The following is a 72,089-nucleotide window of genomic DNA, read 5'->3' as shown; positions in this document are numbered from 1 at the left end:
TAGGCTGGAGAAGTCAAATAGTTAGTCGGACAACGCAGAAAACAGCTGAAAAATGGTCAAAATTTGGCTAAAAAATTCTCAAAATTAGCCCGGAAAGTGGGCGATTTTGGTGTTTCCTAGAATTCGCAGAAACAATTCTTTTATAAAACGAGTGAAAACGGCTGGAAAATGGCTTAAAACACCTTAATACAACACCTTCTAGCACATAGGGTGCTATTTTATTTGTTTTACATGCACTACAGTAAAGTAACAAAAGATAAATCTGAAAAGGTGTTACGTTACAAAAATTTTCGAACTCGAGATTTCACTGAAAATATTTATGAAAAGTTGATTTTCTCTTGGCAATCAACTTGCAACGACTTACCCAAGTCTTGGCGCAGACTTGCCGATCTTGTAAGACACGTATTTTGAAATGCCCAATACTGAAAAGACATAAATTATTTGAATTCGATTTGATCAATACTGATATAAATTGCAGTTTAGTACGGTGGGCAATCAGTTTTTGTAACTAAGTTTCTTTTCTCTACATTTAGTTTTCTAATTTTTGCGTCATTTTTTAATGGAAAAGTTAACAATTTTTCCATGTCGTTGAAAAGATATTGATTGTAAGAAATAGAGCTACTAAATATTTTGGTAAAAAATATTTTGTTAAATTACAACCCCTGAGAAAAAACACTGACTAAGTTAAAAAATGGACCAGAGAAAATAGAGAGATAATAGCAGGTCTCAAGATAGTTTAATATTGTTTTGTTCGCATAATTTTTTCTCTAAATTTTCTAAAAATGAATAATTTGATAACAATTTTTAAAGTGTTCTTTGTTATGTATTGTCGATTTTGAAGCTTTGACATGTCGAGGGAAAAAGAAAACTTCTCAGAACAGAAAATATTGGCAAGAAAAGCGGACTTTTTTTTCATTTTGAGCTCACAATTGACGGAACAGTTCTAAGGCTTTCGTTTTTGCGCCTCTTCGTTATTTAAAAACAAAATTTTACTTCGGAGCGTTTCATTGGCTCTTCTGCTATTGCAGCATTTAAGTATAAATTCCACTGGTTTTTTTTAATTTACAATAAAAATTTTGTAAATATTTTGTGCACAATTAATTCTATTTTTATTCTAATCAATTTTATGGAAATGAGTATTTTTTCCTGAAGAATGTTACTAAGCCCTCCAGTTTAAACGATTAACTATTAAAAAAAATTGAAAAATTTTCCATTATATTTAAAAGTTACATAATGTACCCCTTCTTTAAACCCTGATTCACTTAAGCCCGCATATATTAGCCCCATATCATTTAACACCTCTATCATTTAACCCCGTTATCATTTTACCCCAGTATTGGTTCATTCCAAATTCCAGTCGACATTAAAGGCATGTTTTCTCATAATTAACTGAATGACTTACTCCTATATTTCGTTGTTATAGTTTCATATCAATTCCTACGCGCCGTTGAGGCATGGCCATGTCCCGCAAGGCATGGCCAAATACCTATTTTATTTATTTAATAGTCCTTATTATTTAAAAGATTAAAATCGGGGTAAAATCATAGAGGGGTTAAGTAATAGAGGGGTTCATTGTGGCTGTTCGTAGCGTCCTTCGTTTTCAAAAAAAAGCTTTCTGCTACTATGGGTTGACATTAACAAATCGCATTCTGAAAAGCATGCCGAAAAGCATGAAATTTCTATTGTTCAATGCTCGCAGCATACAAAATATGTATCACAATATCAAATTTGCTTCAATAGCTGGACTCAGTTACTACTGCTGTTGTATCTGAAACTTGGTTTAGCGATAAAAAAGGCTCAAACAGTAGCCGTGACACTGAGCCAATTTTATACACATAAAATGTTCTCATCACACAAGAGCAGCTAAGGATGTGTGTGTAGGATTCAAGATTCCTAAGGAAAAACTCTGTACACGTTGAAAAATGTTCGTTAGCTGATAAGAGTTCTATCGAAACGTTGTGGTTGGAACTCAGCAATGCCTTAGCGGTGACTTTTATCGAACTAAGTAAGCGCTCAGGTTTCCAAAGCGTTCTCATCCAAAAACAGTATTTGGAGATAATAATATTGAACCTTTGAGTATAAATTTGCGAAAAGTTTTTCTTAATTTTGCGTCGGTAGTGATGCTCTTAAACGCATATTTAGCATAAAGGGAACTTTGACAGAATGCTGCTTTCTACTAATAAACAAACCACTAGTTGAAGACTTGCTTACCTCTTTTCGACGTCGATTATCTTTTAATTTTTTGCAGAGCAAACTTTGTTCATTAGTAGAAAATAAACAAAACGAATTTATTAAGCCGGACACAAAAAAAACAGTTGACAACAATTTTAATAGAGATCTGGTTCATATATAATGGAGAAGTATTTATCAAGAAAATTGCAATGACATGTTCGCAGAGTTCACTCGAATGTTTATGAAAAAACTCGAGAGACACTCACCAACGGAAATGACTTTAGTTTCCAATAACAAAAAGACTCCTTCTGATACATCATGGGTCACAACAAAAAATCAACAAGTTGGCTGCTGATAAACTCAGATATTTCTCTGAATACGATTTGACGCAAAGTGCTGATTCCTTTGCGTCATTTAAAAAGTATCGCAAATTTGTAAACAAAAAGTATCGCAAATTTAAAAAATATCGAATTCTAGTAAGAAAAACATTGGAGAGAGAAATAGCTGTCCCAGTATTAAAGAAATTGTTGTCAATAGTTGAAGAAAGAAACTTAAATAATCAATCTGTAACGCTTTTAACAAAGTATTCATCGAAATGGGCCTCTATAGAGGGCGTTGAATTAACAGAGCAAAATTTTGAGGAGTTCAACTTCATACCTATTAGTTTGAGTGAAATCTATAATGCTTTGACAATCTGGAAAACAGAAAATAACAGTCTCGGGACACTGCTTGGGCAATAAAATCTGGAGAACACGCTATTGGAAAATACGCACGTCTTCAGATTAAATTTAATGATTTTAATCAAAAGAAATTTCTCTAACAATTCTAAAGGTTGCACACATCACATCAATGCACAAAATTGTCCTCTTTTTGTTTTGACTAAACACTGTCCTTCTTCCTTAAAACCAACATCTGCAAAGGGTACTGAAAGGTTTTACTCAATCAGTTGCTGGATTACTTTGAAAAATTTAGCGCTGGAGCAGAACACAAGTTGGCCTCCCATCCAAGAGGTTATCAGCTGATGCTGTGCATTATTTCACTGAAAAGTAATAGGAGATATAGAAGCTAACTACAGAACAGGTGCTGTTTTCTTGGATCTTGCAAAAGCTTTTAATTCAGAATTACATGAAGTTTTTCTCAAGAAAGCCAAAAATTTCAATCACTCTCAATCCACAATTATCCTTCAAAAATTTTTTCTCACAGATCAAACACAAAGCGTAAGACCGTGCACTGACTTATCAGAGAAAATTACTGTAAACAAGTTGTTCCTCAAGGAACACAACTAGGATCTCTTATTTTTCTGTAATACGTCAACGATTTTTCTCACAAACTTGAGAGTGAAAATGACATCATTCGGCGTGTGAATGACACTGTTTTTTTCGCATTTCTAACAGTCAAAAAATATTCAATTAAAAATGAAAAAATTTAGAAGAAACAGATAAATAACTGATTGAGAATCAACTCAAAATAAAAGGAGATAAAAGCGAGTTATTATTCTTTAAAAGTAATACTAACGCAGAATCGGAGTTTTCTTTTAATAGTGAATTTATTATACCAGAAAATGCTTGTTGTTATTTATGAGTACAAACTGATTGAAACCTAGCATTAAAGACAGGCGAAACTCAGTCTGAAGGAAAATGGCTAATATTATTCGTTTGTTTTATCTTTTAATTAACCAAATTCCTCTAAGAGCATTAATTGGTCTTTTCTAATCAATTGAACTCCCTATTTTTTTCTGAATATTATTCCTTCAAACTCATACAGTAAAAAACATCAACCGAATAATTAAGCAAATCAACTGGGGAACAGAAATTTTTCATTTTCAACAGAAACTTTAACGCTCCACTGATTTTCTCATTAAAGATCTTAACTTTCGAGCCAAATTGTTTATCTCGAAAATTAACTTAATGAAACCTGAAGCACATATGAGACACTGGGGAACATCTGAAAAATTCAAAATTATTATTAGTCGACTAAAAACTAGAAATAACAAGAGGACAAATCGAATAATAATGAAAAAGCCAACAGAAAGTGGAGTAACGAGTCTTATATTCCTGATAAACCAGTGAATTGAAGATTTATTCAATTTAAGGCATTTAATCGACATAGAGCAACGCTTTCATAACGATAAGGCATTCGTATTAGTACTGTAACGTACAAAGCAACGACGTGTCAGCATTAATAAGATCAAGACAACAACTGAAAACTTAGACGGCAAGGTTTTTGGGTTGGTTTCCTCAACTATCCAAACCAAGTCACCGGTCTTATGTTGTTCCTCAGCAGGCGTCTGCCAATTAGAGCGTCGGTTCAGCGTCGGTACCTACTCTCTGACCCAACGGGACCAGATCGCATTTGCGTACGACCGCGCACGGGCGTAATGTTTACGATGGTCAAATTATTTATCGCCGACAAGAGGTGGAATACCTGTAGAGTATTCTCCTAAGAGAAAGTGGTTAGGCGTTATAGTGTTCAAATTGCACGGATCAGCGCTTACGGGCGTTAAAGGACGCGAATTGAGAGCATGCTTCACGAGACAAAAGATAGTATGCAGCACCTCATCCGTGAGGCGACGCGTGCCAATAATAGTATACAACACGCGCTTGAAGCTGCGTAACAACCTGTACCCGATACCACCTTGATGTGGTGCACTGGGTGGATTGAACTTCCACTTAATACCTTTGTGAGCAAGCTCAGCTGCAATGTTGACAACGTTCCACTTTTCAATACTTTCTCGGAGTTCTTTCTCCGCTCCAATAATGTTAGTGCCATTGTCCGACCAAATCATTGCAGGTGTACCCCTACGTGACACAAACCACTCAACTCCCATAACACAAGAACTGGTGTCCATGGATGTGACTATCTCGGCATGGACAGCGCGAGTAGTGAGACAGCTGAAGAGGAAGCCCCAACTTTTCTCAGTAGTACGGCGTACAGTAACATAGAACGGGCCAAAATTAGTCAACGCCGGTGTTCGTGAAGGGAGCAGACTGGTAAATAAGTTTCTCCTTAGGTAAGTCAGACATAATTGGTTGCATAGTTACAGCTCTGACTTTTCGGCATCTCAGGCACTGTGCTTTGATAGAACGCAAAGATGATCTTCGTTTCAGTACTGTATAGTATTCCTGCACACTTGATCTTAGGTACTCAACGCCCCGATGATAATGCTTTACGTGTGTGTGTTCAAGAAGCAGTTTTACAAACGAACGACTTGCATCTAAGATGATTGAGTACTTAAGGTTAAACCCAACTTCCATTAACAGCTTGATGAGGCCTGAGGAACGGATTAGCCCATTTGGACTAAGGAACGGTGAATGTGGAGCAATTCTGCTGTTCCGCTTAACAGATTTTTTGTCAAGATGATCTTTCCTTTCGGTTTCAAAAGACTCTCCTTGCACCAAGTACTTGAGATGACGCTCGGCTTCGTCAAGCTCAGTAGGGTCAGTAATGCTAGCCGGCATGTTTCGGCAAAGGTCGGAGCACGTATGCGGCGATGCGCAAGTACATTTGGTAAGATCTTAATTTATCAAATGGGAATAACAACGGAGCAGGAGTTGTCTGTTTTTAACAAATGTAGCGAGAGACACAGTGTCTTCTATAGTGACTGCTTGGTTGATGCCGAGGTTGATGTTATTAATGACCTCTTTGTTCGGTACGAAAGGGAAACTTCAATTAGATAAGAAATTTGGACCTTTGACCCAGTTGCTTAGTTGCAAAATTTCAGCGGACATTCCACGCTTGCCAGCGTCAGCTGCATTAACCATAGTTGCGACGTGGTTCCATTGGTCAACGCTGGTAAACTCCAAAATTTCGAAAACGCAGTTTGCAACAAAGATTGGTTGCTTTTCATTAGAGTTAATCCATAGCAGAACGTTCGTGCTGTCTGTCCACATGAATACTTGGTTAACAGTTACAGTATGTGCCTGAATAATTTTGTTCTTCAGCCGGGCGGCAAGTAGAGCTGCTTGCAACTCCGGTTTCGGGAAGTCATTACTTTCATCTCCCCAAAACAAACGCAAGTTCTGTTTTTACCTTGCCCGTTGGAGTTGTTACTCGGGCTCGCAAAAAAGCTACGGCACTGACAATATCCTGGGAACTGTCATCCAACATATGCAACTCTATAATATCAAAGGCTCCCGCAAAATAACCTTGAGGAATTTTGATGTTTTCGAGCTTCGGTAAGTCCACTCTCCACATCAAAAATCTTCGAATCATGTCCTGTGGTAGCACATCATGCCATTGTTGTCCTGTGACACGCCAGATATCTTCAAAGAGCAGTCGAGCACCAACAGTAAACGGTGCGACCAGACCAACGGGGTCAAAAACATTCGAGACAAGAGTTAGGACCAAGCGCAGCGTGAGTGACTAGGTGATAGCGCAGCTTTGACCCCTACTCGCAACTAAAGTGTCATTAGTTTGGTCCCACTTTAGCCCAAGTACGTGCGATGAATCCTCTTGGCATGAAACAATAACCTTGTGCTTAGTAGATTGAGGAGAACCATCAATTCGATCAGCCAGAATTGGTACATTATTTACAAACTTTGTAAGCTTGAACCCTCCGAGATGGAGGAGATGTACCAATTCCTTCGATCTATTGTTAGTTTTCTCTAGAGACTCCACTGAGTCAGGGTAATCGTCCATGTAAAAGTCTTCAAGAACGGATTTTGCAGCTTCAGAGTAAATCTTTGCGTTGTCTCTCTCAGTGCGTTGTAATGCATAGTTGGCGCATGTGGGCGAGTCTTCAGCCGCGAATATATGGCGCGTAGATTGATACAATACCACGTTAGTTGTGGGGTCCTCCCGCCAAAGAAAAAAAAGTGATTGTCGATCTGATTGTAATACACCAACCTAAAAAAACATTCCCTCGATGTCGTCGGAGACGGCATATGGATGTTGTCGTAAGTGAAGAAGTACATAAATTAGGAACAGATCAGGGCCAGTGAGCAAGGACTTATTCAGCGAGGTACCATTAAATATTGCTGCTCCATTGAGCACCCTACGCACCCAACTCGGTTTATTTGGGTTTAAAACCGGATGGTGGGGTAGGTACCACTTGGAGTTGTCTGCTGCCCACAGCATTCTGACATCGTACCTCGGGCCATTGTGTATGGTGGTACTCTCAAAGATTTCGTGAGCCCTTGCGTCTGCTGCAGATCTTGAATCGAACTGCTTGTTTGCCCCGAACGATTAAATGGCGTATAATTACTTTACTTGACTTGCTAACTCATTGTCATGTTCGATATTCACTTTAAAGCACGATGAGGTTAAACAAGAACTTGATGGTAACGGACCGCTTAAGACTCAACCTATGGTTAAGCGTACGGCAACGGGTGAACGCCTCTCATCGGCAGAGAAGTATACTAACGGGCGGATGGCATGATAGACATCTTGTCCGAGTATCATCTCAATGCCTTTATAAGAATATGTCACGGGATCAAGTGTGGGTAAGTCCCTTGCAGGGAAGATACATTAATTATCTCTGAGCCGACGTTCAGACTTTAACGAAAGGTTTGTAGTAAATGGTTCGAAATCCTGATGTCCTCTTGGTTTCACAGTAGTTTCAACAACCCTAGTATCAACAACTTCTTCGGTATTATTACCCTTGACAGTCAGTTTTAGTGCTTTGCCGTGCAAACCGAGTCTGTCTGCGAGACTACCGGCCACCCAAGAGTTACTGCAGGCGGTATCACACAAAACTAAAGCCTTGATATCTAGACCGGACGAACTGACCAACTGCAATTCAGTCAACTGAAGAAGCCCTTTATCGTCATTAAATGATGTCATCGCTGTGATCTTATTAGCCGGTTGTTGACTAGTAGTTGCTTTACTTTGACCTGTGTTGCAGAAGACTGGATAGTATTGGGATTTGTTGACTGTTTTGCTTGAAAATCCCTATCTGCTCAATGCAATAGTGTGTTATGCGAACTATTGCACCCTTCTGCTTGGCACTTTCTCGGTTGAGGGCACTGGCGGAATGTGTGCTTTTCGAGTAAGCACGAAAAGCAAAGTTTATTATCCGCCACGGACTTAGCTCTTTGGGTTGGAGTCTTTTCCTTGAAAACTCGACACTCCCATAGCCGGTGGTTGCCTTTGCATACAATGCAGCTTGAAAAGGCGTTTGTCAAAGAAGATGTCATTTGCTTCTTTATTTCCCTTTGTTGTGAATTTGATTGCAACCCTTTTGAGACTGTTTTGGTCTTGGTCAATGAAGTGCTGTTATCTTCAGGTCCTGCCCTGCTTCCACTTTGTTTCATAAGATCGTGGGCCTCAGCCTTTTCTTTTAGCCAATCGTTCAAATCATGGAGGGTAGGTTTAACTCCAAGCTTTTTAACTGTAAAGGGCGGCCTTGACTCTTTCATGATTGCTGGTAACTTCTGTACCACTTGCTTAAAAAAAGAAGCGCTCTTCAAGTCAGCATCATAGGATAGTGACTTGAAAGCCCCAACGAAGCTGGATTTGGCTGCAGAATAGTTAATGATGTTATCACTATTGTGCATTTTAAGAGGCGGAAAATTGCTTAATTTATTCAAGTGTGCACTTACAACTACCTGTGGATGGCCAAATTTACGATCTAAAGTCCTTAGTGCATCTCTGTACAATTAACCACAGTAAGGAAACTCGGCTATTGCAATCTTTGCTTTACCGGTGACGAGTGTTTTAAAGTAGGTCAAATTAACGTCATCGGTGAGCGACTGCGAGTCAGTCGCGCTTTTGAATTCACCGTACCACTCATGCCACTCTAATGGGTCGCCTTTATTATGTGCAAGTTTCCAATCGGGCAGAGGGTCGTTTTTCTTACTTGTTATCGCATCAGCCAATTCCCTAATCAATGACGCATTGTCGCCTATTGAAGGGGAGGGTGTAGACACCTGCGGACCAATCCAACTCAACGGTGTGCGCCCAACATAAGGATATGTTGGCTGAGAAACCGGAGTGTTTAGACCAGGTAAGACATTACTAGTAGTTGCCTATCGGGTTTTCCTGTTGTGTGTCGGATGGTGATTGCAATTCAATCAAAAGAGGAGAATTTTGATATTTTTGTAGTGGAACATTAGTTTTGGAGGGTGCGATATGTGCCTGTACATTTGGAGGCACACTAGTCACGGTTGTAATGTCTTGGTGGACAATTAACGGTCTGTGCTGTGGAAAACGCCAATGACTCATATTTGGCACACAGTGTTGACCAAGAGTGATGTTGGGCATATTTAGGACAGGGGCAGCAACTCAACGTACGTCTTTGTGTACTCGGTTATTATTATTCTGAAAAGTGTTGTGGACGGAAGGTTGATTGATCAAAAGGGTTGTGAAATGTGAGCAGTGAGGTTAGGTGCGTACACTGGGTTCGTGATGGGAAGGGCATTAGGAGTATTAGGTTCATATTAGGAAATTATGCTGTTGGGTGTTTGGACTTGGTGGGGCGCTTGGGTGCGAGGGAACATTTTTTGCGGGGGCTGGATTATTCGTTTGCGAAAAGGAGGAAGAGTGGCATTTGGGGCTCGGGGAACAAAATTAATTTGTTGTCGGGAGAATATACGCTGGGCATAATTGTTCTTAGTTAGACTTGATGTTTCGCGTCCCCTAGTTTGTGAAATTGGAAGTTGTGCGTGTGAAAAAAACTCAGATTCATTAATTTCATTTACTTGCAGTGCGAATGGCTGTGGTAAAACGGGCTGTTGGATGGCTGGTGAAGAAGCCCCTGGGGCGTGTACAGAAGGCGGGTGATTATCTGCGATTCCTTGGTTAATCATGCTCGGACGCGTCATGCCTTGTTGGCCTATTTGAATCATTTGCGCCCGTAGATTCGCCTGGTACAACGCGTGTGTAATAGCAGCAGCCAAAAATGTCTCAGGTGGGGTACAATAAGGTTCGAGTTGCTGCAAGGTCTCATTGCTTGAAATGTAATTGCCTCGACCATTTTTTGGAATAGCGCGCCCGAAGTTTCAGTGTTGTGATCTTCCACTGTCTCGTCGTTAATTTGTCTATTGCATTCTGGAGGGTCTTTTGTAACCTCTGCTTCATCAGTTTATTCGTCATTGTTAAAGATTAAAGCAAGTGAGCTGTTGATCCAGCCCTGGACAGCCTTTTCAATTCTGATTGAACTCCTAGCACTTACGATTTTTTTACACTGGCTACCTTTAGAAACGGCGTCCAGCAACTCCAATTCTTGCAGAGCTGCCTCTAAACCGTTTCCTGTTGTTTTCCTCCAGTTACTCTATTTTCATTTGCTTTTTCTGTTTAGCGAGGCGAATGGCTGCCTCAATTTGTTTTTCAATTTCTTCGCGCTTCATTTTAGCGAATAATTAATTATCTTTACGCTGACTAGATGTTTTTGAGGAGGCCATCAGTGAAGAAACTCTAGAACGAATCGAAGTCCTCGGTTTCTGCAACTGAAAACTTTACCATCAGCAGAGTTGATGTAGTTTCGTGCTGAAGTGAGGATCTTGTCGTTCTTAGTTGTCACTGACTCTAAGTAAGACACTAATGAAAGAACAAGTGCACTTGGATCCTCCGTTTTCCCAGCAAACGCAATCAGGTCCTCATTTTTGTCTACGACAGTTATAAAGGCTTCTTTGCACTGTGTTACTAGGCGTTCATCTTTCATTCGCCTAATTTGACTGTTTTTACAATGAATGATATTTTTACGTATAGCATGCATTTCAGCCTCACGCTTTGACATGGCAGCGTACAACTTTTTGATTTTTTGATCAAGACTATTGGACATCACGATGTAATTATTTCCAAAAACCAGCAAAACTACCGCTGCACACGGTTATCTATTATATGCACACGCCAAACAAACCAAATCCACGCAAAACAAACCCAACACAAAAGGCACCAAAACACAGCACACTGTAGACAGTCTGTGAAACAAACCGCCCAAAGAGCAGAAAGGATCGTCGAGCACACAGTGCCTGACAAAACGCTATGCGCTCAACGCGGCGGGAGACGAAGGGCAAACGGGAAATCGAGCGAGCAACGCGCGAAGACGTATACGTGACAGACGGAAAGTCGAGCGGGCAACGCGCGACGCAAGGGAAACGGGACAGGCGAGAAATCGAGAGAGCAGTGCGCGACGGAACGGAAACGGGACGGACGGGAAGTCGAACGAGAAACGCGCCAGGCAACTAAACGAGACGGTGGGAAAGAACGGGCCGGAAATGAGGTCGGAAAGAGCTAGCTATGTTAGCAGACCACAGCAAAATATTCAACCAAACAACCTAGCTGTAACTCCAGAACAAACTTAAGTCACACCCTAGGAAGAAGGAGAGAAGCTACTGCAAGACAATCTAGCGTATTTCGTTATGGGCTTAGTATATCAACAAATTAATTTACGGCAACGCAGTATTACACTAAAAGGATGAAAACGTCGAGAAATTTGCTAGCAGTAACTCCAGAATAAACTTAACACCCCAGCAAAAGACAAACCAAAACAAGCAATCAGCATATTAACAATATTACGCAAGCTACAGATAAATTAAATAAATGTAAAAAAGTGTATTTGTGAAATATGACAGTTGGAGAGGTCAGGAAACAATCCCGCCGTAACTCGAGATTAAACATAAGTCACAACCTAGGAGGCAGAAAGACCAAACCAAGTAGCAATCAAACATTTACACACAAACATACAACAGAAAAGTCAATATACAACAACACGAGGGCTAGTAAATTAGTAAAGTTGAAAAGTCAAAAAACAATCCAGCCGTAACTCGCGAATCAACTAAGTCACACCCTAGAAAGCTATAAGACCAAAACAACAAACCAGCAAACTAGCATACTTTTTATACTACAGCAAAAACAACTACATACTTCATCACATATGACATACTACATGGAAACATATGACATACTGCATGGAAATGCGCAAAAGTAGTCGGAAAACGAAAAGCGAAGTTATGGGAGAGCGATGTTAAAGGTCGAAAAACACGTGGTTGGTAGGAAAATAAATCCAGCGATGTGAAAAATATATAGCTATGGAATTTTTTTTGTAGGCCGGAGGTTGTGAATTTATCACAACTTTTTGTGTATTGCGCTTCACTCTCATAACGAAACTTCTTGTTGCAGAAATTGATTTTTGCGTTGATTTTATGCCTTTGTCCAAATTTTTACTATTTTTGGTAAATATTTTTTCCAAATTCTTGAATACGGAACGGTAATCCAGTAAACTGGACGGTTTAATGCTTGAAAGCACGGCTAATCAATATTCAATACTGATTTTCTAATTTTTTTGAATTGAATCCAAATTGACCAAAAATTTTTAAAATTGAATAATTTAGTATAATCTTTTCTCAAATTTTTCTATATCAGAGTTTATTTTTTGATTTAAAAACTGTTTACTAAAACAAGTTTTTCAATTTTTTGTCAAATCGACCAAAAATTTTCCAAAATCTCATTTTGTTTGGTCTCAAAGTTTCTGCGGATGAAAGGTGTATTGGGGGTTGAGTTTGCCATTCAAAATGTCACTAGTATCAATTTACAGCAACCACATTTTCGTCTCACGTTAAGACTTTGTCTTACAGTTTCGTTTTTTGGCGGTCTTGAAGGTGCCCTCATCGACATTTCACTATATGTTCTGCATCGTCTTGTATCAAGAAGAGTACAATAAGTGTCCAATGTGAGCCCATTTATTTCACTTGAGCATTCCAAGTGTACTTGATGTTAATGGTATGATTTCCCACAATTTTTCTGGTGTACACATACTTAGCCATTCTGTGATCCAAGTTGGTAGATCCAACATGGACCCAGGCAGCCAACATCATCTTGACATCTTCATCTTTCAATACTAGCAAATTGTTTGAGCCAGACATTACGAGTGATCCAAAGAGTAACGGGATCAAAGGCATCTATTTAATACGTTTATCACATCAATTGGACTAAATAAATATGCGTTGAATGCTTCTTGTAGGTGGCTCAAGTAAGGAGCGGCACCAATTTTAACTCAGTACAGAACTGTAGTTCGGAAAGCTAATTGAATTCGTATTCCGAGTAAAGCAACATATTCGTAACAACGTATTAGCAACAAATTACAAGCATTATCAAGTTCAGAGTGACAAGCGAGAGCTTAGACGGCAAGGTTTTTGATGCTCTTTTACCGGTTTTTTGTCTGATGTTATTGACGTCAAAGTCAGTTCATATTCAGTCAACAATTGTCTCGAAAACCTAAAAATATTAAGCCGAAAACCAGCTTAATCGATACATATCATGGTTATATTTACTTAAAATTAGGTTAAATGAACTTTATCGGAACTTTTTACGTATATGAGAACGTATTTAATTTTTTTTAAAGATTAGAAATATTCGATTCTGATTGGCTAAAATTTGTTCACTTACTACGTAACATCTTAGATTCTGAAAAGCGTTCAAAAAGGGAACAAATTGTTCTTTTCAGTAAAATTTTCAACAATAAAACTTGGTTCAGAAGTGTTTTAACCAAGTTGCTGCTCGATCAGCGCAATAAAATACCAGTTAACAGACAAATATGAGCGTTAAAATCTTGTTTTAACCGATGAAAACGAACAGCCACATGCTCAATGTTACAAAATAATAACATTACTGATTCTGTGACTATTTTATTTGAAACTTTGAGGCATGTTGATTTTTAACCCGAGGGTTATAGTCAGAAAAATTTACATGCGTACTTCAAAAAAAAAACAAAATAGAGTACAAATGAAGATATTATTTGAATAATTTTTCCTGTTGTAAAAATTTGATAAATTTTCGTAAAAACCTTAATAACTATTCAAGAGAATAGTTAACTCGGAGTGGTTTTCAAATATTTTTAATTCATAAATTTAGCTATAGCAAGACAAATAGTAAATTTTATTAAAGGTTTACAAAAATTATTTAAATTACAAAAGTTAATTAAATAATTGCAAAAATTACCTCAAAAGTTTCTCGGTATTTTAAGCAAACTTAATTCGGAGTGGTAGTGGCAGTATAACGCAATGATGATTTAAGATTCAAAAGAGTTTTCTTCATTATGAAGGTTTTTTTAAAAAAAAACCTGGAGGGTTTTTCTGAAAGGGTTTTGAGAGCTTTTCTCAACATAAAACATAAAGCTTTTTATGGGTGGGGATTTAAATGTTGGCGCACGCAGACTAGAATTAAAATTCAACAGTTTTTGTTTTGAGGCAATTTTGTTCTCTTTCGGTAAATTTTTCTGATTTATGAGCTGGGCTGCCGTTGATTATGAGCTCTTCTCAGAAATCAGCTTTTTCAGTGAAAAAACTAATTAAGAAACGTCATTATTGTTTCGCAAGCAAGTACCACCATTACTGTACAGGCTTCAAATTTTGCAATTGATTTTTCATATAGGAAAGTTTCAAATATGAACGTCTCACTTAACTTGTTTGTTGCATTAGAACTCGCTCGGCCATTCTTGTTATATCTCAGTTTGAAATGTGACAATCTTTCTGTGTTTAGTTATTTTCAGCATGTTCTTGCCTTGATAAACTATGAGACTGGCGCAGCAATTAAAGACAAAGGCTGGGGGACAAAATACTCGTTTGGCTGTCAAAAAGTATTTTCTCAAGTTGGACATTGGGAGACTGAGGCTGTATTACTGGACATCTACACGGAATACACATTGAAACAGTCTCGCAATTGCACCAGTGGATCTCTCGGATCGCCAAGAGGATGTTCTGGACCCAAAGAACGAAACTTCACTTATTTTTGGATAAAGCAAAATATGTCCTTTGCCGATGCGCGGGAAAACTGTCATAGTATTTCGGGAAAAATGTTCGACGATTTCGATGGAAAAAAAGCAACACTCAATTTCCTGTTACTGCATATGTCACCATTACAGACATTTTGGGTTGGCATAGAGCATGCGCCCAATAGGCCTAATAGATGGATAACTGAGGATAAACAAACTATGCATGAGTACATCAGGATATCGAGCAATTCATCAACAGCAGACGAAGATAAATATCTTGCAATCAGCTTTGAATACAACGTTGGTATAGAAACTCCCGAAGACATTTTCTACCGGAAGAGTGGATATGAAGTACTACCCTCAGTCTGCTATCGAATTGACAACGGTGCAACATTTTGAAGTGTTTTCACTTGTTCTGAGAAAAATTGTAATTAGAAAAACGGAGTGAATTAATTGCAAAAAAGCAATTGTCATTGTTAACATAATGAGGAAACTCTGAGATCATCATTGGTTGGAAAATTTTTTGGTAGTTGGTTGTTGTTTATGATTGCAACTAGAGCGCAACACTAACTTTCTACCAAATTTATGCGTCATCGGTTTGAACTAGCCCTGTTGATGAGCGAATTCAATTCTTGCAAGAATCTTGCCAGATATCAATCCAAGCAAAAAAAAAATCAATCATGGTAAATTTATTTCAAGAATTCATGGTAAAAATATCAAGAATCTTGCAAGCAAAATGGAAGAACTATGCATTCCCTTGCAAGATTTCTTGCGATTCTTGCAAGATTTTAAATTTATCAATCATCAGGGAGCGAGGTTCCAAAATTATTCGGGGAATAATGATGTCTTCACTCTTACTCTTTCACTCTCTTCCTCCATATACTCGTATCCGAGTATAACGAAATTGTTAGTTGTAGCAAATGCTATAGAGTCAATATTTTTCAAAACGTTTTTCAGTCAAGCTAGATGATGGAATCTGTTGTTTTAAATAGACCAACGCACTGGCTATACATTTGCACGAATTAAGTGAGGTCTGAGAAATAAATGGCCGAGCGTATTGAAACAAATAGTCTTCGGATGACAACGACTCAACCGATAATGAATTATTGTGAAATTGGATTGAATCAACAAACGATGAATTGAACTTACTTTTTTTTGGCTCACTGAATCACTGGATCACTGCTACTTGATCCAATAGTACTTCCAAAACATTAATGTTTTATTTTGTTTGCAACTTTTTAGCACCCCAAAGCATTATTGTACTTCAAGTCACAGAAAGAGAACAATTGAAGTTAAATTCGACACCAGATTGTATTACGACTGATTGCTACCATTTTAGCGATTGAAATATCGATTTTGAAAAAAATTCCAATTTTCGTCCATACTTTAAACATCAGTCAAATAAAGTTTTATTTGTTAAATTAAGCTTTTTCAATTAAAAAAATTAGAAGAATGCAACGCGAAAACTCTGTTTGCACATTTGGAACCAACTGATTTTGCTTTTATCACAATATTGAGATTTCCAGGCACAGTTATTTGGCAACAAATTTGTTGGTGTTTTTTATTATAACTGCTGCATGAATCTGTACTTCACTATTAATATCAGTGGGATTTCGGCGATCATTTCCTTTTTCGAAAGCTGTCTCTTAGTTTCCTAGTTTTTGTCTTTATGGGCCGCAAAACGAAGTAGAGCAAAGACTTTATTGCCAGGGCCGAGGTTTCACCTCTAACCCGGACCCTAGTTCCATAGCATTTCAGTACGGAAACGTTGTATTCCAATTGTATATCGTCGGCCCAGTACTGTATCAGTGTATCCTTGGCGCTCATGATGCGCAGTATAAGTCTCATAGATACTTTTTAAAAATAAAAATAGACTGGAGTAGTATACTAAAATGCACGTATTGTCACGGGGGGGACGTCCCCACCCGTGACAAATCATGCATAACGTTTTGTCACGGGTGGGGACGTCCACACCCGTGACGAATCGTGCGGTACATTTTTTGAGGTCGAAAAATTTTGTCTCTCAATATTGCCGGAGGGACAAAAACTTGTAAAAATTTTCTCGATTTGTGCCGCGGACAAAAACTTGTAAAATTTTCTCAAATTTGTGGGGACAAATTTTTGTCAATTTTGTGTGGTAAGAAAAACTTGTGAAATTTTTGCCAAATTTGTTGTATGAGCAAAAACTTACGATATTTCCAGCTATTTTGTCCGGGGGAAAAAAACTTGTTAAAATTTCACAGTTTTCTGGAATTATTGAAAAACTTGTGCAATTATTTGCAATTTTTTTGCAATTTTTTGCAAATTTTTTGGGGTCCATTAAGTTGATTTTAAAGTTTAAAAGTTCTTAAACCCTTTTTTAGTCAAAAAGACTATTCATGGGTTTTGAAAGACATAAAATTGACTTACCTTTTCTTTATTTCAATCTCTTGATAAGTTTTATGTAATTTATATATGTAAAATGTAACAAAATATAAGTAAAATGGAGTCAAATTTTGGTGGTTTTGATCCAACATCTGGTTTTAATTTGATAGTTTTATTGCCCATATGTTATCCCAGATTAGGGAGTGTGGGCAGATTAGAAAACCAATAAAACTTAAGTTCCACGGCTCCAAATTGAGAATTATTGTGTCTGATAAGAAATTTGCAGCGTCAGAGGTGAAAAGAATGCAACTTTGCAGAGAATAAGGAAGAAATATACGTATGAAATGGACAAATTAAACGCTCGAAACTATATGAAATGTTCCAAAAAAGTACCGAAAAAGTGTTTAAAAGTGTGCGGTAAAGCAATTCGTCTACTACGTTTAAATGACGGGAGAGTTAGAAATCGAGAAAAAAATTGTGTATTTTTAGAGAAAAAAAATTTTTGTTTTTTGGACAATTTTATGCAAAATACTTCCACAAAAAGCAATTCTATTATGTACTAATTGTTTTGCATTGTGAATGACAACAAGTGAAGATCGGTAAATTGTGCAACACAAGGTGTTTGCGGGATAATGCAAATGTGATCACGCAATATGTTGTAAAACTTGGGGAAAATTCTAAAAAATGACAAAAGTTTAACGGGAAAAATTGATGTCCGACTGAACCTTACAGCGTAACTTAGGCAAAATGATAGATTGAGCAGTCTTTTTCCCTTATATATAGTTAAGAAAGCTAACTTCTCTTTTTTTTGCGAAGGAAACTCTCTTTTTTTTTATTTTACTTTAATAAACAGTTTTCCTGTTCTGTTTTTGTTCTCCTGATGGTTTCATAGCACTAACAATAACTATAGCTGTATGTCTATAATGTTCATCTATTTTCATCCAATCTGGACTTGTTTGGCGGAACTCTGATTTGTTGAAGGCTGACTGAAGATTAATTTTAAACTTGTGCATATGACAAAATATGCTTTTGTTTTTTTTTGTTTAGCAAGTTTTAGTCTCGGCGTTTGTGATTGGTTGGCCGAGTTTTAGGTATTATTATGTCTACTACATGCGCCAACATGTGTTTTTCATTTCCATAAGCACTTCACTGTGGTCGTCTCGGCTTCTCTGATTGGTCAGTCGAGTTTAAGCTTTAATACCGTCTTGCACATGTTTGAACACGTGTTGTTTTATTATCAAACAAAAGGTGTGGTGTGTTCTATTACAATAAGCAATTCAGTGTGGTCGTCTCCGACTTTCTGATTGGTCAGTCGAATTTTTAATTTTATTACCGTCTTTCACATCTTTGAACACGTGTTGTTTTATTATCAAAGACAAGGTATGGTCAAAGTTTGACTTTGTGTTTAAAAAGAGAGTAGTATGTCGTCGTCTCAAGATTACTTTGATTTTTATCACGATATAGCGCGTTCTGAAAAACGATATGTTGTTGCTTTTGTGAAAACATATGATAACACTGGAACTTATATATCGTTGAAACTTTTCAAAAAAGAAAACGGAGACAACGAATTTCGGTTAAACCAAAAACTCACCCTCTCTATGCAGGAATTGGAGCAATTAGGAAAAAATATTCATGCTATCAGAAGAATAACTCTCTCCAAGTTTGCGAACGAGCAAAGCAGTTCTGGCGAAAGGAAGTTACAGCCTGGTTTCATTTTAGAAACGAATGGTGAAAGTCGTAGCTGCAGATTGAAAAAATCAAAAAAGCCTCAGAGAGCGATAAAGAGAATTAAATAGCAAAAGAAAATGGTTGAAGCAATGTTTGAACGTATGCCTGAACATTTTGGACAATTCAAAAAACTTTTTCGATATTTTATTTGCAGTACTGAGCCTCAATTTAATTCTAATCTTACAAAAAACTTCGCATACAGCCAGCACAAAAATGAAGATCATTGCAAAATACAACAATTTCATTACCATGTCATTGCTGCTTTTGATCAATTACCGCAGTCCTTCAAGGATACTTCTTCTAAACCATATACAATACCATGTCTCTTCAATTGTTTTCAACTGCTCATTCAGGGGTCTTCTCACATAGTGCATTATGGCGAAGTGATGGAAAAACTTCAAGAGGCAGTCAGTTATAACGACCAGCACAATCTAACTGTTTCAATTTCTAAGAAAAAATTACCAAATGTCAACATGATAATGACACAGGACAGGTTGTTCAAACACAAACTGACTTTTTGCCTACTTGTACGATTGAAAAATTTTAGAGTATTTATAATGGTGGTTTGTACGGGGAGCTTTTAAAAATACTTGATATATTAAATAGTGGTTATGGTTGTTTGCATGTTGATAATAGTTTGTTTTTGATAAATTTTAATATGGAATCGAAATCTTTTAATTAACAATTGTCTTGTTCTGTTGTCTTTGAAGAAAGAATTGAACAACAAAAGGTTAATCAAAAAAATATTAGAGCATATGATTAGCAAAGCGTAACAAATCAGTATCGTTCATATTCAACATCAAAGGATATTCGTAACCAAACATCACATGCGCAATAAAAATGCAAAAAAGTTCACAGAATTTTGAGTTTTGATTTTGAACTGGTTTAAGTTTTAGTACTTGAGTTACTTCATTGTAAAACAGTACCAGACGGGAATACAGTATTTGGTAGTTTTGTATCGGGAGTCCAAGTGGGTCAGCCAAATAAACTTTGTTTTCGTGAAACAAAATAACCATCCAATGACTTTCTTCATATTGCGCTTGTGAAGCATTAACTACAACAAGTCCTTTTCTTGTTAGCTTTGGAAAATTGTCCGCTGCAAAAACTCCACAAAAATAATATTTCAAATAAATACATTTTCCCAACAAATAGCGTATTTCATCACTATCCATCGGCGGGGTAGGTGATAATTGAGTATTTTGTCACCTTTCGTTCTGAATTAAAAAAAAACGTTGAGCTTCTTTCGTCCGGAAATAAAATTTCTACGTTGGCCGCCAATGCTCCGTCAAATGTAAGTTGAACTGAAATTGAGCAATTTGTAAGCTCTGGATGAATGAAATGATGAGAGGCCTCTTGCGTTGAAGTTAAACCAAAAGCTAGAATAAAGTGATTGGGATAATTGTCCAGAGTTATACCATGCCCACCTTTGTCAGGAAAACCCAAGGCTTCCAGAGTATTGAAGTAAATGCGGTGGTTAAAAGTTGTTGAGACGGGAGTTCCAACAATAGGTTGACCATTTCTATAGACAACAATCTGGCTCAAATTAAATTTCTGGTAGTGAAAAAGATTAGTGCGATTAGTTCCGAGGTATGCTTGATTTGTTGCCATTGCAATTATCATACGTCGTACAGGTTCTTTCGAGAAAATATCCTCATGGCTCCAACTTCTTATTCCAGTTGTAGCTAAAAAAGTTCGTGGTAATACTTCTGTATAGCGATACACGGCAGGCATTTTTAGTAGAGTTTTCTCAATTACCGTCAAAACATGATCCGCTACTGTCATTTTTCTTACGTATAGATTAGCTTCAATTATTTTAACTTTGTAATGTTTGTTTGACTCTGAAATTACAGCAAAATCATTTGTAGACCTTCTAAATGAAACTCGCAGAGTAACAACACTAAGTAGGTGTTTATCGCAAGTTAAAATATTCACTCGCCGGCTTTCCAATAAAATAGTTTTCCTGGGAATTAGCAACAAGAGCTTCTCTGGCCGCTACGTCGTCCGCGCGACCACCGGTGCCATCAATTTTAGCTGGCTCATCCTCGTAATAATATCCCTGACCAACTAGCCATGTGTTTTTTGCAGTTTTTCCTGAAGAAAATTCCGTTTCAATGAATGCTTTATGCGCATAGTTTCTGTTTGTGTTGGAAATTTCAACACCGTTAGCAGATACAGTGCATTCTGAAAATAAAGAATGTAATGCGTTATTGCTTAAGTATGGCGCGTCTGTATTTATTGCATCAGTTCCTGTCCTTAAATCGTCGTCATTGTTCCCGGAGATTTTGCATTTTATTTCAAAGAAAAGTTTTCGTAAATCTATGAAATTGTTCCTGTCACCCAAAACTTCAAACTCAAGCATTGGACCATCCGGGGAATATGATGGTCCGACTTTTTGAGTAAAAGCATTGTCAAAAGTAATAAGCAGAGGCTGTTTTTCAAACAAATCAAGTGTGGTGTGTGTTGCCTCTGCGGGCAGTAAATTAGTAATCATTTTGAACCTTAGAAAAGAAATATGACCGACTTCTCGTCAAATGTTTTTTTACGAATGCCTTGTTTTGATTTTTCACCGTTGGTTTTTAATTTACGCGTTCTTCGTATTTTTGATCCGCCCACTTGTTTTCTTAGAGTTTTTTGCACAATCAACTTTTTTGCTTGTTTTGGAGACTTTTTCTTTGTAACTAAATCTATCAGCTTAGGAGCTGCTTGAACAATTAATTCACGTCCAACCTTTTTGGCTACAGGCCAAAGAAACTTTTTTGCAATCGGTAATGCGACTCTGCCAATACCTGCTGCTAAAGACCCAAAACCACTTCCTCGTTCGCGATAGTGTCCTGAAAAGTATGGTGACACCGATTGCTGTTGATAGTAGGCTTCCATTTAGTCGATTTTTTTAAAATTTAATGTCAAAATAACTTTTCCTGTTCCAGCGAATGGAACTAATTGTCCGGTTTCTGTCCGCAATTGAATTTCAATTGACTGAAAATTTTTTGATAATAACTTTTGTATTCCAAATTGCTGAAAACAATTCTGTGTGTTGGCTCTATTTCGCAGGGGCTACCGTTTTTCAGGCGTTGTTTTGAATCAATGACTAGAATAAGAGGAGCTTTAGTATCACCTATGTATTGATACTCAGTTATGTTAACGTAAAAAAAAATCAGTTGCTTCCCTGCAGACAAATCAAAAGGATAATCACCAGCGAAAGTTTTTTCTTCGTCATCTGCCATGGTCAGATTTTCAAAAGTTTCCAACATTTTGTATCCAATATGATAACCAGACCCATCATCGATACCGTTGAAACCTAGTATACTCGGATTTTTGCTATCCGGAAAAGTAATTCCTTCGTTTTTACCAAAAAATAGGAATAAAACTCCATTGATTTTGTTAAATTGATAGTCAAAACGAGGCAATCCAGTAGCTGTTTTCAAGGATCTCAAAAGATGGTCACGGTTTTATAGGAACTAATTCCAATGATAGCTCGTTCTCCTCCGTATGGTCTGGAGACAGCATCAAATGGAATACCTTTCTCATAAAACTTAAGGCCTTCAGAAGAAAATATCTTCAAATCACTTTTGTTCACTTGATATATTTTTGCCGGGAAGATAATTTCACTAAGTGCAACTCGCCAATCCCCCTTCAAATTAATTTCTTCGTTGAAATAAGTTTTGAATGAGGACAACGTGTTTTGAGGAAAAATATTCATAGATGCTGATGAAACTAAGTGAACCGTAAATTCATTCATGTTTTGTTATTTCACTACTATTGTCTCTAACTTTGACCAACTCTAACTCATAGAGTTTTCCTTTGACCGGCTCTTGGGTTGCGTCAATGAGACTATAAGTAGGGTGATTGGTTGTAGGTATATCGTAAATCTCGAAAACTTCGTTGGTAAATGTTTGCTTGTATCCTTTTGTAAAAGGAAGATCCGCTTCTGATATTCGCACAAAGTCCCCAACGTAAAATTTTGGTCGACAAACTAATTTTGCTCACGTATTAAAAATTATTGATATCAAGTAAGGAACGTCTTTCTTTGTCACTTTATTGGGCGCCAAATTCGTTACTCTGTTGACTCTAGAGTTAATGGTTTGTACAAAGCTCTGCAATAAATTAATATACGAGTATGTCCATTTGTCCTCTAAATACTTGTATATCAAATTCTTGAGTGATCGTATCTTTCTTTCCGCAAATGCTGATTTTTTTTCGCTTAAAGTTTTATAAACTTCGATTTCATTTTTCCGACATAGAGTGCTGAAAGAGCCCTTAAATTCTGTACCAGCATCTAACCACACTTTTTTAGGTCGCCGGTTCCTTATCATTTTCTTAAACGCATCTGCTGTTGTTGTGGCGTACTTTGGTTTTAAGGGTTCGACTCGTCGATAACGTGAGAGACAGTCCACCGCAAACAATGAATATTTTACATCTTTGTTCTGTTTTGCTAATTTATCCACATGAGCCAAGTCTAGCGACCAAATTTCGTATATATCGTACGCAATAACCTTCAGTGTTGGAAATTTTTTCTATATTTTTTATGCTTTGTGTGGGCTTTTTTGCCCTCTAGGAACAATTTCACTTTACTTTGTTTCAAGTTTGTGATTCTTTGTAGATTTTTTACGCTTCCGTATGCTGCTGGACCTATCGTATATTTTAACTCAAGCAATTTTTTCTCATTCGTCGAAAGACTTCCAGTCCTTCTCCTCTTGCTGAGTTCTGTCTTCCTTCGAAGGTTCGTGACCACTTCCGGCGTCTGAGGATTCCTCTGTAAGTAATTGACTGGTTTCTTTGTGCTTGAATCCTTTTGGCAAAATAGTTTTCCTTTTCTTTTTTGATTTGGCAGTTCTTTGAGTTCTTTTCCGGATCCCAATTTTAGCATTTCTGTTGATCACCAAGTTTTCTTTTATGTTTAAAACCTCAAGAATCTTAAAATAATCTGGATTACTTAGTTTTTTAGTTGGTTGTTGCAAATCATAGAGAAAAATAGGGACATTTATTCCTGTTGCTGTTCCGTCAACAATGAAATTTTCATTTTCGTCTAAAACAACCTTTTTTGACACATTAATGAGGCTAATTATTTTCTCCATCCTGGTAAATTTCACTGGCGCTAAAACGTTAAGATTTTGACAGTATTTTGATGAATTTTGTTCGCCGTTTTTTTTTACAACTCAGTGGGATCAATTGTTTCCCTTGTATCTAACATTTCCTGGTACTATTTATTAGTGTTTTCATTTGGTCGCATACGGTTCAAAAAGGAAAATTGAGCACCGCTATGCTGAACACTGGGATCATTTAAATTTTGTGAGGTATAAGGTTGCTCTTTCATAAACTGATTTTTGGGAATCAAATTAATTTCTTCAGCAGTTGACATGGTTTAACTCAAATGCATGAATCAAAATTTTATAATAAGATGAATCAATTCGAAAGCAGTTTTTGTTAGAAAAAGCGGTCGTCGTTTATCCATTGATGACTTATTCTTGAGAACACTTTCAAATATGTGTCTGTATTTTTCTAAGTCTCTTACTTTCACTCTAACATGACCCAGCAAGACATTGTGAAGACATTCACATAGAACCAGTATAACATCACTATCACAATTGCGCAGGTATTTCCTTAACTGTTTTGATTGCAAATGCACCATTTGCTTCAGTATAGATAATTTTTTCTCTTTCATTGTTTAGAGGGGTTGTTTCTGCTTTATCAGATGGAAGGTAGAACATTGTAGGACCTGGCTCAGTATTACTTGAACAGTATCGTAAACAATCAGAAGTATTTGGATCAAGATCGATAAGCAAATGCCCAAATGGTTCTTTCATTGCCAATTGATAGCAATGTTTTAAAAATTTAACAAGATTTAACTGCTTGCCTAAAAATTCGACTTGTTGAATATCGCGGCCTGATTTTAACAGAATGATGTGTGATGTGTTCAAGTCTATTGTACGAGACCAGTTGCTCTGCTGATAAAGATTGTGCTTTATGTAAATATCATTAATATCTTTGTGACGCCCTGCAGTGGACAACTTAACAAATTCTTTGTCGTTATAAATTTCTTCGCACGAGTCGTCGATTATCAAAAGACAGTTTTCAAGGTTATTCAAAAATTCTAAATTGGCATACTTTTTGAAAATATCTCCAAGTTTCTGCTCCATTTTGATGTATATTTGTTGCATTCCTCGGTATAAAAATACAATGTGGTTATATTTTGGGTAAAATGTGTTTCCACTCAACATTTTGAAAGTTAACACTGTTTTGCCACAACCTGAGGGCCCTACGACGGCCATGAAGATTCTATCTTGCGTAGATACAATTTTATTCTTAGTCTTGGATTTGGTAAAATGTATCCAACTAAACTTGACAGTATGGATATCCAAACTGAGGTTTCTTCACAATTTGTATTTAAAATTTCCAAGACGATTTGCTGCTAATTTCTTTTTCAAAACAATTTTCCTCTACAACAGCGTCAACTTGATCGACTGTTACTCCCTCCATCTCAACACAAAATAAAAACTTGTTAAAAAGTATGAATTGGATATCAGTTTACATAAAACAAATCATAGCAATTAAACTCAGTTAGAAAGTCTTTCATATGAACCATAAAGCACTCAGAGAGCCTCTCAGTTTTGTTATAATGAACAACTTTGTGCACTCTTTCTTCCTTCACCAAGTGTTGAATCTCTTTTGGCAGTGAAGGATCGTTTTTGTTAATTTCCTCACCAACCGGGTGCTTCGACATCAGTAAGAGTTTCGGAGGACATACTTTGGGTTGATTTTTTGACATTCTGCTTTCTCCACTGAAGAAAAGGTTCAATATAATACACTAAATAAGTTAATGAGCGAATTTCGTCCTCAGTCAGCAACAATTTAGCTTTTCTCTGTAAAAACTGGTTTCCGGTTTTTATGGTTTCGTCTTTGGAAATTGAAAGACTCAGATTCGCGTCCCCCGTAATCAAGGCACAAATTGTTGAACTTGGTGACAACGGGGCCTCCACTTTCGTCAATTCCTCTCTCATTGGTTAACCAGTTGAAATAGAAAATGGCCTTTTCTTTTGCGCAATGTTTGTTGAAAATATTTTTGCCCTTTAAATGATTTTGACAATTTTGTGTAAAATACTTCACAGATATTGAAGGACACTCAAGTGAATTGAGATCAATAGCAGGACATTCAAGCAATTCTGACAAAAACTTAACTTTTTCTGCTCCCATAGCGTAGAATATTGCACCAGGATTCCGCTAGCGAACGCTTTGAATTATTTGTGTTAGATAAATATAGGGATAATTTCCTATGTCCCAATCAATACCGTGCAAATTTCTACTCAACCAACTGAAAGATTGCTTTTGTTGAGTTGTTAACTCACTATAATTTGTTGGTGGTAAAAATGACACACAGTCAAGGTAGTCTTCAGTACGAATTCCAAACTCTTTAACAATAAATTTTTCTTTTCTGTGACGAAATCCTTCAACGTCTAACATAACCGTTTTGCTGCTCAGCATTCCAATAAGTGAAAAATTGACGGATGAAAAATCTTTATATAAAGGCCAAATAATATTCCCGACAAATGCCCGCTAAAACAGTTGCTGCTTTTCCACGGAAGCATATAAGAATAACCAGGTCCTTGGTTATATATTTCGTATATGAAACCTCCTGCGTCGTGTAAAATAGCGTGCAAACGTAAAATTTTTGATACTTTTAGATACTTGTCGGGAGATGAATTGTCGATGCCAATTAGACCTCCATATGGACGCAACTTTAGAGCATTATCATGATCAAAGGAGTCCAACTCACTAAAATATTCACTTGAAGCCATGAAATAGTTAAATCTTACTGATTTTTCAGGATAAGATGTAGAAATGGATAAGTATTTGTCGTGAATGTTTTCCAAACAGTTTTTACAAAAAACTGGTTGATCAAAACGCATGCCAAGTCTTTTTTTCACTTACAAAACTGCAACTCAACAAAGTTTTTAATGCTTTTCGCTGAAGAGTCTAAACCATTTATTATTAAAAATCTTTAAACAAAGAGTGAATAAGATTTTGTCTTTCTAATAATAGCGACAGACTAACTTATCGAGTTTTAAATTTTATAGTTTGAAACACGAAGAATCAATAACTGCAATGCTAACTGCATGTTGTTTTTGTTTGTCCATGAGTTCTCCAATTGGTTATGATAAGACATAGAACAACGCATTCGTATACTGTCTGTAATCACTCTACTTTCGCCTTCCTAGAACTAAGGTTAAATTTCAAAATTTGCTGTATTTTGATTGGCTAAGATAAAAACCAAATCTATCCAACTATTATTCTCTACGTGACAGGTATGTTTTTGAGCTAATCTTAGAAGCAACACGCCTAAACATGTAGCAAAAACAATTGAACACAAATAATCGTTTTCTTTCAATTCTTGCATACTGTTTGGTTGCTCACAAAATCCAAATCTTTGCTCTACAACAAACAGAAAATTGTTCGCAAACTCTTTTCACCGTCTTTCCTCATTTCCTTTTGTCTTTCTCCACTTTTGATAACAATCTAATTATTCTCGAAACAGGATTGATACAAAATTCTTAAGTTCTAGAACAAATTGTTTTATCTTTTGATTATATAGAAAAGCCGACCAAAAGTTTTCACGACCTGACAAATTACCACAACAAATCATTAATTGCAACATTGTCTTCAAAGTTTGAAGATGTCTCCGGTGACAATTATTATGAAAAGAAGAGGCAAATCCCGATTTGAGAACAATAGCATATGAAACTTACAAAAAAGAGAAAGTCTCTATTGTTAAACAAGAGTTGCGGGACAACGACTGGATTACAATTAGCCACATGGCGCTACCAATTGTAATTTTCAACTACATCCAATCATTCAGATTTGAAAAGGCGCTGATGAAAGGAGCACAGTACACGATTGAACATGTTACCGGCTACGTAAGAGAATTTGTTTTTAATCCAGAGACGATAGATGAAAAAAGTTAGGAAAACTCTTTACGACTATGATATCAAAGAGATTCCTCTATACGAAAATCAGGCGGGCTCTTGGAGTGACCTGGAAATTATCGATAGTTTCTGGCGGATTCCAAAAAGCCCCGAAAGTCCAGACATTACAACTAGGTCAAATTCTCCTCTACCAGACTCAACGCCAAATCCCTCAACTCCCAAGGTACCGGAAGTTTCCATAATTGCCAGCAGCAGTCTGGAGACGCCACCAGTGAGACTTTGCCTTGCTCCAAAGAAACACAAGCTTGATATCAACTTCTAATACTCATTTAAAGACATTGTTTCTTCTTTTTCCCTGATCTTCTATTGTGAAAATTATTTTGTTAGTATTGTTTGTTCCGTGTTATATAGCCTAACATTTCTTTCTCTTTTTTGTCTCAACGCACATTGTTCCACTTGAAATTAAATTTTTGCTTCCACTCCACTTTTATCTTATACACAGTAAACAGTCTACACATTCTATTGAACATGCGATATCGTGATAAAAATCAAAGTAATCTTGAGACGAAGACATACTACTTTCTTTTTAAACACAAACTCAAACTTGTGGAAGACGGTAATAAAGCTTAAACTCGACTGACCAATCAGAGAGTCGGAGACGACCACACTGAATTGCTTATGGTAATAAAAGAGACCACACCTTGTCTGTGATAAAAAACAACGCGTGTTCAAACATATGCAAGACGGTAATAAAACTTAAACTCGACTGACCAATCAGAGGGTCGGAGACGACCACACTGAATTGCTTATGGTAATAAAACAGACCACACCTTGTCTTTGATAATAAAACAACACGTGTTCAAACATGTGCAAGACGGTATTAAAGCTTAAACTCGACTGACCAATCAGAGAAGCCGAGACGACCACAGTGAAGTGCTTATGGAAATGAAAAACACATGTTGGCGCATGTAGTAGACATTATAATACCTAAAACTCGGCCAACCAATCACAAACGCCGAGACCAAAACTTGCGAAACAAAAAAAACAAAAGCATATTTTGTCATATGCACAAGTTTAAATTTAATCTTCAGTCAGCCTTCAACAAATCAGAGTTCGGCAAAACAAGTCCGGATTAGATGAAAAAAGTTGAACATTATAGACATACAGCTATAGTTATTGTGAGTGCTATGAAACTATCAGGAGAACAAAAACAGAACAGGAAAACTGGTTATTAAAGCAAAGTAAAAAAAAAGAATTTCCTTCACAAAAAAAGAAAAGTTAGTTTTCTTAAGTATATAAGGGAAATAGACTGCTCAATCTATCATTTTGCCTAATTTACGCTGTAAAGTTCAGTCGGACATCAGTTTTTCCCGTTAAAATTTCGTCATTTTTTAGAATTTTCCCCAAGTTTCACAACATATTACGTGATGACATTTGCATTATCCCGCAAACACCTTGTGTTACACAATTTACCGGTCTGCACTTGTTGTCATTCACAATGCAAAACAATTTGTGCATAATGGAATTGCTTTTTGTGGAAGTATTTTGCATAAAATTGTCCAAAAACAACAATTTTTTTTGTAAAAATACAAAAATTTTTTTCTCGATTTCTAACTCTCCCGTCATTTAAACGTGGTAGATGAATTGCTTTACCGCACACTTTTAAACACTTTTTCAGTACTTTTTTGGGACATTTCATATAGTTTCGAGCATTTAATTTGTCCATTTCATACGTATATTTCTTCCTTATTCTCTGCAAAGTTGCATTCTTTTCACCTCTGACGCTGCAAATTTCTTATCAGACACAATAATTCTCAATTTGGAGCCCTGAATTTGACTTCATTTTACTTATATCTTGTTAAATTACATAAAACTTATCAAGAGATTGAAATAAAGAACAGGTAAGTCAATTTTATGTTTTTCGAAAATCCATGAATAATCGTTTTGATTAAAAAAGGGTTTAAGAATTTTTAAACTTTAAAATCAACTTAATGGACCCCCAAAAAATTGCATAATTTTCACAAGTTTTTCTTACCGCACAAAATTGACGAAAATTTTACAAGTTTTTGTCCCCACAAATTTGAGAAAATTTTACAAGTTTGTGTCCCCAGCACAAATCGAGAAAATTTTTACAAGTTTTTGTCCCTCTGGCAAAATTGAGAGACAAAATTTTTCGACCTCAAAAATTGTACCGCACGATTCGTCACGGGTGGGGACGTCCCCCCCCCCCCCCCGTGACAATACGTGCATTTTAGTATACTACTGACTGGGCATCTTCGCTTTTGATTCCCATGATTTACATAAGAAAATAATGCAAAGTTGGGAAAATTTCGCAAAAATTTTGATTTTTTGAACAATGCTTTTTCGACCATGACGATGGCTTATAATCTTAAAACGTTGCAAGTAACGTATTAACATTACCGCCAAAACCAGTAAATACAAGCCGAGTGCTTTGAATTTGCCAATTATGCCAGTACCAAATGGATAGCGCCATAAGAGGAACTTACAGTAGGCGGTGGTAGGTAGGTGGGGAGGGGTAGGCAGGGGGAGTAGGTAGGTGCGGTGGGGATAGGGTGGTGTCTGCAGTTTGCATAGAGAAGAGGGGTCGTAATGAATGCAACAGAACCAAACGGGCATTTTTTTTAGTTGTGAAACGGATCAACTGACCATTTTCATACAAATAGTTTGTCTTTATTTCACACAGCAGAAAAAATATGTTTCAGAACAGGGTAGAAAGTTTTAGAGTGTTTTCGCGAGAATACGAGCGTACTCTTTAAATTTGGCGGTATATTCTATTGCAATTAGACATAAGAGTTATATCGCTCCTATAAATGATCTTTTCAGACCATTTTTTAAAGCTATATATGAACTTTTTGGTCTATTTTAGACGTGTTTTGGCAATTTAAGACGTTCTTTCGGCAATTTTGATCATTTTTTCGACTTTTTTGAGGCGATAGTAGAAAAAAATAACAAAAAATTTGGGTTCAATTTTCAACGACCGTGGATTTTTTATGATGGTAATTACTGGATCAGTTCTGAGGCCTCTGGAACAATTACGATGGTTATGGATCTATGCGGATCAATGCAGATCAAAACTCAGAACAGTAAACATTATATTCTTAGTCTTATTTATAAATACCTAAAGGCTTGTAATTTAAACGTTTTCTTTAAACAAATTTTTTCCTAATTGTTTAAATTTTTAACCTGCAAAAATCTACTTGTAGCTAATTCTTAAGTTATTGACTCGAATGCCCCCGCTTAAATTCAGCGAAACATAAATTTTTGTTCTGATATTACCACGAAAAGACTAAAAAATGACATGAACATATTACCGTTCAGAGTCAAATAAGAGAATATGAAAATCGTGATCCACTACTACTGGAAGAGTGGATATGAAGTAATACCCTCAGTCTGCTATCAAATTGACAACTCTGCAACACTTTGAATTGTTTTCACATAACATGGGAACAGTTTTTATTAGAAAAGCGGACGGAATTAACCGCAAAAGACGCCATCGCCAAAATTCATTGCTTGAAATTTTGTGATGTTTCTGATTGCAACTAGAGCGCAGCACTAAATTTCTACCTAATTTATTTGTCATCGGTTTGATCTAGAGGTTTCAAAATTATTCGGGGAACAAAATGACGTCTTCACTCTACTCGTACACTCTCCTCTTCCATATACTCATGTCCCAGTATAATGCAATTGTTAATTGTTAGAAAAGCTAGAGTCAATATTTTTAAAAAGCGTTTTTCAGTCAAGCTAGGTGGTGAAATCTGTTGTTTTAAATACTAATTATGAAACAAAAAATTCCCTGTTAAGTGTAAGGAACTCCCAATAGATTGGCGTGCTCGGTGATTTTGAGAGGTATGGGTCTTTTCTAATTTTCCTTCTCTGCCCATTTTACGAGAAAAATCTTTGAGAAGGAAATCTTAGATCCACTGAATTTTTCGTTGGGCGCCAGAATGTTGCGTTGGCCCCTTTATGACTACTCGGGAAATCAATTTTGTTTGATTGATTTCATGGAGGATGCAAGCGTTTAAGATCTGTTAATCAGTTCTCATCTATTGTCAGTTTTTGTTTTCAATTTTGACTGCTTTTCTTTGATAGTATATGATTTGTCATTTCCTTCTTATAACCATTGAAGCTCTGTTTCGGGCGGAAATCCGTAATAGTGAACAAATGGTCTCTAATTAACCAGACATCAATGATGTTTGATCACAAAACGCAAGAAACTGTTTATGTTTTGTCAATCTCATGCAGTTTTTTATTTAACTTCAAAATTTGAGAAATCTGGGGCGTATTATAACTCTCCTCAGTTTATATGAGCAGTTTAGAGCTCCAAATTACATGAGATAAAGTTTTCCTTTTTAATATTAAAGTGCTCTGTTATTAAACTGATTAGTTTTTTTACCTTTTAAAAACTTTTTGATTCGAGTCGTTTCGAGAATTATTCTCTGAGCTAGTTAAGTGTACTCATTAAAGTGACCAATCATCAATCTGTCCATTTATCAAGAGTTAATTTTTTCTTGATGGTTTTTATATATCCTGAAAAAAAAGTTTGTTTGAGCTTGCCGGATAGGTATTATCTTGACGTTTTTGCTGATTTTGATATTTTTAATGCAAATTTTGCATTAATTTTTTTGACAGGTTTTTGACTGAACAGTATTCTTTCCAATCTTTTTTTCTAATTTAAGTCATTTTTATTGCAATTGTCGGTGAATTGAAAGCAAAACTGAAGAGTTTGGTAATTTTACAGTCACAAAGCACAATTATAGCACAATTATGTTGTAGATTTTCCCATAAACCAATCAGGCTCATTTAATAAGTTCAGTCTTGAGAGATCAGCAGGGCCGCCCCTTGTCATCGTCATCGTCATCGTCATCGTCATCGTCGTCATCGTCGTCATCGTCATCGTCATCGTCGTCATCGTCGTCATCGTCGTCATCGTCGTCATCGTCGTCATCGTCAAGGTCAACGTTATCGTCATCATCATCATCGTTATCGTCATCGTCATCGTCTTTATCGTAATCTTCTTCCTCATAATCCTCACTGTCATCATCATCAATATCCTCAGCAGCTTTATCGCCACCACGATCCTTACCGCCACCATTTTTCTTATTGCCATTCTTGTCATTGGTTGATTTTGGTTCTGCTTGGCACATTACAAAATATTTCGTTTCCCCACACTGTTTTTTAGACACCAATCCATTTTTAGGCACAATGATTGCACAGCCTTCGTGTGGATGGTGGCCTTCGGCTTCCCCTTGTTTCCAAAGCTCGAGGGGCATGTCTCTATGGCTTGAAAGGGTAACCCAGTTGTTGCTATCATCATCCTTGCACATCTCATGGCTCAGACCTCCTGGACAACTTTTAGCAAATCCCACCCAATAGTTTTCATTTTTTTTTACACCAAAGTGCTCGTCAACTGCAATGATTTCTTCCTTGCTGAGTGGCTCGAATATTTCAGCTTCACTGAAAAGTAGCACATTATTTGACAATTTTAGCTATTGTGCAGAAACCATGTCGACTACCGTGCAGAAATGATGTCAAAATTATATATTCGCTGCAGTTATGAGCACGGTAAACGTTTACAGCATAGCCGGTCTTTTAGGCTTTTAGCTTTGTGGGGCTAGGATAACCCTCCTTCTTATTATTATATAGGAGCTGGAGTTCTTGGGCTAGAATGAGCTGTAATTGGAAAACCCCCACTCTCCCGTCACTCAGCAAAACACTGATCGTTTCTCAAACATATAATAGGGGAAGTTCCCCGGTGATGAGTGGATTCAAATCTCGTGAGAATCTTGCAGCATGGATTCAAAATTTGCAAGACCCTTCCAAGATATCAATACAGGCAAAAAAGTATATCAGGGTAGTAATGGTTTAGAAAACACCTATGAAGCAAATTATTGTTTATCAAACAAAATACAAAACAGATGTTCATGGCAGTAGTGGATAAAACGGGGGTTCCAGCCACCAGCCCAATTTGTCTCATTCCCCTCATGCTAGCCGCATTCGGGGAAATGAGCCAAATTGTACAGGTAACTATAACCCCCGTTTTATCCACTACTATATACAATACCAAAAATGAGGTGCACATATAAACATTACTTTATTTCCCTTTGTTTTATCCACTATATTTCCCTTTATATTCCCTCAAAATCTATAATTTCCTGTCTCAGTGCAATCCACTAGTACAGAGTTAAGCTGGTAATTATCCATTATCAGACGGATAGTTCGAATTCTAATCCCAGCGACTCCGGTGTGTGGACGTATCCCAGATACTAGTGTAACTAATCAGTGAAACCGTTTAACAAGCACGTAAAACCAACTTGCGAAAAAAACTTGAACAAAAACTGAAAAAAATATTAAATAATAAATTTTTTCATATGTTCCCCAATCAATATTTAATCAATCTAAAACTAAAACTTTTTGTCTCACTTGGCGTAGCGGTTAAATCATTGAGTCGAGTTAAGTTGCTTTAGCAAACGGAAGGTTTGGGGTTCCTTCTTCACTGTCTCCAGTGAACGTCCCCCGATTTGATGAATTATTATGAAACTAAGTGAGATTAAAAAAACCAAATTCACAGTTCTTAAAAAGGATGATCCCTGCTGTGAGACTGTATATGGGACACACTGTGATGGGTTTACAGTCAAAAGCACTGAGATCGGTGGAAACACAGTGATTAGTGTTTTTCAGTGTAACTAGAGAGACCGTGTAACAAGCACGTAAAACAAACTTGCGAAAATTGGTGAAGCCACTTCGTGGATAACTTGAACAAAAAGAGCAGCTTAACTCTACACTTTTATATCAAAATCTTTCGACATATTCCTTGAACTTGTCTCTGGTTTGTCCATATCTATATCTATGCAGATAAATACATAATCTACAATGAAAATTTGTAAATCTAAATCCGCTGATATGTTGATTCACTTTACACATAATGCAGGTTAAATATAGACTAGGATCATTATAATGTATATCCATATGATTAATATAATGTCTATTCTTGAAGTAATCTTTACAGATATAACACTCAAATAGACTATCTAAACATTTACCAAAACACCTTCTCCAGGTTTTATCTTTACAACTGTCACATTCTACTGATTTAGACATTTTTGATTTATATATATTCAAAAATGAATTTTTGTCCTAAAAAAAGATGTCTATAGTAGAAGGCGGGGCTTTTGTTATTTTTGCGATTTATCCTTCGGTTCAAGGCAGGATTTTCTCAAACACACTTTATCAAGTGGTCACCAGAAAAGAACCAGCGAATGATTATGGCTATTGATAAAGCTGAAACTGAAATATGGCTAAACCTAAAGCTGAACCTAAACATGAAACTAAAATTGGAATTAAACCTGTACCTGAAAACATCGAGAGAGTATATGACCCGGATGAAGATGAGTACTTTTTCATTCATAAATCTATTACTAAAGATAACACCATAGATATTATTAAACCTAAACCCGAACCCCAACCTAAACCTAAAGAAAATGTCTACACCAGAAATAAGTTTGAATGTAAAGAATGTCATGCAGAATTTTAAAAAATAACTGTATTTACTTACTCATATAGTCATAATCGCAAGTATCTAGAAAGCACAGAAAACCTTGATTTAAACTCTAGCCAGAATTTTATACTACTGATAAAGCCGGAAACTACATTGAAGATATAGATGAAGCTATTAATAACTCTTTAGAGGAAATTAAAAACTGTTATCAGTTTAGATAAATTAAGAATTTTAAATATAAGATCACGTTCGAGTGCGAGTACAAGAAGAGAACCAAAGAAGAAGTTAAAACTACTAAAATTTTCTTCAATGCTGACTATGTTATTAATAATGCAATATTTGAATATGGTGAATTCACACAATGGCTAAACTTTGAAAAAAAAAATATATAAGGGTTATGGCTATGACATTGAGTTTCTGGGATTAAGAAGTATTCAGATAAAAACTGAACCAACCAAGGCATCTATTGGTAGTTACATAGATTTACCTTAAGATCTCAAAAACTCTAAATCAATATTAAATACACGCAAATCCAAATACAAATGCTTACAACTAACTATAACTGATTTGCTACATCCCGCTATGGACTATGCAACACACGAGAGTAAATATGTAATTAATCTAATTGAACCAAGACAACAACATGAAAATGACTTTGCTTATATAGTAAGAATACAAAAATTGTACAATATTAATATTTGGGTATACACACCTCGTGGTGAGGGTAAAGTAGAATTGTTTAAATGGGGGATGATTTTGACATAGATAGAAAAGATGTTAGAATATTGGTTTTGGGGAATGGACTAAGAGAACATTGTGCTAAAATTAAAAACATAGAAACCTTGATAGAAAGACCGAATAAGAGCCAACACAAATTCCATTATTGTATTAGATGTACATATTGGTTTAATTCTCAAATTGAATAGGACAAACACGATTGTAGCCACTCTTTCAAACCAGAGATTGTTTGTCCTGAGAAGGAACAATTTACTGATACAAATGAACATAAACGTCAGAATATAAAAAATATTATGACCGCTGATATAGAATGTTGTGTTGTTAACGTCTCAGCTAATGACCGCAAATATGTAATAGCTGAACATATACCATTAAGTGTTGGTTATATCTGGCATGGTAAATTCAAATACTACTTTGGTCTGGACTGTATCAAAAGATTTGCTAGCGATCTATTAGAAATAGAAACAGAGAATAACTTCAAGCATAATGAAAAGATGGTATTTAGTAATGAAGATAAAATATATTATGATGCCAATAAGACTTGTCATTTATGAGGTAAAACATGTATTAATAAAGTATAAGATCATTGTCATGAAACTGGTAAATATAGAGACCAGCATGTAAAATTTGTAATCTAAGACACAAACAACACAACTTCATTCCTGTAATATTCCACAATGGCTCCGGTTATGATTTCAATCTACTACATAGTGAACTTTTTAAACAGAGTAATGATAAAAGAAAAGTAGATAACATACCACTAGCTGCTGGTAAGTCTAAGATGTTTAGTATTGGTTGTCTTAAATTCTTAGATAGTTATAACTCCTTAGCTATGCCTCTAGATCAAATGGCAAAGAAATATTAGTGTAAAACTAAAACCTTATATCCATATTAACACTTTTGTTTAGATGACTATGATAATAATCTTATAGGTAATTTAAATAAATCCTCTCTCTATAACAAATTACCAACACAAGAAGAAGTCGATATCTTTAATAAAGACAATAGTCATAAAACTGGTAAAAATCAAACTATAGAGTATTTACAGAATGATGTGGAAGTATTAGACTACTGCATGAATATGTTAAATTAAGTATGAAAAAATTCGTTCTCAACCTTCTACACTATGTAAGTCTCCCAGTTTATAGTTTTGGTTGTTGTTTAATGTCAAGTGGGGTTACATTAGATACATTACAAGATAAACAAACGCTAGATGATTTCGTTGAAGCAAAGAGAGGTGGTATATGTGCTATAATGGGTGATAGATATATTAATAGTAAAAACAAAAACAATAGTAATAACAATAGTAATAATAATAGTAATAACAATAATAAGAATTCTATATGGTACATAGTTGCAAACAACCTATATGGCTATGCAATGATGCAATAGTTACCCTGTAAGGACTTTGAGTACTCTACTACCATATCTCTAGATACTATATTATATACTCCAGATGATAGTGATCATGGTTACTATATAGTTTGTGATATTAATTATACTAATAGTTGTAAAGATAGAACAGAGCAACTAGCATTAATGCCTAATAAAAGAAAGATAAATGATAATGATTTAGGCTATAGAGAAAGAGAGCAAAAGAGAGCGAGAAAAGAGAAATTAATCTCAGATCAAAGAAACACAAAGGAAAATATGGATCATTAAAGGATGTTAAATTTCTATGTTAAGATGGGTGTAAAAGTAACTAAAACTCATAGAGTAATTAAACAGCTAAAACTGAAGCGGAAAAGGTTTTTAAGGAAATTAATGAACAACTCACTATATGGAAGATTGTGCATGAATCCTCTACACTTCCTTCAAAGTAAGTTCTTACACAAGGAAGAAAAGGCAATGAAGAGTATAAGTAAACCAACATTTAATGATACAACTAGAAATATAGATTATAGCCAAATTGAAAATACAAAGAAAAAAAAAGAGTTTGATTCTCCAGTATATGTATGTAATACTATATTAGAATTAAGTAAATTACACATGTATGATGTATTCTGTAAAATTCGTCAGTCATCTCTCAAAGATCTACAATTTCATTGTATGGATATTGATAGTTTTGTATTAAGTTTTTTTGAAGGTAATGTCGACAATGAACTCATGGACCTATCCAATCTCGAACAACCAATCAAAACATCAAAACTAAAAAAAAATTCCAGGAAAATTCAAACATGAATTGGGAAGTAGAATATTAGAAGAGTTTATAGCCCTGTTACCAAAGACATATAGCTTTAAAGATCACCCAAATAAAACAAAAAAGAAAGGAATAAAGAATTGTAACAATGCTAAACATGAAGAGTATTATAATGCATTAATGTATAACACACAGAGAACTGTTCATGAATGTCATCATTGGGTTTAGACAACTGACTAATAATATTCAACAACTGACTAAAGACCAACTGACTAAAGACCAACTGACTAAAGACCAACTGGGTTTAGACAACAGACTAAAGACCAACTGACTAATAATATTCTAGAACTAACCATCAAAGATGATAGAAAATTAATTGAAGCTGATATTAGATTATATAATGACCTATGAATATAAAAATGAATATGAATATAAATATAAATATGAATATGAATATGAATAAAAAAGTAAATTATAGTTAGTAGTTAGTATATTATATATCATTATCTCTCCTAAAATACATACTATATTTATATAAAAAAATAATTATGTTTTCCTATATATATAAAATTGACTAAGCTAGATAACTAATAGAATAAAAGACACTAGAAAAACAAAACAGAAGAATTAGATTAGAATATAAAAGAAGACAGAGTTATCAGATCCTATAACTAAAACTTTATATACCCATGCTGAAACAATGCATGTTCTTCAAAACAAAACTTTAGCCGGATTAGACAGTAATACTAATGCTCTAAAGTGTGTAGGGCACCACCAACAAAGCAGTTTTTGTGATGAACGGGCTGCTCTCTTAACACCTTCGCCCGATCCACCCGTAACGTTAAAAGATGATAGAAGTAAAACATTTGCCGTAGACAATGATATGATTGATATTTTGTTAGAAATGGGTAAACAAACAAATAATCAATTCCATTTAATATTCCGAATTCAAAAAAATTTAAAGTAAATGATATAGATATACCTCTACTACCCGATAGAAAAATGAAAGGTGAAGAAAGGAAAGGTACCTGTATAAAATGAAAGGTAAAGTCTATGATTTTTCTAAGGGCATTGCTAGGTTTATTACTAGTAAAGATGTAACCGAAAGAGACATAAAACGTGATGATGACAAAATAAAACTATTTGTAAAGGATATTGGTTATAAACAAAAAGGAGATACTAAAAGAAATAGATCAAAAATTATAAGAAAAATGTTCGCTCGTACCGGTGAACCTACTTCTCAGGTTATATCAAAACCAACCTCCAGTGAAGATGAAATATATCAAAGTGATATTAGTGGTTATGAACAAGGGGCAGTAGTAGAAGAAGAAGTAGAAGAAGAAGAAGAAGAAGAAGAAGAAGAAGAAGAGGAAGAAACTGATTATGGATTTTAAAAACAATTAGATGTTACTGGTCTTAGCAACGGCCTCCGGCCTTGGTTGGGGAAGGGCGGGCCTTGTTACACCAACCAAGGGCTTCGCCCCTTCCCCAAAGTGAACTAAATAAATTAACTGAAAGATCATAATTACTTATAGTAGAAACAAAAGCTGGTCATGATGGATTGCATGATGAAATGTTAAATATATCTACACAACTATTATCAATGAAAATTATGAATAAAGAACAACTAGATAATTTTATTTTTAATTATGGTAAATAGTAATGCCTACAACTAAGTCCATCATGGAACCTGCTTCGCAGATGAGCAAAGCTATGACTACGTCCATCAGGGAATCTGCTTCGCAGATAATGAAACAACAAGACACAACTAAGCTAAACAACAACTCCTAGCTAAAGAAGTATTTAGTCCCCAAATGACAAAGTTTGCAAGTGAAAGAATAATACCATTATATAAAGAGGAAACATGGGCAGCTGATTTAATTGCCACAAAATCCGGTCAGCTACAAAGTAGATTAACATAGTTGCTGCTTTGCAGATAAATCAATCTGTAAACAAGTACAAAGATGACAAGAAATAGATTTAACCAAACGAAAAACCAAGGGGCAACAAACAACTTAACACCAAGTAAGGCTCGTGGGATATTCTTAGAAGATAACGATATTATTGACATGAAGGATACCTATAAAATTACAAATGTGCACCCTCCCATAGATGAAAAAGATGTTGTTAATAAAGAGTTTTGTGACAATAACTTATTATCCTCTTATAAAAAAATAGACATTTTAATTAAAAATATAGATGAACTAAAAAAGGGGATTAAGATAAAGTTACAACTAAAACATTACAACTAAACAAAATACAAGTTAATGAAGAACTAATTAATGAGTTTAATAAATCAGCAAATGAAGTTACAAATACTGTTAAGTTTTGTAATAAAGTTGCTAGTGATACCATCTCTAAGTATAATCAATTAAAACAAGAATTTGATAATAATAAGTTTGATCAAAATATTACGAACATTCACCAGGATGATTTAATCACCACTGGTCTAAGGGAATTTGAGGAATTTTAAAAAAGACTATTTTTGCTGTTGATGAAGCCCTTATAAAGAATAAAAAGACATTAGTACAATATATAATAGCTATATTACTGGACAGTAAGCTAGTAGACAACAAAGAACACGCAAGACTTGAGATGCATTATGATTTTAATCATGAAGATATAATGAAAATTATTGGTAGTTATTTTACTATTTATTTATGACTATGACTATGACTAAGACTATGACAATGACAGGGACTATGGGCTTTGCCCATGTTTTACCATGACTAAAGCAAAATATTTTAGTTAATTGAAATGGAAGAAACTATACCCAGTGCACCTTTACTTTTCCCCCAAATTCGACAGAAACGCTTCACAGATCAGCTCCTTCTCAGAACAAAACATCATTGATAAAATCCTAGCTAATAAAAAATTTAATAATAATAATAACGTTATAAAAGATATTAGAAATTATTAAGAAAGTGAAACTAATAACTGTAATAAAAAGTTAAGTAGATATAAAAAATTTTATTAACATAGCTGAAATAACAGAAATTTTATAATCATCAATAGCAACAACTGCAACAACAACATCAGTTGCAATAACAAGTATAGGATTGCCTTATTCTTTGCCAACAGCTTTTGCTACAGCAACTGTTTGTGGTTCATTATCAAAACATTTAATACTAAAAGAAGAAACAAAATTATAAAGTATTCACAAATGTATATTTTAAGTAAACAGTTTACTGATAAGTATTATAAACTGTATACTAAATCAATGAAAGATAATAAAATAGATAATGATGAATATAATGAATTAGTTTAGATAGATGAGGAATATAAGAAGAAGAAGAAAATTAAATTGAGTGTGTTTTTTTAAACTAAAGTTGTTTTGTTTAGTTATAATATTATTTTTAGTAATGATAATATTAGTTTTAATATATATAGATCAGATTAGAGCCATATCTAATTTTAAATGTGGAGTTATCTCTAGTACTAGATGAGGACTTATATCTAGTATTAGATATACATCTATATCTATATCTAAACCTATATCTACATCTATATCTACATCTATATCTACATCTCTGGTGAAACATGGACGAAGTCCCAAATCTATATCTATAATTAATTATCTTTTTTGTACCTAAGTTTAACCCTCTCCCTTTTTGTACTACTCTGGTACAAATTGGGTGTGGCTGATAAAGCTGCTCATGGGTTTCTACTTGCAGCCGCACTTTCTATTTTACTTGCTATTTCTAATGCTCTTACTGGGTTATTAGCAATTTTCTTTCCAAAGTTAACTGTTGCTTTACCAACACTTTTACAGAAATCTTTCAATCCCTCAGCTTCTATTGTTGCATAACTAACAGTCATAGATTTATTTCTCTTCACATTTAGTACAAGTAACTTTTAACATCTTAGATCCCTTTGAAGTGACAACCCGAAGAATATTATTAATACCACTATAATGCCTGCCTACAACACAATATGAATTAGTTTTCAATATATTAATGTTAATCATATTTATATATAAAAAATAACGGAAGTTAAAAAATAAAACCCTTTTTTTATAAAGCCACCATCTAAGAGAAAGACTAAGCCTAAGCCAACGGGCTCTGCCCGCGAGCGACGCTCGAAGACTAAACTTGAAGCTAGAGGCTTACCTCTAATGAATAAAAAGAAATTAGATATTATTTATGCTAAAGGTTTTGTTAAGACTAGTAGGAAATAGTTTGACTAGGGTATCGAGTATAACATTGACTAAGACATTGACTATAACAATGATTATATAACTAAGATGTAATATCAACCATCTTATTACCATCACTATTAACACTAATAACCTTTCTAGTTAATAATAATGTATGACATATAACATCTGCAACTGCAGCACTGAATTTAAAATTGATTTGTATTGGATGTGGACCTTTATGATCATTTTGATATCTAGTATCAAATACATATATTCTATAACTAAACTTGAGCGTTCTATGATTTATATATGGTTTAATATTTTGAGGTAATCCATTATAATCTTTTAAAAATTAACAATCTCTTTAAAAGCCTCATTATAATTATTAGTACCATAATTAGTATTCATTCTATCCTCAGGATAAAACTCACTACGAATCTTACAATAACAGTCAGTAACATGCATTATATCAAATGTACTTGCATCATGAGTTTGTTCAATAACATTATTTTTTTCAAAAGTAATTTTTATATATTATGGTCTTTCTATACCACTTTCCATACCAAGATAAAATGAGAAGTTTGAAGCATTGGGTACATTCTTTTTAAAGTTTTTCTTTCATAATTACTAAAATCAATAATATTCTTTCTATTTAAACCTTTCTGTATAATAATTTTATTATCATTAATAGGATCAATACTAGGTACACACCATGATATGTCTCTAATATCTATAACACCATCTTTAGCTACTGCATCAGCACCAGCATTAACTCTACATAGAGCTCTATCATTATTATTTCTTTTTAATATTAGTTTAAATCCTAGCCCATATATAATCTTTTCTCATTCATTCACAAAATCAAATAGATCACTCGTCTTAACCATCATAAACTAATGACCTCGTTCTGGATCATTGAGTTGACTATCTCTATTACCTTGATTTCTAACAAAATCACTCTCATATTCATCATCAGTACTAGTTAATAACTTACGGATTAATAGATCAGGATGACGATGATCTATATATTTTTGAGAGTCCTACCACCAGTAGTTTCAAGCTTAATTGGACTAAATAATGCCATAATAGCATAATTAACTAATCGGATATTGGCATTATTAGCAAATACACCACCAGCATTATCTGATACAACAAACTCTATCTCTAGATATGAATAGTGTATATTTAAATGATTCTTTTCTCTATCGAGAATGATATTCATATTAGTATTAACCGTACTCATTGTTGCTAGATTATTTGGCTTATACTTTATAATCTTACTTTTGTGTTTATCATTATCATAACCGTAAGTTGCATCCAAATTCAAGTCCATTTTTGTGAATTAAAAATTGACTGACAAATTAATCTTATGGGAACTACAAACGATACATGAAGCACTAACTAAAACTATAGAAGAGCATACACTTAACTTTAGAATGATAAAATCATTATAAAAATTCAATTTTAGTGAACCTATACTTAATACAACAAAATTAGGTTTAATTAGATTATCCATTTATAGCTGGGTGTTTAATGTGAATAGAAGGAATAATCAATTTTTATATGCTGGTACGGTTTTAGACGATGACGATGATGGTCAAACATGGGCGAAGCTCTAACTCAAACACTAACTCTAGCTCAAACAATACATCTGTTCCTAATTATAATTATAAAGGAATCCCATTGTTATTTTCAACTATTACACCAGGTGCATATGAATTATCTGCAATAGCAGAATTAATAAAAGAAGAAACTGAGGGTAATGCCATAATGGAACCTGATAAGAATACAATGAAAGGTAAAATGGAAATAAAACAAGGTGCACTTAGCTTTGATCTAGAAAACTCAATAGCCGCATTAATAGGATTTAGAAAAATAGTTTATAAACAAGGTAAATATACATCTCAAAAGATTATTGATATTATGGCTTTTAGTACTATTAACATTCACTGTAGTGTTATATCCGGTGTTAAAGACAATGGTAATAACGCAGACATGATATATACTTTTACTCTAACAGAACCATCGGGTTACTTGATAAATATTATACCAACTAATATCTTATATCAAAATGTAACAAAAGATAGAATAGAATTTGCCGAGTTTCATATCAAAGATGAGAATGGAAGACCAATTGATTTCAATGGCGATTTGTTGATTTTTACTTTATCTTTGATTTAGTCATGGCCATAGACTTAGACTTAGTCATATTCATAGAAATAGACATAGACATAGACATAGACCATATCATAGTCATACCCATAGACATAGACATAGCTATAGACTTAATCATAGTCATTGACTTAGCCATAGTCATAGACATAGACTTAGTCATAGAAATAGACATAGACATAGACATAGACATAGACATAGACTTAGTCATATACATAGACTTAGTCATAGCCATAGACTTGGGTCATAGTCATAGACTTAGTCCTAGACACAGTCATAGTGATAGTCATAACCATAGTTATAGACTTAATCATAACTATAAAACTCCTCAATCCCAATTAATTCTTAGTTTACCATTAATTTTTTTATTTTCAGACATATCAAAGACAATGTAATTATAGGGCTCTTTCCTTACCTTATTACATATTTTACTAAAATCTTCAAAATTAAGTTCAACATCATTAAAGAAGTCTCTATGTATTGACTGAAGTACATTACCCCTATGCTCAAATAAAATAAATAGAGTACAATTCTCTCTAACATTCTGCCTATGCAAAGAGAAAAGATTTTGATTAAGATATATCATATTACAATTATTATGTCTACCTCTACAAAAGTATTCTTTCATAATTTGTTCCTTAGCATCAACATCACCAAATATCATTAGTCTCGTTTTATTTCTTGGTAATTCATCAGGTGGAGGTAATTTTCTTATATCCCTATTAAATATGACATCTCCATAATCTAAGTCATTATATTGATCACAAGTAGGACCAATGATAAATAGTATATCAAATTGCACACTATTCAGAAATAGATTCTTTAAAAAGAATGTTTTTCCACATTCACTAGGACCAGATATTACACAGCTGAAGCTTTCCGGGAAAGGGGCATTAACAATTATATTATCATCAGCCAGTCATGATTGTGGACTTCTATTAACATCAATCAATAAATCAGTTTCTTCGCCAGTATAGGGAGTAAAATCCTTGGTTGGTGAAACAAGGCTTGCCTTACCCTGACTACTGTGGGTTAAAGGTGAAAGGGACTTTACCCTTGGAAGTTTTTCACTATCAATGTCATTAACATTATCGTTGTCATCGACATTGACATTGCCATTGTCATTGACATTATCACTGGCAATGGTAATATCATTGGCAATGGTATTATCATTGGCATTAACATTATCATTGGCATTGCCATTGCCATTGTCATTGCCTTTGCCATTGTCATTGCCATTGACATTGCCATTGTCATCTGCGATGCAGGTTCCCTGATTGTCATTGACATTGCCATTGACCTCGTCTTTGTCATTAACTTCAACTTTAAATCTACCTTTACATCTTAAGCACAAACGCCCATCACTCATTCCTTGATATTCACATTGATTAACTAGAATATTCAAAGCGTTCTTTATTCTAAATCCTATATCAATAAGATAGATTAAAAATAAACAATTGGCACCACAAAAAGATTCATCAAATTTTTGTAGTCTCTCATTGGAGCCTAGATCAGTATATTGTTTTAAGAATAATGGAGGAGTCTCAACACCAAAACTATCAAAGTAATATATCTTGCCACCTTCTCTTCTTATAACTAAAACCCAATGAGTACCATCACTTGGATGTAAATTTACTATAATGTTGAATTCAGGATCATAAATCGTTTCTGGAGTCTGATCTCTCATTACTATTTCTTTTGGTATTATACTTATATCTTTACCTATAGCTTCTATTCTGATATTACTCATAGCTTTATTATTAATACCAAATTTATTATTGAATTCCTCAAAAGATAAGATAAAAATTTTATATGATAAAAAATCATTGACTTTGACTTTGACTATATCTATGACTATGATTAGGACTATTATTTCTAACTATAAGTCTAAGTACAAATCTATGTATAAGTCTAAGTCTAAGTATATGTATAAGCCTAAGTCTAAGTCTAACTATAAGTAGAAGTATTAGTCTAAGTATAAGTATAAATCTAAGTTTAAGTAAAAATCTAAATATAAGTAATAAGTATTCATATATGAATTAAATCTATACTTTTATATGATAAAATTGATAAGTGTGGTGCGTTTTGTATATTAATTATTGCACTTGCGGCAAGTTATATGATATATAATAAAATAACCAGCAAATATAAAGAACCAGAAAAAAATTTTGGTGCATTTATGAGTAGAAGTCTAGTTAGATTTGAACATGAAATGACACCATTACATACTATTGTTTATGGTGGAACCGCTACAGGAAAGACTTGTTTTGTCAGACAACATTTAAAATTATACCAAGATCAAGACCAAGATCAAGGTGAAGATCAAGAACACGAGCAGGGTCAGGAACAAGACCCCAAGCGTAAAATCAATAGCGAGTAAAGATGAAAGAGATTGGGTTGATCCGGAAACTGGTGAGCTCTATGCCGGATTTGATATGCGGGATATAAATATGATCACAAGGAAAAATACACTCAAATTCCAAAACAGTGTGATTGTTCTCGATGATATGGTTGATTAGTTTAATAAGGATATTGTTTATTATTTTAGAGAAAGAAGACATAATAATAATCAAATAAATGATTGTAATGTGTCATAAACCGGCTCATATAGATATTATCGCTTGAATGAATTGTGATACTATTTATTTAACAACATATAATGGATCAGATCTATTTAAAAAATTTAATGATATATTTAAACATGAAGTTCGTTGACATAATTGACAGCTTAAAACATAACAACAAAGATGGTGCAGATGCAATGGCTGGTAAACTTCTTTATGGTATGATTAAGCTTAATCAGAAAGAGAAGACTTTTTTATCATTGATAGAAGTAGAACTATGTTATAGGACTCCACAGTTGGTTTCCTAGACCTTAAAGCTCTTAGTTTAAAAGATAAACTAGAGAGCGATGATATAAATAAATTTATAACTTATATGAAACCTCTATTGAATAATCCCGTAGATAGAAATGTTATTGGCAATGATAATTATAAGTTCTATTTTAACAAAATTATTGCGTCAGAAGGCATAGAACCACAGAATGATGTTATAACTAATGTACTGCTTTGAGCAGGTTTTTTTAAAGTTGTGAACAAATAAATTTACAATTTTAGCAGCAAGTTTTTTATATATAGTTGTTTATACCCTGATACAACGGTAAGAACTGCTGGACAAGTAGCAGCGCATGCATGCCATATGTTTAATAGAACAAATAGTTTATTAAGATATTGTTATGGCGAAATGGAAGATCTGGGAGATCCAGTAGATCCACGAATTGGTTTCACCGATTCAACAGTTGAATATAACCAAAAGACAAAGGATGAACCTGGCCAAGGATGGATTCATTAGCAAATATATGAATATAAAGACTGGTACTTTAAAAAAGAGCGTGCGCAATTTATATAATCTATATGAAAATAATCCAAAATTTAGAGATGAAATTATAAGTTTCGTTGGAGATAAAGCTGGATTGGGTAATGATCAGATTATAGATAAAAGACATAAATATAAAACCCTTTTAAATACGGAGGGTTGGAATATTCCAGAAATGTTTATAGTCTAGAATTTTACCAGAAGTTCAATTGAAATTTTGGCCAATTATAATTCAGAACTGAACGGATAATTATAACTATAAATATGAAACTGAGAAGAAAAAATTTTTACAATTTTGAATAAATTTTTTAAAATAAAAGTTTATAGAATGTTTAGATACAATTGAAACTATAAATATAAATATAAATATAACAATAAACATAATTGTAATTACAAATATAATTATAACTATGAATAATAGTATAAAAATATATATAAATGTAAAAATAATTATAACATTAATTATAACAATAAAAATAAATATAATTATAACATTAATTATAACAATAAATATAATTATAAATAAAATTGTAACAAAATAAAAAAAAATATAAATATAACAATAAATATAATTATAAAAATAAATAAATATATATATATATATATATATATATATATAAATATAAATATAAATATAAATATAAATATAAATATAAATATAAATATAAATATAAATATAAATATAAACATAAAAATTTGATCCCTTATAAATAATGGTCATAAAATGTTTAGAGTGTACATCTAAATGTGTGGCCCCTCATACTGTATCTTTTCATTATAAACTATATCATGAGGATAAAATTGGTGAGTGTGAATGTGGGTGTAAGGGGGGTAAATCATTAAGTGGAACTTGTTCAAGTAAATTTATTCCAGAATATTCTGATTCTATTTATAATCTGCGAAGCAGCTTTGCTGACTCTATTTCTAATTATAACTCTTATTATAATTCTAATTCTATTTCTAATTCTAATTGTAATTCTAATTACATTGCTAATCCTTATTCTAATTCTAAATCTAATTCTAGTTCTAATTCTAATCCTAATCCTAATTCTAATTCTAATCCTAATTATAATTCTAATTTTAATCCTAATTCTAATTCTAATCTGAGAAAAGGTTTCACTGATTCTAATTATAAACTGCGAAGCAATTTCACTGATTCTAATTCTAATTCTAATTCTAGCCCTACTTCTAACTCTAGCCCTACTTCTAACTCTGGCCCTACTTCTAACGCTAGCCCCACTCCTTTCCTAATACCAATATAAAATTTCATTCAACAAATAAAGTTTGTAATAAATGCAGAGTTATAAAACAAATAACGTGTTTTGATAAAAAAGAAGTCAATATGTAAAAATGTAATTCAAGAAAAGTTAAATGTGAATATTGTTTTCTATTATTTGCTTTAGCGGATTAAGGGGGCATATAGACCATTCTCATAAGGATATAGACTTGACCAATGTATTCATTCTGAAAAAGAAATAAAAGAAGAGCCGGAGTATTACAAATGTTACTTTATAGTTTCCAAATTAAAAGCAAAAGCTATAGATATAGAAAAATTATTAGAACAATAGATTGCCAAATATTCTATCTAAATCAATAGCAATATTTTTTATCTAAATCAAGAGCCATACCATTAGTAATATTATTAGCCATATAATTAGCAATATTATTGGCTTTATCATTAGTAATATTATCCGCCTTATCATTAGCAATATTATTGGCCATATCATTAGTAATATTATAAGCCATATCATGAGTCATATTATTGACTATATCATTAGTAATATTGTTAGCCATATCATTAGTAATATTATTAGCCTATATCATTAGTAATATTATTAGCCATGTGATTAGCAATATAATTAGCCGTATCATTAGTAATAATATTAACCATATCATTAGTAATATTATAAGCCATATCAATAATAATATTATTAGCCTTATCATTAGCAATATTATTAGCCATATCATTAGCAATATTATTGGCCTTATCATTAGTATTATTATCGGCCTTATCATTAGCAATACTATTGGCCAAATCATTAGTAATATCATAAGCAATATCATTAGTCATATAATTGACTATATCATTAGTAATAATATTAGCCATATCATTAGTATTATTATTAGCCATATCATTATCAATATTATTAGCCATATGATTAGCAATAATATTAGCTGTATCATTAGTAATATTATTAGCCATATCATTTGTAATATTATAAGCCATATCAATAATGATATTTTTAGCCTCATCATTAGCAATATTATTAGCCATATCATTAGCAATATTATTAGCCATATCATTAGCAAAATTATAAGCCATATCATTAGTAATTTTGTAAGCCATGTCATTAGTAATATTATAGGCCACATCATTAGTAATATTATTAGCCGTATCATTTGTAATATTATAAGCCATATCATTAGTAATGATATTGGCCATATCCTTAGTAATTTTATTAGCCAAAAGTGTAAATATAATAAATTTTTTGAAAAAATTAAGAGAAGCGCATGGCCCGCATGCTTGCCCATAATTATGAGTAGGGAGAGTGTGCGCGAGTCTGTGCGTTGCGCATGATATGCGCAAGCATGTGGGTTGGGGCTTATTTTTGATTAATGTTTATATTTTAATATGAATATAGTAGTGGTTAAAACGGGGGTTACAGTCGGCAGATCGATTTGGCCCATTTCCCCAAATTCGTGAGGGGGAATGGGCAAAATTGGGTTTGTGGCTGGTACACCGTTTTATCCACTACTCATGGCAAACTTTTCAGCCCTGTACAAGTTTCAAATCCTGGAAAAAAATTCTGAGTTTTTTTTGGTAACTAACGCTAACTGAAAACCAAACTAATTGAAGTTTAGAAGAATTGAGCCAGGTTTTTTACGAAGTGCTCTGCTCAATTCTCTTATAGTTATCTAATGTAACTCCGCCACTGCCCGTCCCATGCCGGAATGAAAATAGAACGAGGGTAAAAGAGTAAAGAATGAGTGTAAAACAAAACAGAACATAGTGGAAAATCTCAAAGTTGGTTTTATAACTGGAGTTCAGGAAATTTTCAGACCTAATCTCAAAATCTTGCAAGAATCTTGCAAGATGCTTGCAAAGATTGATTGCTTGATTCTTGCAAGATTATAAGTTCAGGGATCAGTAGCGTCGTCAAGAATCTCCAATAATTTGCTTTTTACTATTGCTTCGGTCATGTAAACTGTATCTAAGCGTCTTTATCCTCCCAAGCTTACCCTCAAATCAACATATTCCCAATTTATAGTTCGAGTTTATTCTATTTGATGTTTTACTTCTATGTTTAAGTTTTCTTGAGTTTTAATCAGACCTTTCCATTCATTCTTTTGGGTGTAAGCTATCCAGCTACACTTATCTATTCTAAGTTTTTGGCACTACCACACCTTTGTAAACTCTTATAAAACGATTGCTCCCACCTGAACAAAAATATTCAGCCGAATTTAAAATGCCTAAGGTCTCTAGTACCAGTTGTAAAAGAGCTGAATTTGATATCTAAAGAGCCACAAGTTGACTTTCTTTGACATAGAGAAAATACAATAAATGGATACAGCAAACAAAACGATTTCTCGAAAGTAGTAACTGTTTTTCTGATTTATATCTATTTAAGAGGTTTTCATCTAACTAAATTTAGAACCTGATTACGTTGAGCTGATTACAAGGGAGGGCTAACTTTCCGGTAAACGGTTCATTTTGTTATTAACAGTCGAAAAGTTTATGATAGCTAAATGTCAATAAACCTAATTTTTTTTTAAAAAATACGAATTTTCTTTGTCTCCTCAATTATTGATAAAGGTTTATCACATTACAGAAGGAAATTTTTTAAGTACGCGATTGCTTCTAACTGTATAAAATGCCTCACGTTATTGATTGATAATAAGGAAAAAATTTTGCAAACTAGCTTTTGTCAATAAGATGGTCTTTGAGACAATTGCCCTCTAAATTGTCTCCCAAAGTAATAAACAAAGAAATTCCGGAATAGAATTTTTATCAAGAAGATAAGGATAAGGATAAGTCAAGATGTGCGTTTTATTGTGTGTCAAAACAACATTTTGATTAAAGATATAACATACACTTGTTCGAACCAACGGTAAATGATCAGTTTACTATCAGTCTAGTTAAGCGAATGCTTTATTCAGACACCTTTCTGAATGACTGCTACTTGATGGTCCGAGTTTGGGTGCTTTTTTATTCAGATGATTTGACTATCATTTAAGGTTTTACTGGCTGTTTTCCATTTAGGCAAGCAATTTTGCACTGCATGCCCTTTAGACGTTATATATTGAATCAGCAAACTCATTCTGCGGCAAATTAAACAGAAGAGTTAGACTAGCATAACAAGCAAATTTATTTTTTTATTAAACTATAGCCTCAACAGCTTGCTCACGATTTAGCATCATAATTAGATCATGACTAAAAATGTGCGCCATTGTCCTTCATAAATTCAAGCTCACACACAAACTACTCAACAACATTAGTAATGAATAAGATTCTTGGTGGTCAGTTTGGGTTTGAAATTGGTACTTATACTGAATAACTGACAAAAGATCAACTTTTTTTCTATTTTTTTAATTCAAAATTGTGACCATTGAGTGAAATTTAGGGCATAAATGTTGGAATAATTGGAAACTTTTGTTTTTGAAAGCCTTAGAAACTGTTGTTAACAGCAGCTGATTGACCACAATTTGATTGATAAAAAACGTTAGACTTCAATTATCAAGATATTCTCGAGCTTAAAAAAAGTTAAAGTTACAAATAAAAAAAACATTAGAAAAGAAGCTGACATTAAAGCTGTCCTTGACTGAAGCCTGATGGATTAGCTACGCCTATGTCAGCTGAATGGCTGCTAGTCGATGGTCCAAGTTCCATATTTGTGTTTTTTTAAATGATTTGATTGTCATATGAGTGTGTGTTGGCTGTTATCAAATTGGGCACGCGATTTTGCACTGCCCTCTGATCATTCTTTTTTTTCTGTCCTAATGTGTGGTTTTTGGGTCGGATTGATGCTCTTCTTGCGTCTCTTTATAAGGAATTCTCTGTAGTTGCGTTTTTAAATTTATGGAGATTGTTTTTCCTCAGTTGACCTCCTAAGGTGATTGTCCTGTCGCCTCTCGGCATGTTTGGTAAAATCAATTTTCGTTTACCTTTTGTCTGTACGAAATCAGTATTTGTCTTTTGTTCAAGTTTTTTGAACAACCCGTCTCCATGTTTTTTGTGCTCTTTTCTCGGCGTCGGTCTTTCTTGGCGAGGCTACTCCCGATGATTCTTTGGTCCTCGTATATATTGAATTTAGTCGTTTATGAATGGATAGCTGCTTCGTAATTCTAAGGTTTGAATGCATCAGGTGGTCGCGTCCCCGCTCAAACCGACCTTACTTGACTTTATCACTTTGACGCTTCTATAGTCTACGTTGTTCCAGTTTTCGTCTGATGAAAATCGTTCACATTTAACTGTTTCTGCTTCCAAATATCACTTTCTTTGAATAAAACCCCTTTTTCGGTTGATGGGGATCACCCCACACAGAAAGACCAGTAGAGTTAAAGTTGGCCAAAAAAGTCTCCAAGCATTCAAAGCGGGATTTGCGAGGCCTTTGAGAGACATTGGTGCCGGCAGTACTGTCGTAAGAACATCCCCCACAACGACAACAATCAAAGAGCCAGGAGTCCCAAAAGTGAAGGTATGAAACAGTGACATTGCCAAGTTTGGCTCTGGGGCAAAGTAAATAGGGAACTGTGGCAATACGCCCAAAGACGACCACTTCCGTAAGACAACGGAAGAAAAGATCGCACAGCACTCCAAAGACCTTAAGAAAAATACAGAGGGGATATAAAGATAAGACATCGACAGGCCGAAAAGGCCTCTGGAATCTCCTCAGCAAAGAGCAACATTTCAAGGGCAATGTCATCTCGAAAACCGAAAAAACCTCAAACCGGAACAAGTCCTTCACACAAGTCATCGGCTAAAGCAAAAACTTCAGCAGCCTCTCCGATAGCAGCCTCTTCAGCAAATTCTTCAATTGCAAGTCCAAAGACCTCAAAAACAACGCTGGACCCTAAAGCTCCCGACTACTTTGGATTTGAGTGCTCGGTATGCTCCATTAGTGATCATGAGACAATGCCGGCACCTAAACGACAAAGACCAGACAACACTGTAATCGAAACCGTAAAAGAGGAGGAGGCCTTAAAACCAATGGCAGCCGAAAGTTTTTTCGAATTACCAGTCGTGAGCCCACCAGACCCTCGTATTCGCGCGCTTCGAACTTCGCCTCCAAAAGAGTACGATTATGCTGACTATGAAAGTGAAGTCAGCATGAGCATTCTCGATTTCGAAAATCAAATTTGAAAACTTATCATTTGCTCAGTACCACTAATCATTAATTTCAATTTTTTTTTTCAATTTAATTTTCAATTTCATTTTAATGTAAACTTTAACTTATTTGTTTTTGAATTCATTTTCATTGTAAACATTACCTTGTGAATGAAAATGTTTATGTTCATTCAACAGAATTGTCTGTTATTTTGAATGGTGTTACACTTGTGCTGCATTTGCCTCTTAATTTACGCCATTTGTTTAATTTTTGTTTATACACGTTATTTGTTTACATGTTTTTAATTTAACATGGAAAGCCATTGCAATTCCATTTGCCTCTTATTGTTACAATTCCAGTCGCCATTGTAATTATTAAAGCCACGGATATGTGGTACGGTGGTACCCTAATTTGTAAAGTGTACTAAATTCTTAGTTGTCCTTGTGTTAGTTAAGTTAGAGTTTATTCATATTTGTATTCACCTAGGTATGACTTTACCTCCGACTATAAAGTCAAGTTTGCAGTTGTGTTCACGCTTTCCCATTTTATTACTTAAATTGACTTTCATTTGCTTCACAATATTTCTGAAGTTCAGTTGCTCTCAATCTCTCCTGTTTTGATACAAGAATAGCTCACTAAGGATTCGAGACAGAATTCCACGCCGAAAGAATAGTGTCACATTCGTAACAGTGTTGCTTGTTATAATTGAGAACTGTAATCCTACACTGCACCAAATACAGTGGATTCGCACCTCAAATCCAACTCCTTTCAATCAGCCCGCATTCGTGGCTCAAATACTTACCTCAGTAGTAAGGGGTATCACATGGCGCAGTCAGCACCTAAAGAACTAGCTTTTTTTGGGAATAGAACCCTTTTAGGAACGGCCCACTTTGGAATCCCCGTTTAAATGGGAATGTTGAAGCTGGCCATACCTGCTAAAGAAGGTATTTCGATCGATATTCTACGAGAAGCACCACCAGATAAGGTTTTTTTCTCCCCTGAAACCATCTATGAAGCAGATGTGGACAATATCACTAATCAAAGCGAATGAGACCGCAGAATTCGGAACGAACAACTCAAGAATGCATGGCTCAACAAATGTCAGAAGAAGGTGGCGGGAATATTGTGTGGCGATAGACCATGGAAATTTTGCGACAATAGAGCTGTCTCGCTAACCTACCTTAGCCTCGGCATGGAAGGCCGTCGAATATTTGGTTCTCAAGAACCAAGCATTCAAATTGACCAAATTTCTACAAAGGACCTTTGGGACAGTTTAGACAACGTCTTCACTAAGCAGAGAAACATAACTTTCGATTGTTATATTTTTCTCAGACTAAAACAACTCAATGGGGAACCGGTCGAAAAGTTCTACGGATATCTCCGAGAGCTTTCTTTGAACTGCGATCTCGGTAGCCACGATGAATTTCTCATTCGAGATGTTTTTTTTTTGCAAATATGCAGGATGGTGAAATACAGAGAGAGATATTGAAAGAAACGAGGTCGGCTAAAAAAACATTAAGTTGCAATAAATATTGAGATGGGCATCCATAATCGATTGAAAATATCAGGAAAAGCTACTCCAGCATCTTTGAATCAGGCACCGACTATTTCAGTTAATAGCATTCAAAACTCCTGGAACAGACCCAGACCATCGTCAAATACCTCTGTCAAGACTACAATTTTCCCAAACTGCGGTTACGGATTGTCAATTAGTCATTGTCAGAACTGTCCTGCTCTTGGAAAGAACTGCAAATATGGCGGAATTGCGAATCATTTTGCAAAAATTTGTAGAAAGACAAAAGTACAAATGAAGCCAAAACCAAGAGTCAACAACGTAGACGATACAACTTTTGAGGCCTCAACTATCGGTACTTCTGCCACGGCAGGGGAACAGGTAAATCAGATTGAGACAATGTTCCAAAGACATAGTGTTTAAAATGCTAACTACGACTCTGATTATGATGAATTCGATGACAATTGTGTAACTGTAATCTCTGATAGTGACAATATCAGAGAAGTGTACTAGTTAAGGTACACATTCGCATGGGAAATACAGAAACGAAAGCATTAGTGGATTCGGGGAGCGTTTGCACCATCCTTAATAAAAGTCTAGAAAATACAGTAGTATTGAATAGTCAATAAAGCTTTTGGGTACAGTCTCCGGAAAATCACGATCTAAAAACTTTCGCCAATGAATTAATCAAGACTATCGGTGTAATTATTAAATTAGTGAAATGCAACGACTGGGCAGCTGTAAACGTCAATGTTACAGTTGTGAAGACGGTCATAGACCAATAATTGGGCGAGATCTCTTTCCTCAGCTTAAACTTTCACTCACAAAAATGAAACAGGTCTCAAATGTTGATAAAAACCAATGTTTAATCAAGAAACAAATAGCATTTGACTTTCCTGGTTTAATCTCCCGAATCGGTAAATCATTAAAACACACAGTGAAGTCTACATTTCAAAAATAATTTACACTAACACATCAAAAATGACGTCGAGTTCTCATAAACCTTCAACCTTTAGTTAACACAGAACTTAAAAAAATATTAGATAAAAAATATATAATCAAATTAAATAGCTGTTTAGATAAAACCTTCATATCTCCAATTTTCATAACTCTGAAGAGAGATAAAACAGTTAAGATGGCCTTAGATTCTAAGATTTCAAATAAATCAATTCACAAAAATAAATATCAAATGCCTATTATTGATAACCTAAATGACACGATACAACAAAATTACAACACGAATTACAGTCAATTAAAGTTAGACCAGGAAACCTCCCGGCATTACAATTTTAACACTGTTAGTTGTGAGGGTAGAGGTACATAACGCTTTTTTACTAGAATTTGCCGGTTAACTGACAAGCAAGCGGCATTCCAAAAGGTAATGTATTACACATTAGTTGGACTAGATAATACTCATTGTTTTCTCGATGACATTATATTAGTTACTAGTGGATCAAAAGAAGATCATTTAAAGATACACTATAAATGTCTTAAAAAATTAGACGAGGATAATTTGCGAATAAATTTACGCAAAGGTCATTTTACTAAAACTGAAATAGAATGGTTGGGTTACAAATTTGCCCAATCTGGAGTCGCACCACTTGAGACTAAAACATCAGCAATCCTAAAATTAACAGCAACTAAATTTTAAAAAAAACTACAATTATTTTTAGGATCTTTACAAAATCTTGGTAACTTCTTTCCTAATCTCTCTCAATTATGTCATTCACTTCGCCCTTTACTTAAAAAGAACACTAAATTCGTTTGGAATAATGAACTTGAAACTCACTTCTAACATATTAAAAATAAAGTAGCAAAGGCCACTGAGAACACACACTATAATCTACACTTGGAAACCCGTATCAAATGCGATGCATCTAGAGCTGGATTAGGGGCTGCATTAGAACAACAATCACCTACAGGTTGGCATACAGTCGCGTTCTTGTCTCGTTTCCTTAATTGAAATGAAGAACGCTATAGCGTCAATGAATTAGAATTACTAGGAGTGGTGTGGTCTGTTGAATATTTTAAATATCACTTGTTTGGAAAATCATTCACAATTATTACAGATCATTAAGCATTGCTTTCAATCATGAAAGAACACAGATCTAACAAATCTTACAATAGTCGTTTAACTCGCTGGGTGTATCTTTTATTACCTTTTGATTTTAATATTGAACATATACCAGGCGCGAAAAAGAAGCTGGTAGATTACATTTCTCGCCAACCAAATCAGGAAGCAAAAGTTACAAACCAAAATGATGGGAAATTTGCGGTTGAAACAATTACCCGCATTGGCAAAGCAATTGCAGCAATTTATATAGATACCACCCCGCAAAACTGTCAATTACAGCACATTAACAGCGTAAATCACACACATTCCACACGTGTCTCAATAGCCCAGCAAACAAACCATTCAAAATTGCTTTCTGCCTTAAATCTCCGCACTACTCAATTGCTTCTTTCACACTCTGCAAACGCTGCACAAATCCATCCTTTCAATAATTCAATCATGAGCACCTCATATGCATCTCCAAAAACTCCACCAACACCTGCGACCAGCAGAGTAACTTCGCGGTCAATTCCACCCGTTCATCCAATGAGGGGCCAACGTCACCGAACTTGGAACTTTCAAAAGAGGAGGTCTTTGCAAACAATTTGTCTCAGTTGTTCACAAAGGGATTCCTTGCGGTACTAACGAGAAAGGACGCAGTCTTGAAAGAAGTGGGGGACTGCATTCTTCAGGGGACGAACAGAGATGTAAGAAGGTCAACCCCTATCTCCATTCGTACTGGATATACCTGCACGTCCGCTGGGGATGTGTCTGTGTGAACGAACGCGTGGCAATACTACACTCCATACAAGATGCGGTTCTCGAGTCATTACACCTAATACACCCGGTCAGTTGGGGTATGATTATCCTGGGTCAATATGAATTCTCGCCGTATATGCTTAGAAAAATTGCACTGAGATTGACGAAGATACAGTTCCAGTGGAGACTATCTCGATGACAACGGCTGGGTAACGTGGGAACGAAGCGACATACAAGTCGAAGAGCCAATGACAAAAGCTAAGGTGGATGCGCGCAGACACTATAATGGGGAAAAAATAAGTCAGTTTCGCGCTTTATTCTCCACCCAAAATTGACAAATCCGATACCCTGCACAAAAGGATCACAAGAGTTAAATTTGCGAGAAAAGTCTCCAAGCGTTCAAAGCGGGATTTGCGAGGCCTTTGAGAGACATTGGCGCTCGGCAGTACTGTCGTAAGAACATCCCCCACAACGACAGCAATCAAAGAGTCAGAAGTCCCAGAAGTGAAGGTATGAAACAGTGACATTGCTAAGTTTGGCACACGGGCAGAGCGAAATACGGAACTGTGGCAATACGCCCAAAGACGACCACTTTCGTATGACAACGTAAGAAAAGATCGCACAGCACTCCAAAGACCTTACGAAAAAATACAGAGGGGATACAAAGAAAAAAACCCGACGATCCGATAATGCCTCGGGAATCTCCTCAGCAAACAGCAACATTTTGAGGGCAATGTTATCTCGAAAACCGAAAAAACCTCAAGCCGGAACAAGTCGTTCACGCAAGTCATCGGCTACAGCAAATACTTCAGCAGCCTCTCCGATAGCAGCCTCTTCAGCAATTTCTTCAATTGCAAATCCGACGACCTCAGAGGCAACGCTGAACCGTAAAGCTCCCAACTACTTTGGATTTGAGAGCTCGGTATGCTCCATTAGTGATCCTGAGACAATGCCAGCACCTAAACGCCAAAGAGCAAACAACCTTGTAATCGAAACCGTAATACAAGAGGAGGCCTTAAAACCACCAGCAGTGGAAACCTCTTTCGAACTACCAGTCGTGAGCCCACCAGACCCTCGTATTTGCCAGCTCAGAACTTCGCCTCCCGAAGAGTACGATTATGCTGACTATGAAAGTGAAGTCAGCATGAGCATTCTCGATTCCGAAAATCAAATTTGAAAACTTATCATTTGCTCAGTAACACTAATCATTAATTTCAAAACTTTTCAATTTATTTTTCAATTTCATTTTAATGTAAACTTTACCTTATTTGTTGTTGAATTCGTTTTCATTGTAAACATTATTTTGTGAAAGAAAATGTGTATGTTCATTCAATAGAATTGTCTGTTATTTTGAATGGTGTTACACTGTTGCTGCATTTGCCCCTTAATTTACGCCATTTGTTTAACTTTTGTTTATACACGTTTATTGTTTACATGTTTTTTAATTTAACATGGAAAGCCATTGCAATTCCATTTGCCTCCTATTGTTGCAATTCCAGTTGCCATTGTAAGTACTAAAGCCATGGATATGTGGTACTGTGGTACCCTAATTTGTAAAGTGTACTAATTTCTTAGTTGTCCTTGTGATAGTTAAGTTAACTTTTATTCATATTTGCATTCACCTAGGTAAAACTTTACGTCCGACTATAAAGTCAAGTTTTCAGTTGTGTTCACGCTTTCCCATTTTATGACTTGAATTAACTTTCATTCTCTTCACAATATTTCTGAAATTCAGTTGTTCTCAATCTGTCGTGTTTTGATACAAGAATAGCTCGCTAAGGATTCGAGACAGAATTCCACGCTAAAAGAATAGTGTCACATTTGTAACACTGTTGCTTGTTTTAATTGAGAACTGTAATCCTACACTTCACCAAATACAGTGGATTCGCACCTCGAATCCAAATACTTTGAATCAACACGCATTCGTGGCTCTGATACATACCTCTGTAGTAAGAGGTATCACAACGAGTTATACCTGATGAAACAAAAAGGAACGGTAAGTGTGTTTTGGATAAAAGTTATGTACTTTGGTTCCCCAGTAACGTTAGACTGCAGCGTCTGGAGAAAGTTCAAAGAGGATGTGTTAAGTGGATATGTAGAAAATGGAACCTCTTGGATTCAGATCAAGTCTTAAGTCTGACTAACCAAGGCTTTTTGACCATTGAGTACAAGCTGGTCCTCACACATCTCTTTCTTTTGAACAAAATACATGTTAAACCGAGTATTCTGAATCCACATCAATTCTAGGAGATCATATAAAACGACTTCATTACGAGGTCCAATGGCAAAGTCTTTAAATGAGACAGAAGAGGTGCTAGGAAAATATTTTGTTTGTGTGGCTAAGTATATAACAATGCGCTTTCATTCAACTAAAATCTTTCCTGATCTACGCCTTTGATGAATCCCAAAACATTCCAAAGAGAAATGACAATATTCTTTGATGCGGAAGTTCAGATACTACTGCTATCCTTTTGCTTGGGTTCCGTTAGAAAACCTTAATCAAAATGAACCTCCTCTAAGTGCGGCAAAATCAAGATTGTTAAAATCATGTTTGGTTGGAATTCATTTTTTTTATTTATTTATTTTTTTTGCGAAGGTTGAGACAAAAAATAATTGATTTTGCCGTACATGAAGAGAAGCGACTGGACCATCAAGTTAGGAGGGCAACTGAGAAAAAGCTTTTAACGCTCTTCACAGATTTGAAGAAAGGCAACAACAGAGAAGTCCTCTTAAAGAGACTCAAGCAGATCATCAATCCGACCCAAAAACCACACATTAGGGCGGATATATAGAACAACCAGGGCGCAGTGGAAAATCGAGTACCTAAGTTGACAACAACCAATTCATACTCATATGAAAATCAAGTCGCACTCTATCAGCTGACATAGACTGGAACAACGTAGACTATAGAAGCGTCAAATTGGTGCTTTTCGTCCCCGTCGATTTGAGCGGGGACGGGGCCACCAGATGCAATCAAACCCTAGAATTACCAAGCCGCTCTCTATCCATAAACGACTAAATTCAACATATACGAGGACCAAAGAATCATCAAGAGTAGCCTTAGCAAAAAAGACCGATGCCAAGAAAAGAGCAAAAAAACATGGAGACGGGTTGTTCAAGATACTTGAACAAAAGACAAATACTGAGTTCAGAGCGACAACAACTTGGAAAACCCGCAAATGGGAAGGGTCGAATTGAGAGTCATGAACAATGATTTTGGCAAGTTAGAGACAAAAGGTAAACGATAATTGATTTTACCAAACAAGCCGAGAGGCGACAGGACAATCACGTTAGGAGGTCAACTGAGGAAAAACAATCTCCATAAATTTGAAGAAAGCCAACTACAGAGAACTCCTCTTAAAAAGACGCAAGAAAAGCGTCAATCCGACCCAAAAACTGCACATTAGGACGGATAAAAGGAATGTCCAGAGGGCAGTGCAAAATCGCGTGCCCAATTTGATAACAGCCAACACACACTCATATGACAATCAAATCATTTAAAAATACACTAACATGGAACTTGGACCATCGACTAGCAGTCATTCAGCTGACATAGGCGTAGCTAATCCGTCAGGCTTCAGTGAAGGACAGCTTTGATGTCAACTTCTTTTCTAATGTTTTTTTTAATATATAATTTTACCATTTTTAAGCTCTAGAATATCTTGCTGATTAATGACGTTTTTTAGCAATCAAATCGTGGTCAATCTGAGAGCCAGCTGATGTTAACAACAGTTTCTAAAGCTTTCCAAAACAAAAGTTTCCAAACATTCCAACAAATACTCCCTCAACTTCACTCTATGGTTGTAAATTTGAGGTAAGGAAAACTGTAAACATTTTAGATCTTTTGTCGGTTGTTTGGTACAAGTAACAGTTTTCATCTCAATCTGATCACCAGGAATCTTATGCCTTACTAATGTTTTTTTTCGCAATTTGTTCCTTCCCCAATGCCAGTACCAGGGAACTCGAATTGGACTGAAATGACTATTTTTTATTGTTCTTTTGTTATTCTCATAGTAAATTCAGAGTATTTACATGCTGAGTTTTTTTCTGAGATTTTTTTCTTCAGGCTGAAATTTTGTTCTGATCAGTAATGCCACAGTCTGATTTTGTCATGTAGTTCAGAACAAATTCAGAGAAACTAGGTTGTCCTGATTTTTTACTCTGATCAGCCTAATTTTTGACATGATCATGATACTTGGCAGTCCAAAATTCAGAACAAAAGTTATCATGATTCAGCACTGAAAAAATAATTTAGTGCAGTCCGGGATGCCGCAATAAGAAGTTGTCGATAGCTGAGTAGTTTGTGTGTGAGCTTCAGTTAATTTAGGACAATGTAGCAGTCATTCAGAAAGCTGTTTGATTAAAGCATTCGTTTAACTAGACTGATTGCGAACTGATCATTTACCGTTGACTCGGATAAGTGTACATTATATCTTTAATCAAATTATTATGTCATTAGGATATGTGCTTGATCTTTTCTTACGCTTAGGAGTAACCCGCTGTTAGTAACACATTTTTGAACAAAGTTGAAAGCATGTTCACTAGCTGTGCGTGATGATTATTTTGCTGACAGGAATTTACTAAAACCGTTTGATCGATATATCTATTTATTTATTTATATTTATATATATTTATTTATATATTTTGATAACCAAAATATATAAATAGTATATTTATTTATATATTTATATTTATATTTTATTTATATATATAAATAGTTATTTATTTATATATTTTTATTATATATTTATTTATATATTTTGATAACCAAATATATTTATTTATATATTTTGATAACCAAATATCGGGCCCATGAAACGGAGCTCAATTTCATTCTTTGGCAATAACCTTTGTTAAGTCGTGCGAAGTTAAATAATTGTGATGACTGTTTTGAGATCACTAATTGTGGTCTTTCATGAAGTAGGTTCTGCGCTTTTAGCTAGAAGGTATTGTTTTGATCACTGCCACCGCGCACTCAAAAAAAAGTTTATCATGACCCAAATACCCGGATGTGACATGTGGAACGATTTGATCATCGCGTCCGACAAGATATTTCGAATAGCTACCCGGCCGTCGGTCGATACGCAAGCACCCATGTCTCATATGTGTGTATTTCAAATATGAATTTATGTGCTTGCTCAAATGTTTTCGTCTTTGTTTGTCCTTAGCTATTAAGCATTAACTTATTTTTGTCTTTAGCTCGTTTTTTGGAGGTCACGGCTGGTATAAAGTTCTTGATTAGCACGTTATTGAAATCTGTTAATCACAGTAAAGATCTCTATAGTTAAAAAAGTATTCCTACTTGTCTTTCAGGATCTATTCTGTCTGTCCAACAATTTTTATGACCCCAAGTCACAAACGATGTGTTTGTTATATAGCATACTACAAAGTAAAAATTGCACGTGCGCATGCATGGGGGTGCACAAGAACTAAAAGTACAGGGGGGGGGGGGGGGGGGGTAGAATAAATTCCTAAATTTTAATTTATAGAAAATTATCTAGCAAAAATTTTCCGGGAAAGAAGTTTAGAAAGGGAACTAACAATTTTCGGCAGTAATTTTGAGCATTTTCCAGACCCTTAAATGCTGTCTTTTTGAAGTGCACGCATCTGCTTAACTCTTGCATATAGTCAAAGTCCTTGGCACACGTTACCAAATTTTTGGCTTTCCTGCATTCATTCTGATCAAAACTGAACATCAGGAAAAGAAAAAAGATGAAAAACATCTTCCAGTATATTTAACAGTTTTTTGGATAATAATTCTACTAAAGGAAGAAACTAATGTTTTTTTTGTCTCGACAAGGAGTGTTTTTCTCGATTTTTTTCCGATAAGGAGTAATATATGTCGGAGAGAACAAACAGCGGAGGAAAAGCCACAAATGACCCAATGGTGGGTTTATCTTCAGCCGCCTGCAAAAGTAGATCGGTATGCTTTGTTGTTGGTCACAATTGCCAGATGTTTCATGACCTTCTTTGCATAGACAACCCCTTTATTTTGTCTCTTCAAGAATGTTGGCCAACAACATAGAGCACATCTTTTATCTTAAAGTCTTGTTATGTAAACTGAGAAACTACCCACCCACTCCAATCTCAAGGTCAAAGTGAATACTCTAAAATTGCCAATGAATTTGTTCAAAAGATTACATACCTGCGCGGCAAAAATTTATTTTCATCTGCGCAGAAAACAGAATCTTATAAAGAAAATTTAAGGGAACTTAATCTTTTTGGTTGTCTTTGTTTTTGTTCCTTCCCACTTCAGTGGGGGAGGAACTATACTCAAATAAATTTTTTTATTCAGTCAATTTTGGCTGATCGATAAAATCATTGAAGAGAGTTGTGAGTGGTATCATTGGAAAGCCCGTCCAGCGTAGAATATGAAATTAAAAAGATTTTATTTAGTGTTCGCTTTTTACAGGGAGTTATCGAGGTTTAAAGTTTTGTGAATTTGCTAAAATGCGTTAAAAATTATTAACAGTAGTGTAATTGATTTCATCTTTAAAGAAGAGGGTTGTTGATTAGTTTGATCCGAGTTTTTTTGGCTAGAATGTAACCTAATTTTTTCAAAAAATTCACTTTTTTTCGTCAAAAATGAGACCAAATATTCTCTTTTAACACCCTAAAGTTGCGGTCATTTTTTTTCGTAAGCTGGCTTTAAGAGTCTTCTGGAATTATAACTGGGCCAGTTTTCCGCAAATTTAAACTCGATTATTATGAAAAATTCAATATTTATTCTTAATATCCTGAAAAAATGTTTTAACAATTGATCTATTTCGCAACCATTTAAACAATTAGGTGTTTTTTTAGAAGCGCAGCATTATCAGGGTTGATCTTGATTTCACCATGGATCCTTACGGTTAAGATTTTAGATTTTAATGGGGCGCGGCCTTTTCGTCAAACAATTTTTGTGTTTATATTAATCTATATAACTTAATGACAACAATTTCAAATCATGGCTCATTCGTTGACAGATATTTTTGAAAAAATGAGGTCCAATGACCATATATTATGGTGTCAGAGTTAAACCAATGGTTTTTATGGCTCCCATCAATTGTTTTCGTAAAACTTAACGTATTTCTTATGTTTTGCTTTCATTCCACCCTCTCCACAGTAAAGGGTCCAATTGGTTTGTTGAGAGGTATAAATGAACCTAGACAATACTTTCAGTAGTTATATAATGTCTCTTTTGGTTTTGGATATAATTTAAAAAAAAATGTCGGTGAACTTTTGAAATTTGCCATGGTTTTGTCTTAGCTCTCTAAACTTCTGGGGTAGTTTCATTAAGAACAAGCAAGAACCTATTTCCTGTGATGTATAAATTAATGTCGGTAGTGGCTTTATTTTTAATTAATGGTTTCTTGGTTGTGGTACTCCAGGTTTCTTTTTTTTTTGTTAAACGTAAATGCAAATTTTTTGTGTTCACTTTGTTTCCCTTTTGAACTATCACATTATTGAGAGGTCCAGTTGAAGGAATGCATAGTTGAGAAAATGCAAATTGTTGAAAAAAGGCGTATCTTGATATGTTATGATGTTTTTAACGAGTAGTTTATACTTTGGCGCTGAAAGTTTTTCTCCGCCAAAAATTGTGGGGTTTTTACAAATTTTGGCCTATTTTTGTTGTTATTTTTATTGGTATTCGACATATACCTGATAATGATAGGTCTCGATGGTGACACCGGGACGTATAGTTGAACCAATTTAACGTTTTTGAATCTATTTGTTTTAATGGCTTTCAAATTAACTTTTATTAAAAAAATTTCAACTGTCTCTTTTGCTTTCGTTTTTGTCACCAGGTAACTCAATCTCACCAATAAAAAATCTCAGCTAAGTTTGTTGATTCAAACTTTTTTCGCGGTTGGTTATATGTTTTGAGTGATTGCTTCCACCTATTAATTTCATAAAAGTTTTCGAGATTTCTAAAATGTTCAATTGTTGGGTTTTTGTTGTTTCCATTTCTACGCAGTCCTTTGATAAGAAAGACCCGTTGATGTTCAGATGAGAAGGAGCTTGGATGTCATCTTGAATGACATCTTGGAATTATAATGCATTGAACGCTGGTTTCTAAAAATTGTTTTTGAAGTTTTGGCTTCTGCCTGTATTTGTTGCTATTTTAAAATCTCGTGACATTGTTTAAGTAATAACATGCAAAAATAGCTTCCCGAGGTGTTGCAATATTATCCACCATGTTTTTCTTAAATCTTATGTCTGTTAAGACTTTTAACAAGGTTTGTTTTCAAAATTATTTGTATCTTTGACCTGTTTGTTGGACGATTTGCAGCTAAGTCTCTGTAAATACAGGTCAAAAGCCGTTTCCATATAGCTATTATTTTAGTTTTAAAATGATTATAATTTTTTTCTGCGGAAATTTTTTCTGCATCAAAACGAGTTTTTTGGTTAATGTTCTTTTATTTCGTCAGAGTTTTAAAACCATTCAACTAAAGTTAGTGTGAACAGACAATTTATGGGAGTTTCATCAGTGTAACTGTTTGCGCACAACACATAAATTCCCATATTTTGTTTTATGTTTGTTTGGTAAAGTAGTTAGAGTCAGTGTAGTGGCATAAGTTTTTCACCACCAATTTTTGAAATGACTCTTTTGGAGTATTATAGATAGTTTTACAGGTTTTATAACAATAAGGGCTGATCTCTGACCCCAAGCTCTAATTAGTAACGATATTTTGATTACTGATTGAAAACAGGTGACAAATTGCATATGTTTTTCAGTAGCCACAATCTTGCACATTTTCAACTTTAATTGAACAAATAGATTTAAACACACTGCGGCATACTTGAGTTTATATTTTTAACTTAAAAACCTGCGTTCCTTTAAAAACAGTGAGGACACTAGTTTGATCCAAGCCCGCAGCTCCTTTTTATTTTGAGTTTTCAATGCGGTCTTTTCATCTATATCTAAAGCTGATGGCAAATAATTGGAGTTTATTTTGCCTTTATTGCTTCAAAAAATTTTTTACTTTTGTGAATGATATTTTGATTTATCGAAGACGGAAAAAGTTTAATCAGGGCTACCATAAAAACACATGATAAGACTGGAACTTAAGTTTTTCTGAAACTATTTAAAAAAATTGACGATAAATATGAACTTCTATGACTACGGACAAATGCGATAATCTTCTTAGAATTGTCAAAAGTTAAGGAAGCGTTCCCATTCGTTGACACTGAAACCAATAATCTGAACGCCGACGCTCCTTCATCTGCAAAAAGCCCAAAACGACGGTAGAAGCAATGCTTGACCGTTATCCAGGTTACTTTAATCAATTTCGGAAGCAGTTTAAATTCATTATTACAGTTGAAAAATTAATTTTGACAAGCTTGACAAGTTTTGCAGTGTCCTGTAATTGTAATCCTGATTTTCGTCAACTATCGATAACTAATCACTACCACAACCACTTTCACGTTCACGTTTTAATAGACTCAACTCATGATGCCGTTGACGCAACTATGCGATAAAATTTTGTTTTGGTGCCTGGTCTGTTCACAGCATTTCAAGATTTTTTCACTAGCACCAGAATTAGAGAGAAAAAGTGGCGCGTTTACAAAACTTAAACAAGCAATTGATTTCAACCTTTAAAAAGGTGAAAAAATTGTTTCAGCGTTGTTAGTCAGGAAAAGTCTACGGACAATCAGTAAAACTGCTTCTGAAGCTGCTCCACTCACAAAACTTCAATCCGGAAACGAAAATCCAAAATCTAACGAAAAAATTATAAAATGCCAGCAAAAGCACAGAAGCCAGCAACAGCGCATTAAATGATTTTGCCTTCAAATTAAATACAACTTCAGCAGTGAAACATTATGGAGATTTGAAAAAAAAATAACCGGGTCCACTCTGGTGCTTTCATTTCAAATTATGGATATATTTGTGAGTGGATATGAAAACATGATTATTGGTATTGACTTTTTGTTTGTGTTTGTTCGCTTTGTTTATGAAAACAGAATAAACATCGAGAAAATTAAAATAATTTCTTACAAAGTTAGAAGTGTTGAATCATCACATGAAGGGCTAATCGAATCAATTCAACATAATTTATTTTTACAATTTTCTGTGAATCAAATAGAAGGTGCGCAAAATAAATGAGCATGAGGCGTCCAGTGTCATTGTCAGGTCGCACTAAATCTGGTTTTTGCGGCTCTCAATCTCCTGAATGGCTGTAGCTCTAGCTTGAGTCCGGGCCTCGCATTATCTTACCTCCGCGTCATTGACTTCTTCCCTCATTGGTGCTGACCTGTTAGGTAGCTATACTATGTCTATAAGGGTTTCGAAGAAGCCCCTGGTTTGTGCAGAGGCAGACAAAAACGTACTTCGTGTTGGGTAGTCTTCTGCTAGCCCACTGAAAATCATCTGCTTCCAACTGTTGTTTAATGTTTCCATTTTGAAGTTTACATTTATTGAAATTTTTCTGTCGCAACTTCTAATTCAGCTTTTGTATACAAGAAAAACCTCACATTTTAGATCCTACAACTCTCGTCAGTCTAAAAGAGCATAAACTGGCCACACTGACATTACAATCTCAACCAAAAGTTCTATTGGCGTATCAAAGGTCTGATGGGCGGACCCATAACCTGATAGCAGTATTAAGGTGGGGTAGCGAACAGCACCTATGTGCAGGACGAGTTTTTGCAAGTTAAAGATTAGAGCTGTTCAGGTTCAAAAGAGGTTGGAGAAAAAGATAAATTAACTTTGAGAGATTAAAAAGAGAAGAGTGAAAATTATAACAAAAGTGGGTCCTATTTAAAGTCTGAAAAATAAACATAATACCTACAGCATACAATTGTTTAAAGGTCAACTTACCAATAATCAGGGGATTTTGGGGCGTATGGGTTGGTGTCATTTCATAATTGCTTGCAAAAATTAATTCCACTTGGGATCTTTGACAAAGTTCCATTTACCATTCAAAATTAGTAAAGAAAAATCAAACTTTGACAGACATACAGCTGTAAACTGATTCACCTTTATTTTCTAATTTGATAGCTGCAGTTGTGTAATAAATCTGATAAGTTTGTTTTCTTTCTGAGATTAGTATCATAAGTTAAGTTTTCAAGCTCTAAGACATTTTCTGAGTTCTTTTCTATGATCCAATAAAGAACGGGTAGCAAATTTGAGCAAAAACCAAAAAAAATCTTGTACCATTGGACTCGAGTCAGATCCTACTCAAAATGAAAGACTCAGAAAAGTGGAGAGACCTTATCAAAAATTTAGTTAGTACGTCAACTTTTTTATTTACATCGACAGCAGTGCCTAATCGAAAATGGGATGCGACTTCTTCCTCCTGGAGTTGCATCCGACTTCGTGGGCACTCTTCTTAATGGTATACAAATTTAAAAATTGGAAAGGATCCAAGTGGAAACGAAAGTTGACAAAGTTCCCGGTTCCTTTTTTCCCAATTGTTGAAACAAATGGAACTACAACCCTCCATTTGACGAGCGGATAACAGAGTTTATATTGCATGACCTCAGTTAAAATCAGCAAAGGTTAGTTTGGTGCAATAGTGGTCGATTAAGGAGTATTATCAGTCGGTGAAGCTGCGAAGCGTAGTCGAGTTGTGAATAAGTTCGAGAGGTTGATAAAAATTGTGTGGTAATTTTTTAATCGCCTCTCCTGACGATGACAACAGTTGCATGACGATGACAACTGCATCTTTTCCGCAACTTTTCTCGCCATTCTTCATGTAAAATTTGTGGTGAAGAAAAGAGTGGTGGAAACAGATAGCCGAATATTGAAGCAGTTTTTTGCCGCTATTCCAGGTTTTCGTAGTATTCATAGAGATGATTAACTAGAGATGATTAAAAATGCTGATTCTCAAGCAGATGCCCGAATTAAAAACGATTTGGATCACTTCTCTTCGTTTTGTACTTCAATAACAAGTGAAATTTGATCATCTCCCCTCTCATTCGGTCATGATCTGTATAAAGGTGTACGTAAATCTTTCTAGCTAGTCCTAAAGAAATCAGTGTTTTTCCCCTTTTTTATTCCATTTTTCCTCCACATAATTTTAGTATTCTGTTCCGTGTGGCTAAATATTTGCTATGGTTCTGTATGGGATCGGCAATTAGATGACAGAATCATTTTGATTGCTCAATGTTATCTAAAAAGTAAGATTTAGTTTTTATTTGGCTTAAATAAAGTTAATATTTGCGGTTTGCTCTCAACTATTTGTAGTGTATTGAATTGTATACCACCTTTCTCTAATACCCAAATCACTTAAATATATTACGATGTAGTTGCTATATATGTTCCGACCCCACTTGTGGGGGAGGAACTATATACTCAAATGGAAATGGGTTTTTTTTTGTTCAGTCAATTTTGGCCGATCGATATATTCATTGTAGAGAAATGTGAGTGGTATCATTAAAAAGCTCGTCCAGCGTAGAATTCGAAAATTAAAAAGATTTTAATGAATTTCGTTTTTTTCGAGGAGTTATCGAGGATTAAATTTTTGTGTGAACACGTGATATTTTACATGATTTTGTTCACTTTTAATGAAATTTTTCTTCGAATTAACATATTTTTATAAATTAAATTTCACGCCACAAAAAGAATCAGTTTTGAGTTCCTAAATGACGAAAGGCGATAAAAAGACTAGTTTCCGTCTCATAGGGAAGTTTACTATCAAAAAAATTCGAATTCTACTTGAGAGCTCTTTTTTTAGAAAATTTTTCATATTTTTTTGTTTTCTTAAGTCAGCTAGAGACTAGCCACTTTTCATACCGAGCCTCCGCTAATGACAAACCCGACTTAGAGTCTAATGAAGGCCAATGATAAAAAAATTCGTTTTCAATAAATGGCTCCTGTTTTTTTTGGCTTCGACTCGGAGTTTTCGTAAGTTTAAATGAATTTTTTTAATTCTTTTTGAGGTTTTACTAAATTTTTGGTGTCCATTGGCATAAATTCATTGACTAAAGGTGCAATAGGTTTTGCAATGAGCATTAAGTGAACATATCTCGGGCTTTGTGTCAACAGCTAATAGGAGTTGAGATTTAAAAAATAATTTTTCGAGAATTTTTTTCAACATTAACCAATCATAAACTTATTTTCGTGAATTGTAAGTCAGCTTCAGTAATGACAGGAGCTCTTTTTGTCTACTGCACACCAAAATAATCTGGTTAGCGGTTTTATCTTCTCACTATTTTTAATGTTATTTCAATGCCACAAGATTTCAAAATTTTAAAGTTTTTTTTTGGATTTTTTCGTAGCATTGGTCCCTCTTTAAATCTTATGACATTATCCTCAATGGAACATGGATAAAGTTTCAGAGAAAAAGATATGGCTCAAACGGCTTTGGCACTTTCTTTGCGCACTTTCCCCACTGAATTTTTGGTTTTTGGATGCATTTTGTTTTTTACATAGTCATAAGAAATATTGCTATCCCGTATTGATTATCTATGCATGGGAAAAATCCTTGTCCCCAATCGAATGATAACTGAGCGTATTTATTAACTTTTGTTGAAAGCTATGGAATTTAATGCTGTTAAGACTTGAAAATGGTTTTCGAGAATTTTTTTAATATTAAACCACCTT

General features: G+C 34.8%; 1 protein-coding gene across 1 annotated transcript; it reads right to left on the bottom strand.

Annotated features, from left to right (window-relative positions):
- Positions 1-32,550: 32,550 nt before the first annotated feature.
- On the bottom strand, positions 32,551-64,412 carry LOC142340005 (uncharacterized). The gene is made up of 2 exons (XM_075390398.1): positions 64,103-64,412; positions 32,551-33,306 (listed from the first exon to the last, which is right to left on the bottom strand). The coding sequence occupies exons 1-2, from the start codon at positions 64,282-64,284 to the stop codon at positions 32,676-32,678; spliced, it is 813 nt and encodes a 270-aa protein (XP_075246513.1). The 5' UTR covers positions 64,285-64,412; the 3' UTR covers positions 32,551-32,675.
- Between the last annotated feature and the right edge of the window lie 7,677 nt (positions 64,413-72,089).

Source organism: Convolutriloba macropyga, chromosome 5, assembly GCF_964194025.1.
Source record: "Convolutriloba macropyga chromosome 5, txConMacr16.3, whole genome shotgun sequence".
Taxonomy (NCBI): Eukaryota; Metazoa; Xenacoelomorpha; order Acoela; family Convolutidae; genus Convolutriloba; species Convolutriloba macropyga.
This window is presented reverse-complemented; position numbering and strand designations above follow the sequence as displayed.

What these genes read in the sequence shown, in the direction of transcription:
- LOC142340005 (XM_075390398.1), bottom strand. Translation starts at nt 64,284, where the DNA reads ATGTTTTTCATCTTTTTTCTTTTCCTGATGTTCAGTTTTGATCAGAAT. An exon ending in CAAAATTACTGCCGAAAATT is followed by an intron (nt 33,307 to 64,102) that starts GTTAGTTCCCTT and finishes GCTACTTTTCAG; the next exon opens with TGAAGCTGAAATATTCGAGC.